Genomic DNA, 72,089 nt, shown 5'->3' with positions numbered 1-72,089 from the left:
GGACAAGGGAGAACTAAAAGCAAAAAGGGGAAAGGGAGTGGGGAGAAAGACATCAGTAGTAATCACAACTAAGAACGTGAATGGGATGAACTGTCCCCTAAAACGGAGACTCATAGCAGAATGGAATAAAAATCAAAATCCAACAATATGTTGTTTACAAGAAACATATTTGGAAAGGGGAGATACACATACGGTAAAGGTAAAAGGTTAGAACAGAATATACTGGGGTTCAGCTCATGTATAAAAAGCAGGTGTAGCAATCCTAATCGCAGACAAAGCAAAAGAAGAAATAGATCTAACCAAAAGAGATAAGGAAGAAAACTGCATCCTGCCAAAAGTCACCATAGACAACCAGGACAATTTCATTACTAAACATATATGCTCCAAGTGGTATAACATCCAAGTTCTTAGAGGAGAAGTTAAAGGAGTTACAGGAAGAAATAGAAAGCAAATCTATACTAGTGGGGGACCTCAAACTCCCTCTCTCTAGACTTGATAAATCTAACCTCAAAACAAACAAGAAAGAAGTTAAGGAGTTGATTGGAACTTAAGATAAGAAAAGATGATAGAACTCTGGAGATTTAAATAAGTGGAAAAACATCAGTTGCTCATAGGTGGGCCGAGCAAATGTAATAAAAAATGACAATTCTATCTAAATTGATTTACTTATTCAGTGCATACCGGTCAAACTATCAGATTTCTTCTTTAGAGCTAGAAAAAATATTATCAAAATTCATCTGAAAGAACAAAGGTCCAGAATATCAGGGGAATTAATGAACAGAAATGCTAGGGAAGATGGCCTGGCTCTACAAGATCTCAATTTGTATTATAAAGCAGCAATGATCAAAATCACTTGGTACTCTCTACGAATAAAGAAGGATAAACCAGTGGAAAATGTTAGGTACCCAAAACATAGTAGTCAATGAATATAGCAATCTACTGTTCGATAAACCCACGGACTCCAGCTACTGCAATAAGTATTCACTGCTTGAAAAAACATTGCTGGGAAAATTGGATAACAGTATGGCAGAAACTAGGCATAGACCAATACCTGACAGTGTACATAATTATAAAGTCTAAATGGGTACATGATCTAGAAATAAAGATTGATACTATAAACAAGTTAGTGGAGCAAGGAATATTGTATTTATCAGAATTATGGAGAAGGGAAGATTTTTTGACTAAAGAAGAGATAGAAAATATTATGAAGTGCAAAATGGATAATTTTGATTGCATTAAATTGAAAAGTTTTTGCACAAACAAACTCAATGCAACCAAGATCAGGAGGGAAGCAGAAAACTGGAAAAGAAGTTTTGCAACTAGTGTCTGTGATAAAGGTCTCATTTCTAAAATATATAGAGAAATGAGTCAAATGTATGAGAATAGAAGTCATTTCCTAACTAATAAATTATCGAAGGATATGAGCAGGCAGTTTTCAGAGGAAGAAATCAAAACCATCGATAATCATATGAAAAATGCTCTAAATCACTATTGATTAGAGAAATGCAAATCAAAACAACTCTGAGATACCACATCACATCTATCAGACTAACTAGTATGACAAAACAGGACAATGATAAATGTTGGAGAAGATGTGGGAGAATTGAATTACTAATTCATTGTTGGTGAAGCTATGAGATCATCCAGCCATTCTGGAAAGCAATTTAGAGCTATGCTCTAAGGGCTACAAAATATGCATACGCTTTGATCCAGCAATACCACTTCTAGGACTGTATCCCCAAGAGATCATAAAAATGAGAAAGGGTCTCATATATGGAAAAATATTTGTCGTAGAACTCTTTGTAGTGGCCCAAAACTGGAAATCAAGGGGATGCCTATCAGTTGGGGAATGGTTGAATATATTGTGGTACATGAATGTAATGGAATACTATTGTACTGTAAGAAATGACGAACAGGAAGACTTTAGAAAGGCCTGGAAAGACTTATATGAACCGATGCTGAGCAAAAGGAGCAGAACCAGGAGAACTTCATATACAGCAACAATCACAGTGTGCAAGGGTTTTGTTTTTTTTTTTTTCTCATAGATTTAGAACTTCATTGTAATGCAAGGACTTAAAATGTTCCCAATGATTTCTTAAGGCAAAATTCCTTCCACATCCAGAGAAAGAAATATGGAATTTGATCGTAGAATGTAGCAGATCATTTTCTTTTCTATTACGTTTTGGTTTGTTTTATGATTTCTCCCATTCATTTTAATTATTCTGTGCAACACGAGTAAAGTGAAAATGCATTTAATAGGAATGGATGTGTAGAACCTATATAAAATTGTATGCCAAGTCAGAGTGGGAGGGAAGAGGGAGGAAGAAAAACCTAAGTAATATGGAAGTGATTGTAGAACACTGAAAACTAATAAAATAATAAAAAAGAAAAATATTTCCCTTAGGAATAAAAAAGAGAGAATAGAATAAATGGGTGGCAGGATAGGATGGAGGGAAATATAGTCTTATGCAACATGACTATTATGGAAGTCTTTTGCAAAACTAAACATATACAGCCTGTATTTAATTGCTTGCCTTCTCACTGGGGATGAGTGGGGAGCGAGGAAGGGAGAAAAGTGGGAATTCAATGTGTTAGGAATGAATGTTGAGAATTCTTTTTGCATACACCTATGTAATAAAAAATACAGGTAATGGGGTATAGAAATCTATCTTGTCCTACAAGAAAAAAGAGAAGGGGATAAGGGAAGGGAGGGGTGTGAATGAAGGGAGGGCATATTGAGCGAAGGGGTTTTCAGAATGCAAGGCGTTATGGGGTGGGGGGAGGGGAGACATGGGGAGAAAATTTGGAACTCAAAATTTTGTGGAAATGAATGTTGAAAACTAAAAATAAATAAACATAAAGGAAATACCTGCTTAACATGAAAGTGACATTCTATTGTCTTAAGCATTTTGTCCTTTTTGGGGCATTTTCCAAGCCAGTTCTTTGACTTTTGAGTTCTTTGTCAAGTGAAGGGTGTACTCTGTGGACCAGTAAATTCTCAGTTCCTCCAAGGTGGCACAATCAAGGGACAGGGGTTTGTTCATCTCCTGACCTCTGCTCTGGTCTGTGTGCAGGATTCCCTCTCCAGAGCCTCCACCAGCTCCGTGCCAGCCAGCAGTCCTCCTCACCCCAGGTCTACCACTCAAGGCTCTATGCAGATCACCTGTTCAAATTCCCCAGGGATTTTAGGTAGGACTCCAACAATGAAAACTGCTGCTGCCTGGGGCTGGTTAGACTGCTGCATTCCCCTCTCACCCAAGTGAAAGAGTTTTCTCACTAACCTTTGAAGTCGTCTTTGGCGTTTGTGAGTTGAGGAATCTGTGACTTGCAACTGCTAGTGTTGAAGCCTTGAAGCCTACTCCAGTCCTGTCCTTTCCTTGGTGTGGCCCATGCTGTGCTGTACTCTGTTCCACGCCCAGTGCAATAGACCTTGTTGGCCTTCCTTGGTGCTTTGGGCTGAAAATTTCTTTCACTCTGTCGTTTTATGGCTTCTGCTGTTCTAGAATGTGTTTAGAGTTATTTTTACATGTATTTTATGGGCTGTGGGAGGAGAGCTTTTAGAGGTGCACCCTTCTACTCCACCATCTTGGCTCTGCCCCACTGTTGTTTTTTTCTTTTTTCTTTTTTTCAAATAGGATCAATGCCATCACAAGATAATTCCTTAACCCATACATGAATTTGACTTAAGTGAGGCAGAGTTGCACCAAACTGTCAACTTCACTCTCTTGTAGTCTTTGAAGTCCAATAGCATGACCAAATTCAGAATGACTGGCAAGGATCTGGGATGCAGTGAATGACCATGGAATCTTCAACGTCTGACCAAGCTCCAAATGTTTCACATGGCCTGTTTCAGCTGCTTTTATCACTGTTGGAACAAATTGTTCTCATATTTTTATTCCATCAGGGGAAGTATTCACATGTTTGAGGTAGAAACCACCCAGAATCACTGATGTCTTTGAGGTCTGTTCATTACCCACAACTTGGTTTAGCCCATCTGCTGAGATAGTTTACTTGGATTTCACTATGATGCATACTAAAGTTTCTTGGAGCCATAGGTGACAGCTGGATTAGACATGGACACCAAAGGTCAGGCTCAGCAAACCTCACACCAGACATGATATAGCCCTCCTTGAAAAGACCATACCATAAGAGGATTATTTGAAGTAACTAAGGATTTGTTTAGAGGGAAGAAAGGAGGAGGTTACATGGTAACCCTCTTCAAGCACTTTAAAGGCTATCACTTGACAGAAGGATTAAACTTGTTATACTCAATTCCATGGGCAGAACAAGGAAAAATATGGGGAAGTTGCAGAGACAAATTTAAGTTTGATAACAGAAAATAATTCTTAGCAAATAGAGCCACCTCAAAGTTGTTTGGGTTACCTTGAGGAGTAGTGTGTCCCTCATCATCGTGAGTTTTCCAGCAGTGGCTATCTTGTTCATCACTTATCTGGTATATTATACTGTGGAATATTTGGGGGGCACACATTCAAGGAGATAGCAGCTGAGATATCTTCAAATTCCAAAACTGTGATTGCTTTTGGGATCTCATTTTAGGATGTGGCTTTTAAAAAAAGTTTGAATTTATGCAGACACATCTCATTATGACAAGTTTCTGAACTTGCTCAACAGAGCAAGATTTCTAGGACAAAGCTGACAGCTCATTCATTTCAAGTAATATTTAATATACCAATGAATCAGAGATAAATGCAACAGGATAAATTCGATTAGTAGAAACCTCACTGTTTTTCATGCAGAAAGTCAGACAAGACTAGTAAAAATAAATCAACATGAAAAGCTCACAAAAGTAATTAGTAGCTTCAAGTTAAACAGGTATAAATTATTCCTCATAACTTAAATTGTTTTGTCCTATATTCCAAACGTAAAGTTTGTGCAGAAGGCAAACACAATTTTCACAACTTAAATTTTCAATAATTTTAATGCCCCCTTTGTGAACAATAGAGAAGCTGTTGGCAGTATTCTTATAGTAAAGACATCAGCTGAGTGAGTCCTATTTTATAAAAGAGAGAACTGGTTTCATTGGCCAACAGTTTCTATGGCAACTATAGCTCTTCAACAGCACCTAGATTTGGAAAGAAGTAAATCTACCCTTGAAGATTTGTTGCCTTCTGTGTTATTCCTGTCTAGAGAAGGAAGAACAGAGGGGAATTCTGAACAACTTATTACCTTGGTGAATTGGTTTTAAAAGTCACCCTGAGCTATCTTATTTGAGATCTGATTGAACAGTTCAGTACCTGGGTGAATGAACAACTCACTGATATTATTTTTATACCCCAGACATGGTCAGCTTTCAAGTTCTCAGGCTTAAGGACAACTTCTTTATTCACAATAAAACCTAACGTTTCCAAACACCATTTATTTCTAAAAGAGATAGTTAATTGAAAAAAATGGTTTCATTAGGAAGTGGCCAATGATTTTCTTAACTGAAGAGTGGTGAATATCAATAGTGAACCAATGAACAATTTCACATAGTACAAATGTTCCTGCATGGACCAATAGCACTGAAACCTGCAGTAGCTTACTCTGATTTGTAACTCACTATGGCCACATGAGTACTTACTCAAAACATAATATATTCACATGCTGCAAGATATTTACAAAACCATGTACTCACATTAATGACAGTTTTTGCTCTTGAACTAATCATTAACATGTAAGGCAAAAGAATAATATTTTAAATAATTTGCTTAAAGTCTTCCAACAAAGATGAACAAATTAAAATAATTTACATACAGAATTTAGTTCCTATACAACATTATGGTAGATTGATTTTTGGTGAATAACCATTGGACAGCTGTTCTGTTTCAGAAAGAACACTGGTGGAAAATGAAAAGGTTAGATCTATTACTCTTATGTATGTCATACCTTCATAAAAATTAGCTACATATTAAGCTATAAAATATGACAAAGATATACAGGAAAATGAAATTATATATACATACATACATACATACACACAAATATATATGTATGTATAAATGCATATTGCACCAAGTCCTTGGCAATTCATGTTACATTCAATAAAAGGTTTTTTAAGCAGAGAATAACAATTAGTTGAAAGCTAAATAACTTACCCCCAAGGAATAGGTAGGTCAAAAAGTAAATAATAGAAATAACAAATATTTTCATTAAATATTCTGACAATAGTGATACAATATGACAAAAAAATATGGGACACAGAAAGAAGTATTATTTAGGTGAAATTTCATATCTCTAAATGCTTACTAATAAAATTAGCTAATTTTAATAAAATTAGTTAATTTAATAAAATTGTTAATAAAAGAAAAATAGTGTTACTGAAAATTAAAAAAAGAACTGAAGAAATTGAAAGTAAAATGTAACTTACTTATACAATTGGGAGTTTTTTAAAAAAAATAAAATAGGTACATATTGACTACATTGCTTTTTTCAAGAAAGAGGAAAATAAAATTACCAGGATCAAAATTGTGAAAGGTGAATTTACGAAGATGAAATAAAAGCAATTAGTAAAAATAATTATGCCAAACTATACTCCAAAAAAACTGGCCAAATTAATGAAATGGATATTTAGAAAGATATTATTTATAAAAATATTCATGTTGCGTTTAACAAGAAATAGAATACTTAAACTGATCTTAGAATAAACAAAATCAAACAAATCACATGCTAATTCCCTAAAAGAAAAAAAAAATGAGCAGAAGCGTTCAGAAATGAATTCTTCCAAATTTTTAAAGGACAATAAATTTTAATACTGTAAAATCTTATTTAAAAAAAAGTCAGGAAGGTACAAGACTAATTCTTCCAAGTGCACAAAAATACTTTGGAAATCTAAATGAAGGTTCAAACATGAAACAGAAAACTATAAACTAAGTTCCCCACTGAATATTGATGGATAATATTTATGTTAAATTCTAGCAAGGGGATTATAGCAATGTATCATGAAGGCCAGCCTGCATTTATGCCAGAAGTTCAGGTCTGGTAGAATGATAGGAAAACTAAAGGAATACACAATACTCACAATAAAACATTACAAATTATATGATTATTTCAGCAGATTCAGAAAAATAATTTGACAAAAAACAACAGTAATTCTTGTTAAAATCACTAAAATGACATGAATAAATAGAACTTTCCTTAAGATGATGAGTAAATTCTATCTAAGAACAAGAGTAAGCATTAAGTTTAGTGGGGATATATTAGCAGTCTTTCAAATAAGATGATGAGTAAAGCCAGGGTACCTATTTCCACCATTACTATTCTATATTGTACTAGAAACTATAGCTATGGTCATAAGAAAATAAAGGGATATTGAAGGAATAAGTGAAGGCAAAGAAACTGCAAATGAGACAACACCTCTTTGCAGATGATATGGCGATTTACTTATACAACCTGAAAAGAGTCAACTAAAAATATAGTTGAAATAATTAAAAAATTCAGTAAAGTAGAAGGATATAAAATAAACTCATGTAAAATAATCAGCAATTTTGTATTGCCAACAAAACCCAGAAGGAAGAGCTGTAAAGAGAATTTGTGTTTAAAATAACTACATACAATATAAAGTGCTTGGGAGCCTAGACATCACAGGAACTATATCAACAAAATTATAAGGCACTTGATACAAATAAAAATTATGTAAATAATTAGAGAAATATTAGTTGATCATAGGTAAGTTGAGAATATATGATCAAAATAATACTACCTACATTTACTTATTCAGTGTTATTCTGGTCAAGTTAGAAGACATTCTTGATTTTTGAATTGAGTATATGTGTTTTATTAATTTATTTGATTTCAGTTTTCTACAATCACTTCTACAAATATTAAACTTCTCCCCCTCCCTTCTCCCTCACTACCCAAGATGGCACTGAATCTTATATTGTCTCTACACATACATTCTTATGAAGCACTTTTTCAAATTAGTCATGTTGCACAGAAAAATTAAAATGAGTCGAGGAAACCATGAGGAAAAAGAAACCAAACAAAACATAACAGAAGAGAAAATATTCTGATATTTTCTGTGTTCTGATTACATAGTTCTTTCTCTGGATGTGGATGGCATTTTACCTCAAGAGTCCTTCAGGAATGTTTTAGGTCCTTGCATTGCTGTGAAGTGCTAAGTCTACCAGAAAAATTTCTTGCACATTGTGGTTGTTATTGTGTACAATGTTCTCCTGGTTCTGCCCATTTCACTCAAGATCAATTCATATAAGTCCTTCCAGGCCTCCGGGAAGTCCTCCTATTCATCATTTTTTATAGCAAAATAGTACTCCATTATGTACATATGGCACAACTTCTTCAGTCATTCCCTAACTGATGGGAATCCCCTAGATTTCCAGTTCTTGGCTGCCACAAAGAGCACTGTTGTAAATTTTTTGTCCATGTGGGACTCTTTCCCCTTTTTATGATATTTTTGGGATACAGTCCTAGAAGCAATATTGTTGAGTCAATGGGTATGCACATTTTTGTAGCCCTTTAGACATAGTTACAAATCACTTTCCAGAATGGGTGGATGAGCTCACAATTCCACCAAAAACGAATTACTGCTCAACTCTCAAACATATTCTCCAAAACTTATCATCTTACTGTTTTGTCATGTTAGCCAATCTGCTATGTGTGATGTTGTATCTCAGAAATGCTTTGATTTGCATTTTCTAATCAATAGTGATTCAGAGCATTTTTCATATGACTATAGATAGCTTTAATTTTTCCTCTGAAAACTGTCTCTTCATATCCCTTGGACATTTATCCAATGAAGCATAATTTGTATTCATGTAAATTTGACTCAGTTCACTATATATTTTAGAAATAAGGCCTTTATCAAAGATACTAATTGCAACAATTCTTTCCCAGTTTTCTACTTCCCTCCTAATCTTGGTTCCATTGGATTTCTTTGTGCAAGAATTTTTCATTTTAATGGAATCAAAATTATCCATTTTGGGCCCCATAATATTCTCCATCTCTTGTTTTGTCATAAATTTATCCATTCTCCATAAATCTGACAAATATCCTATTCCTTTTTCCCCTAATTTGTTTGTACTACCAAACTTTATACTTAGATCATGTATCTGAGCTTTAATTTTGAAGTGGTGTCAAGTATTTATCTATGCCCCAATTTCCACCACGCTGTTCTCTAAAACAATGGGTTTTTATCCGAAGAGCTGGGGTCCTTGAGTTTATCAAACAACAGACTGCTATATTCTTTGCCTACTGTGTCTTGAGTACCTAACATATTCCCCTGGTCTACCTTCTATTTCTTAGCTAGTTTCAAGTGGTTTTGGTGACTACTGCTTTATAATACCGTTTGAAATCTGTTACAGATAGACCATCATCCCCAGTATTACGTTTCATTGGTTCCCTTGATATTCTGGACCTTTTTCTCTTCCAGATAGATTTTGATATTATTTTTTCTAGCTCTAGAAAATAATTTTCTTCTAGATTGATTGAAATGGTACAGAATAAATAGATTAATTTAGGTAGAATTGTCATTTTTATTACATTAGCTTGGCCTATCCACGAAATTTTTCCAGTTACTTAGATATGGCTTTATTTGTGGAAAAGTTTTTCATAATTTTATTCATATAGTCCCTGGGTTTGTTTTGGCAGGTAGACTCCCAGATATTTTATAGCATCTACTGTAGTTTTAAATGGATTTCTCTTTCTATCTCTTGCTATTGGGCTTTGTTAGTAATATGTAGAAATGCAGATGACTTATGTTGATTTATTTGGTAACCTGAATCTTTGCCAAAGCTGTCTACAATTTCAAATACATTTTTTGCTTGGTTCTCTAGGATTTTCTAAGTATATCATCATATCATCTGCAAAGAGTGATAACTTAGTTTCTTCTTTGCATGTTCCAATTCCTTCTATTTCTTTTTCTTCTTTATTGCTCAAGATACTATTTCTAGTACCATATTGAATAACAATGGTGTTGATGAACACCTTTCTTTCACCCCTGTTCTTATTGGAAATCCATCAAGCTTCTCTCCTTTGTGTGTAATGCTTGTTGATGGTTTTCAGTAGATACTGCTTATTGAATTTCCATATGTAGCAAAAAAATAATTAAACAAAAACAACAAAATTCAAGTGGAGGAAGACTAGTTCAATAGTCATAAGAAAATAAATTTAAAAAATAAGAAAACAGGGCTACCAGTACCAAGACTCAAGTTATATTACAACAATTCATTCAGTAAAACAAGTTGATAACATGTAAGAAGTACAAAGGTTGATCACTGGAGTAAATTAGGTACACAATATACCAAAGTCAATGATCACAGTAAGGTAGTGTTTTATAAAGGAAAAGATCTGAGCTATTGGAGTAAGAACTCAGTATTTGACAAATAACAATGTCAGCAGCAATAAGAATAAAACACTTTTTGTAAAATTGAAAAATAGTCTAGCATAAACTGAGCAGAATTCAGCAATCAATATTTCACATTACATACTCTGATACAATCAAAATGTATAAATGATTTAGATAAAGAGGGTGGTATCATAAGTAACTTAGTGGAACTAGAAGAAATTGTCAGATTAATGATCAGGTAAGGACTTCATTGTTAAACAAGGAGACAGAGAGACTCAAAAGGGATCATAACACACACAAAAACACATACACACATGTACATATATACACATATTTGAAAAGAAATTTTGCCCAAAAATGTAGTTAAAATTAGAAGACAAGTAAAAAAAAAACAGAAACAGAAATCTTTGCCACAATTTTCTCTGACTGTATTTCTCAAAACTCTCATTCCTAAATATATAGGAATATATAGGGTACTGCATCAAATTTACAAGTGTAAGGGTCGTTCCCTAAGAGGTAGTTTACAGAGATACAAATCAAGCTTTCAATAGGAAAGGAATGCCCTAAATCACTAAAATTATTGAAATACATACTAAAAGAAATCAAAGGCACAACTTCAAATTTATCAGAACGATTAAGATGACATAAAATAAAAAAAAAAGATAAATGCTGCTATTGTTGTGGGAAAATATGTACACTTAATGTTTGTTGGAGCTATGAACTGATCCAAAAACTCTGAAAAGCAATTTGGAGCTATGCCCCCAAAACTATTTAAAAGTATGTGTCCTTTTACCTAGTGATACTGTTAATAGGTCTTTACTGTGAAGAAGTCAAAGAAAGGGAAACAGATTTCATATATACAAAACTATAGTAGCTATTTTTGTGGTAGCAAAAAGTAGGAAACTGAGGGAATATTCATCAATTGAGAAATCAGTGAACAAACTATGTTATAAGAATATGATAGTATATCATTGTTCTGTAAGAAATGATGGAAGGTAAAGTGTTAGTAAAAAAAAAAAAAGCTGGGGGAACTTTTATGAACTGATGCAAATTGAAATAAGAACTAGAAGAACTTAGGTAGCAACAACTGTAATATCACAAAGATAATCAGCTCCTAAAAAGTCAGTAACTGATCAACAAAATGAACCACCTCAGTTTCAAAGGCCTCAGAGGAAAATATGCTTTCAGCCTCCAGAAAGAGAGCTTACATGCTCTGAGGACAAGTAAAAATATGTTTTTTCTATTTATTATTTGTCATGTGCTAAGAATATATCCTCCAATTATAAATGGGAAGGGAAGGGAAGATGCTCTATTTTATTACATAATTCCAAGTCATCTGCATAACAATTGAAATGAAAATCACTTCATTATCAATTATTTCATCTGGATTCTTGAGATCATGTAGAAACTTCTTAATATTAGTCTATATCTCTGTTTCTGTCTTTCTGTCACATGCTTTCTCTCTCTGTCTCATCTTCATCTGTCTCTCATGCATAAACCCAAATATTATGCATTATTTAAATGGTGCTATTTCATGTGAATGAAAGGTCTCATATATACATCATTTCGTTCTCTTTCATCACCTCTTTTGTTTTTCTCATTTTACCAATATAATAAAATGTTATAAATATTCCTTATGATAACATGTGAGGAAATATTATTTGGTAAATGTCACTCAAATAGTTTTTGAACATCCATTGGAGGAATTCAGCAGTCTACTGTGCCATTGACAATATCAAGTATCTTCACTATTCTTAGGAATGCTTTTGATAGTAATTTGCATCAGATTATATACACTGTGAAGGAACTATTATTATTATTATCATTTGTAGTTATTTATTGGTAAGTAATTTAGAATCAACATAAATATTTGTAAGAATAAAGTAGGCATAGGATTAGGTTCTACATTGTAAGAGTTTCTAAAGTTTATGTCTCTTTTAGTCTTAGTAAATAAGTCCCTCTTTTCTTGAACTCCCTGAAATAAGATCTCTTTTCTAGTAGCTATAAAATTGTTAGTCAATCTATGGGTCCCTTAAAAAGAAATACTTAAAATTGCAAATGCTACAACTACAGGGCAGGATTTCTGAAGTAATCTCACTTTTACAGGCAGGCTGATAGACACAGGCCCTAATCCAATAGAATAATAGGTTTAATAGTCATCTCACTCTAGAAAGTCCCTTTAAATGCGCCCCACACACCCACACTCTAAATGCTAGTTGCGTTAGGAGAGCCCGAGGAAAGTAAACTACTCAGATAACCTATTTTGTCCAGTTGAATTATGTTCAAAACAAGTTTTCTAACATTTGAGGGGTATCCATTTTCTTTAATATTTTGAAAGATTTTAGATTTTATTCATATGTTCATTCCCTTCTGAGACCTTGAAGATGAAAATGCCTGTGTACTTTCATTTCCACAAAAGAGTGTCTACCCAAGGTAGATAGAAGTATTCTTATTATTTTAGTATCCAAAGGATGTCAGAGAACCACACAGAAAAATCCTTTGTTCTTTTTCACTGTTATATTATTACTTTAAAAATGTAATAAGAACATAGTTTGGTTCTTGGAGAAGCTTGTTTACTTGTCTATTGGATAGATATTATGTATTGAGAATACAGGCAGTCCATTTCAAACTACCAGTTGAAGCTAAAAATATTGGTACCTTCTGCTTGGTTCAATTTCTTTTTCATCACCACTACAAACGTGTTCCAATTTTCATTTATATTGACTTTTCAAATCGTTGCAACCATAGTGAAAAGCTCAACAAACCAAACTTTTTTGGCTTATTTTCTTGTATGGAGTCTCCTTAGACCCATATGTTCACCCTGATTGAACATACTTCCGTTCTATTAGAAGACCTGTATTCATTGTCTTTGCAGCTCATGTTAGTCCATCAGAGTTAACAATTGATTGATAAAGTTTAGAGAAAACAAGGTCTCATCTATTTCATAAATGAGATTTTGCAGGAAATTTAATATATAATAATATCATCATCATCATCATCATCATCATCATCATCATCATCACCATCTAAAAGTAATATGTATATGGAGGGGAGGAAAAATGGTGGGAAATAATTTATATAAAATACACAAATCCTTAAATCTGGTGTTGGAGAACATTAATTATTATATAGCCTTTAAAGATTATTTTCGATTCCTGTGCTTGTGGGTAAGTCATTTAAACCCTTTCTTTCCAATTTCTTCATAGGTAAAATGAGAGAGCTAGACATCATACTCCAGGAACTCTGGATGTACTCTATGATATAAGAAAATTCACATTTAAGGCTGCCTTTAAATAAGGAAAACAGACAAGATTCAAAAAGGTAAAAAAAGGTAACATGGTGAAGTAATGATGACAAACTGACTATCTAGATAAAGAGCTGAATATTTAACTATCCAGAGCTGACTATTCTGCAAGAGTTCTCTTTTCCAAATGTAAAATTCACCAGATTAATTCTTGACTTATCTTAATTATTTCAGATTCATAGAGGTAAGGGTAAAGTAACAATGACAATGCAATACAATCACGAACAAAATTTTAATTAACTAACAATAAATCATAAGTCAAGTCTTTCACTTGAGGAATTTGCCTTGATGAATTCTGATTTTAAATTCTTTCCACTGGGTACAATTTGCATTTGAACCATCATCTAAGATATTCCGTTCTTCAAACTAGAGAGGCAAGGACTGGTAAGACAATAGCTGATCTTTGTTTTTGTTTCTTTCTTTCTTTTTTTTTTTTTTGGAGGGACTGGTTCTTTATTTCAAAAGACATTTTGTCAATTTTCAGTATCAAACACTTGCACTCTTGGTTCCGCTTTCCCCAGACTGGCTCCCAAAAATACCACATCAAAGGAGAGTTCATTTAAGCCAGTAAGTTGCATGATGCAAACCTGACACAGACCTCACAGAAACTTTGCCAAAAAAAGAAAAATTAAAAAAGATCATCACACTGCCAGCCTTCCAGCCCATGGACTGCAGATAGGGAGCACTCACAGCCAGATGAAGGTGGAGGTGGGGTGGGTGGTCCTGGTGCTCCCCACCTGAGAGAAATAAAGCATCAAAAATTATATATATATATATATAATTTAAAAAAAAGTCTTCTACACCAGCTATTCAAGATTTCTCCAGCACTGAAGACAGAAATCACAATGATATGGCACTTTTAGAAGAAGCAGCTTCAGACCCAGGAATGGGTAATGAGATGAATTTCACTTGACTAATTAGCAACCAAAAAAACCCATTATTTTTCAAAGAAAGTGAAGTGGGGATAATAGACAGCCCAACTTTGGGGGCACATGATCCATTCTGCCACTGAATGAGGAAAGGGAAGACAATTTGGTCTCAGAGAGGTCTTGTCTGTGTAATTTGCTTGCTTGCTACTGATGCAAATGTTTAAAAGAGAGAAAAAGGAAAAGAAAGAAAACAACACCCCGAGACACTTTAAAGCTGAAAACCTGAAGAGCACTCTTTTGGCAAACTCGTTCTGGAATGACCTTTCTGTTATGACTGGTGCTTCGTATAGAACATTAAAGTTTCCCTTGGTGGAGTCTTTTCTTGAGCTATGTACATCTCTCAGTAGGGCAGGCTAACACCTCTTTACCTCTTCTAAGAAGAAGGAGCATTGTTTAGGTGGAAAGATTTACCATCCAAAAGAAGGAAAAGTAATTAGATGCAGCCAAGGAGCTGGGGAATTATCTGGAATGTCTTACAAATGGTTGCTACAACAACAACAAAAAAAGTAACTACAAAATGTATACATCATACAACATGCTTTTAAAGACACTATTGCATTGTACTCATGTTCCCTTAAATGTTGTTGCGCCCAAAAGTGCTCAGCCCTTAGTTCATCTGGGATCTCTAGGGGAGAACTGCAGAGACAGTTTGGTGAAACTGACATGGAGAGCTGGAAGTAGGGGTGGGGAGAGGGTAAGCAGGGACCCAGAGAAGAAGCAGCCTTCAGGTTAAAGATCAGCCCTCAGTTTAAAGGTCGGCTTCAGGCAGACTGGCCTCCAGCGAAGTCAGAGTCAGTGCAAGGAGCAACGACAGGGTGGGGCTGGGGGCAGAGGGGTTTCTACATCTCATTCAGGTCAAGCAGAGTCTGGGCCAGCATCCTTTGTGTGCAGAGGTGCTCCTGTTTGGTGCATTTCAGTTTGTCTTCCAAGTCATTGATTGTCTTTTCCAGTTTAGCTACTGATCTCTCAGCCAACTCGGCACGGGTCTCTGCCTCCTTGAGTTTATCGGTAAGAATCTTTATCTCTTTCTCATATTTGTCTTCTTTCTGAGAATACTTTTCTTCAGCAGCATTCAGACACTTCAGGTTTTGGTCCATCAGCCTGATATGCTCATCCGTCTCCGGGCAACGCGACTCAGCCAGCTCGGCCTGCTCCTCTGTGAGCTCCAAGTGCTCCTCAGTGATCACCAACTTACGGGCCACCTCCTCGTACTTCCTGTCTGCTTATTCTGCAATGTGTTTGACTTCTTTCAGCGGAATTTCATGCAGCTCCATCTTCTCTTCATCCTTCAAAGCCCAGTTTTCAATGACCTTCATACCTCTCTCATTGTCATCAGCAGCCTTCTCTGCCTCCTCTAGCTTCTGAAGAGAGATTGCCAGGAGCTCTTGAGCACCGTTCAGCGCCTCCTCAACCAGCAGGATCCAAAGTTTCAAGGAAGCCACCTCAGCCTCAGCCTGTTTCCGGTCCTGCTTCTCCCCCTCCCCCTCCCCCTCCCGCTGGAGACTCTAGACCCTCTCCCTGGCATCATCGGCTTGTTGCTGCACAACCTGAATCTTGTGCTTCACCGCCTCGATGGTGATGGTGATGGTACCAGCCATGGTGCCCTCCTGGTCCCCACTCCGACTCCAGCTGCTGCCTCCTCCGCTCCGTGCTGCCTCCGCTTCTCAGCCCTACTTGCACCTGCTTGCTGTTTTTATTTCTAAAATGGAAGTTCACCAAAAAATATATTTACTATTTAACAAAATTACATAGAATAATAAAATACCATCTTTTACTAGACCTTTTCTGCTTCATAGCTAAACATGATGATTTTAAATTGGTAAGGTTAATTATTTTCATAATATCAGGAATTCTACTTAGTGACTTCTTTCATTCCACTTTGAAAAAAAGGTAGAAAGTATTAAATTTTAAAACGGACATCTTTACTGGCAATAGACTTTTCAACATCCAAAAAAACCACTTAATGCAGCATTTTTAGAGTTCATTTATTGAACTAATTTTTCCAAGCATTCAATTACCAAATAAATTAACAATTTTCAAAATGTTTTATCATCAATTAAAAATTTAATGCAACAGGCAAAATGTACAGAGATTAGTGTGATAGGAAAGAAAATGTTCAGGCAATGTGTTGAATTTTTATGCATTTTGCATCACATTGAAGTAAAGAATAGAGATTCAGCAGAAATAAAATGAATTTCTAAGAACACATGTATATGAATATATATATATATATACATATATATTTCCTTCTAAGATTATGTTTAAGCATTTAGCCATCCTCAGAGCAAATCGATGGACAAACAAATTTAATGAAATGTTGCAGTTCCAGATTTGCGTTCTTTAAAGAAGATTATCAAGATATTTAATTATTTTTTTAAATGATGTTCTAATGAAAATGTAATTTTATTTAGACCCAAATATCAAATTTTATTTGTTGAAGTAAAAAAAAAATGAGTCTCCAGTGATGATCTAATGATCTATGCTTATTATGAGGTACCTTTGAAACTATTTTAAGTTGAAGACAAACTTTGTCTTTGAAAAACATCCCTTAAATTATTATGCACGTAGTGATATTGATACAGATGCACTTATATATTTATAGAATTTAAATATATTAATAGAAGAAAAAAATGTTTTGCACTAATGCTGAAGTTCTTTATTGTATAGCTAAAATAGTAGGAAGTCTTCTGTACAGCAACAACTACATTAATTATAGTACCATACTGGAGGCAATGTGCCTACTGCTTAGGTGTCAATTTCATTCTATAATGAGCCAGCTGAAAGGTGCCATGGGAATTCCAGAGTTTTGGCCTTTCTTGGGGGAAGGTTTAATTTTGCTTGGAGAGATTGTTAGTCACTAGTTGGGATCAAAGGGTGAACTGCTGCTCTGTACTGAATGCCAGAGGAGATTTATGACAGTATGAATTAGTCTCTAGAGTCTTCAGGGTTATTTTGAGGAGTTGGCTATTACTGCGTTATTAGCAGATTTCCCAAATGTCAAGTGAAAAAGGCTCCAGAATATAGTGTCTGGGGCAGGAGGCAGGGGAGGGCGGGGGAGGCAACATACCAAGACATTCCTACTACAAAGGTGAAGGTGCCCTTAAGAAGGGTGTCAAGAATCAAATCTATAAATAAGGAGAAAGGGAAGACTGGAAGACTGTTCACGGAATGAAGGAACATTTGTCATTAAGCTTATAATTCTTCCAAATACTTCTATAAAGAAAGAAAAAGTCTCCAACATCTTGTACAATATTGTGTACAAGTAACACTGTAAAAAATACTCTTTTAGATGGTGTTGATGATGATAATGATAAGCACTAATTAGTGCTAAGAAGTGAGAAGAGAGTAAAGAAAAAGAAACTTAAATATAAACTCCATTCTCATATCAGCCAACAGTATGGCTGAGCCAGAGACTGCAAACAAAAACGTGTTCTTTTCCATAAAAAAAAAAAAGAAATGTACCTTCTTTCACTAAAATAATTATTTTGGGAGTAGTAATTTGTGAATCACAGTGCCCATATAAAAAAGTTATTTCTAAATTCCATGAATTATTTATTTATGCCATGAGGGACATTTATGTGTATATTTAAGGAATACTTATTTATGTTTTTATTCAAATTTTATATTGATTATTGTGGTTGAAAAAATCTATTATTATTTTTATAAATACTAGTTTGTTTCTTTGTTCCCTTTTTCTTATAGTATCCTCTAAAGACCAAGGGTCAAATGTACCTCACATGGAGAAATCAGGTCCATTTTGTTAATCCCTCTTCTTGTTCACACACACACACACACACACACACACAGAAATGCATGCACGCACACACAAGCACCTTATTAATTCTTTCAACCGTATCTAAGATTAGAGAAATGTTTTGTAGGAAATGTTTGCTGTCATATATCAATCCAAAAATAAATCAAAAAAGTATCTTGATGACTAAGTCTGTACCAGTACTAGATAGTTTTCAATTTCTTTTATCTTTGAGAGCTTTTGTTCAAGAGAGAAAAAAAAATTATATTGGATACCAAAAGAAGTTTGGGTCATAAGACAAACAGTAAGTAGGGATGCCACAAACCCAAAACTTGTTTATAAATACCTCACCCGGGAGACCGAGTGTAGAGGACCAGTACTGATGGAGTCCAGAATGTGAGGTACTTGAGACTTGTACTAGCATAAAGACTGACGTTCTCAGGATTGGTGCATCATTTCATTCCTGATAAGGAAAGTTGAGATCGTCCTGGCCCTGATTGTGTACCCCGATGTTGTTACCCAGAAAGAACTAAGATATGGAAGTAAAAGATGTAAATTAAAAATGTTCTTATGGGAATAACCTTGCTTTCTTGAGAGATTATATAAACTTGACTCTCAGATCAATAAACCAGATATATACGTACAGCACAGGCTCACCTAGTCTCCACTGTTGTTATCTCTTTCTTTTCTATCAACTGCAGGGCCTCTGATCCGGCACCTGCTGGAGAGAGAGAGAGAGAGAGAGAGAGAGAGAGAGAGAGAGAGAGAGAGAGAGAGAGAGACAGACAGACAGACAGACAGACAGACAGACAGACACAGAGAGAGACAGAGACAGAGACAAAGACAGAAAGATATAGAATATGTCTGTTTTGATGATGTTATTTAGCAAGATTTTCTGTTTGTTCATTTTTTTATCTGTAGTTTTTAGGGAATTCTTTGTCCAGGGTCACAGAGAAGTTATGTATCAGATATTTGAATTCAACTCTTCCTGGTTTTAAATTCGACTCTTTAGTCATTATATCATACTGATTCTCATGCACTTATTTGTCTATAACTAATGTAATTACTGTGAAAGTTAACTAAATTATTTCATCAAACAAGGAAAATATGATTGACAAGTTTGTTCACTGCAAAGTTTTATATGCACACAGAGGAAATTATTTGAAAACTTTTTCTTGTTGCATGCAATATAATGAGTAAAGAGCACTTTGCTTTCTTTTTAAACTTTCAAGATATAGAACAAGATAAGTAGAATAATAGCCCCAGTCCTAGCAACATCTATTTTAATATGTTTTTCATGTGACATACCCTAGCTGTGTCATCATAGGTTCATTGATATAGATGTAAATAGAACCTTAGAAGTAAATAGAGTTACATATAAAAGGGACCTTAGCAGTCACCAAGTCATTTTTTTTCTATTGAGGGACCTGAGACCTAGTCAAGTTAGGTGACTTATGTTTAGTAGCATATGTTTAGTAGCTGTCCAATACAAGATTCAAACCCAAGTGTTCAAGATTGCAAGTGAAGCAATCAGTTGTTTATGCCAGGCTGTCAATTAGTCGTATTACCACTCAGAACCACAAAAAGTATTAATTCAAATTAAATACTTTTTAAAAAGATTCTCCAACGTAAATCTAATTGTACCTCTTTGAGGAATTGATTTGTATATTGAAATTAAAACAAAAAAATCTGGATATTGATGTCTATTTTAGACCATACATACACACACAAATTAGATATGGACAGTCCTCAATCACATGTATGTATGTACCCATGCATGTGCATTTACTCAGATGTGTCTATATACATATGTATATAAATCCACATGTATATAAATCCACACATATTCACTCATATGTGAATGCATATATGCATATGTATGGATTAGGGATATGTGAATGAATGTATGTGTGTATATATGCAAACATATGCATATATTTACATATGTCCTATATATACACACATGCACATGAACACACATGCAAGCACACTCACACAAACACACAGGACTTTAAATTAGATATATCTGAAGGGCATTGATCCCAAAGCAAAAGTTTGTCGCCTTAGATCATATCATCTTGGAAACACTAAAAACTTACAGTATCTAGAAATATCTCTGAAAACAGCTGTAGTATCTAGATAATTAGCATCTAGAATTGTGTTTGAAAACAGGTACACAAAACCCTGAAACTTGGGAGAGTAACCCCAACACGTAGAAACAGAGCCTCATTTTAACAAAAATTTAAAAGTAAAGTAATATGGTGTAGAAATGAGACAACAACATAAATAAATTCTGAGCATAGAAAGTTTGGTGACAAGGAAAATCAAAAGACATACTCAGAAAAGAAAACAAAGTCAAAATCTTACATTGAGAGCCTCCAAGAAAAAATATACGAATAGGCCTCTGGTCGTGAAACAGCTCAAAAAGAATTCTCAAAGTAAAATGGGAGGTATAGAAAAAAATGGAAACAGAAATGAGAGTGATGCCATAAAATCATGAAAAAAGTCAACAGCTTGGTAAAGGAGATACAAAAAAAAGCTGAAGAAAATAATACCTTAAAGAACAGACTAGGCTAAATGATCAAAGAAGTACAAGTCGTTGAGGAAAAGAATTATTTAAATAACAGAACTGGACAAACGAAAAAGAAAGTACAAAATATCACTGAAGAAAGAAAAAAAAAACCTTCTTAAAGATTTCAGTTGAGCAAAAGAAAGCTACTGACTTTGTGAGAAATCAAGGAACAGTAAAAGAAAAGCAAAAATAAAAAGAAATAGAAGACAAAGTGAAACATCTCATTCGAGAAAAGAAAAGAAATAAAAACAACTACTTATCTGGAAAACATCCAGGTCAGAAAACTTAAAAAATTATTAGACTAACTGAAAGTAATGATCAAAGAACGAGCCTAAACATTACCTTTCAAGACATTATCAAGGAAACCTGCCCTGGTTGTCTAGAAGCAGAAAAAAGAAAAAAAAGAAGAAACTTAAAGAATCCACCAATCTCTCTGTAAAGAGATCCCTTGATGAAAACTCCCAGGAATATTATAGCCAAATTCCAGACTTCCCAGATCAAAGTGAGAATATTATAAGCAGCTATAAGAAAGTAATTCAAGCACTCTGGAGCCACAGTCAGAATATCACAAGACTTAGCTGCCCCTTCATTAAAGGGTCAGAGAACTTGGGATATGATATTCCATAGGGCAAAGGAGCAAGGACTACAACCAATAGTCACCTGAACAGTAAGGAGGGGAAATGGACATTTAATGAAATAGAAGACTTTCAAATATTCTTGGCAAAAAGAGCAGAGCTGAATAGAAAATATGAATTTCAAATACAAAATTCAGGAGAAGCATGTAATGGTAAATAGTAAAAGGAAGTCATAAGAAACTTAATAAGGTTAAATTACTTACATTCTTACATGAGGAGATGATACTTGTAACTAATAAGAACTTTCTCATTATTAGGGCAGTTACAAGAAGTACACATAGACAGAGAGTACAGATATGTGCTGAATATTAAGAAATGATATCTAAAAAGTAAAATGATGAGGTAAGAGAATAATATACAGCTAGAAATGGAAAAAGAGGGGTAGAATGGAGTAAACTATCTCACATGAATGAGGAAAAATATTTTTTACAATGGAGGGGAAAGAGGACAGTTGAGAGAGAGTGAGTGAACCTCATTCTCATCAGAATTGGCTCAAAGAGGGAATAACATACATATTCAATTTGGTAGAGAAATCTATCTTACTCTAAAGGAAAAACAGAAGGCAAGAAGACAGAAGAAGGGGATGGTGGTGATAGAAGGGAGGACATATTGGGGTGAGGGGGTAGTAAGAAGCAAAATACTTTTGAGGATGGACAGAGTGAAAAGAGAACAGAATAAAAGGGGAGGGGAAATAGAAGGAAATGAAATACGGTTAGCAATAGTAACTTGGAAAGAAAAAGTGTAAAGCAAGTTTTTGTCATAAAGTCCTCAGTTTTCTCACTATGTAGAAAACAGATTCAAATTTATAAAATGAGCCATTCCTCAATTGATAAAAGATAAAAATTACGAACAGTTTTCAGATGAAGTAATCAAAACTATCAATAGCCATTTTTTAAAAAGTATTCTAACTCTCTATTCACTGAATAAATGCAAATTAAAATAATTCTAACCGGCAATATCGCTACTAGGACTGCACCCTCAAGAGATCATAAAACTGGGAAAGGATCCCACATGTACAAAAATATTTATAGCAGCACTTTTTGTAGTTGCCAAAAACTAGAAATCAAGGGGATGCCCATCAATTGGGGAATGACTGAATAAGTTGTGGAATATGAATGTAATGGAGTACTATTGCGCCATAAGAAATGATGAACAAGAGGACTTCAGAGAGGCCTGGAAGGACCTGGAAGGTGGGGGGTAAAAATTTAATTAATTAATTTTTTTTTTAATGTTCTACAATTGAGTTTGGTAGTGATTGTAGAACATCAAAAAATTAATTAATTAATTAATTAATTAAAAAAATTAAACCACAAAGTCCTACCTTATGATGATCACATTAATTGGTAGGTTTGGTAACCAAAATTTAAGAATGAGTGTTAATGTCACGTAGATTGGAAACTGTCTGGAAATAAACACTTTTTAAGGGTGATAAAAAATAATTCTGAGGTACCACCTCATATTTATTAGACTAGCTAATAAAACAGAAAAAGAAAATGAGAAATATTGGAGGGGATGTGGGGAAAATGAGAATTTAATGTACTGTTGGTGGAGTTGTGAACTGATTAAATCATTCTATAGAGCAATTTGGAACTATACCCAAAGGGCTATAAAATTAGGTATACATTTTGACCTAGCAATGTTACTACTATGACTGCATCCCAAAAGAGATTTTAGAAGGAACAGAAAAGGACCTATATGTATGAAAATATTTGTAGCAGCTCTACATTAAAATTAATTAGAAATTTAGGGGCTCCCCATCATTTGGGGAATTATTTAATAAATTTAGTTTATGTAGTTATGATAGAGTACTATTGTCCTACAAGAAATGATGAGCAGGATGCTCTCAAAAATAATAAAAAAAAGAACTTGGAAAGACTTACATGAACAGATGCAAAATGAAATGTGCTGTGTAAAAAGTAACGGAAAGATGATGTAAGATGATCAGTTGTGAATGACTTAACAATTCTCAGCACTTCAGTAATCCAAGACACCTCCAGACGACTTATGAGGAAAAATTCTATTCACTCCCAGAAAAAGAACTCATGATGTATGAATACAAATGGAAGTGTGTATATATTTTTTTTTATTTTCTTTATCCTTCTTGAGTTATTTTTCTTTTTGATCTATGTTTTATTTCACACATGACTGGTTATGGAGATCTTTTTCATGACTACATATATGTGACCTGTGCTGTATTGATTGCCTTAATAAGGAGACCCAGTGGGGAGGGAAAGAATTTGAAACAACTTTTTTAAAAGGAATGTTAAAAATTGTTTCTATATATAACTGAGGAAAAATAAAATGCTAAGCATAAAAATGAATCACAGGATTAAAAGGTCACATCAGTATGTAGCTGATGCACAAAGTGAAAATTTCAAATGTGTATTTCCAAATTAAAAATTAATACTGAAAACAAAAGAAGGCCAATTCAATAAGTGAAACAAAATGCAGAATACTATAGCAATAGGAGTTGTCAAATAGATTCAAACTACTAAATAAACAATTTAAATTCAACTAAATATGCTTTTTAAAGGTTTATGAAGTATGAAAGAAAATAAATAATAAAAGAGAATGGAAAATTTCTGATCAATTAAAAATTCCATTGTAATAAAAATGTATATTGTATCAAATGAGAAAGAGAAATATGCACACTTTTTGGACTAATGAATAAAATAACAACTATATTTAGGAGCATCACTGAAACTTGAGATTCTTTGCAAAACTAAAAATAAATAGGGCCAGAAAATATCTCTAATTATTGACAAAAATATTCCACAGGGGAACATGTATTCCTTTCAATGTACTCTGTTACCTCCTGCTCTTTTATAGATCTAATTTATGAAAAGTCATCACATATCTACTACCAAAAGTTGAAAGTCATAGGGCTTACATTGACCAGTAATATCCTAATTCACTGGTTCTTTTACTTTTTGGGGGGGTGGAGAATGGGGGCTCCTGAATCAAAGTTAATGTAAATAGTAACTATTTCTCTTTTGGCCAGCAGTCCTGGGGGATATTCCCCTCCCACTTTGATTTTTAAATTTTTGTTTTATCAAATTGTTCATCCCTTGACTCACTTCTTAAAGAGTCCTATCCACTGAATGTGCATTACCTCACTCAAAGTGAGAACGTGAAAACACTTTAGTCTAAAAGAGCCAGAGTCTTCCATTGTATCATGGGCCATCTCCAGTAGTCCTGATGAATATCTGGCCACTGGATCCAGATGGCTCTGGAGGAGAAACTGAGACTGGTGACCTTGATCAGCCTTCTGTCACTCAAATCAAAGTCACCTGCAAGTCACCTTTTCATTTCCCTGATGTTATGGTTCTCTTAGAGAACAAAGGACAAACACAACAACAACACAACTGATCTACTTTATATAAAGCATGCACTCCATGCATACTCCAAAAAAAAATAAACATGAAAAAATCAATCAATGAGAAATAAAATATCATCAGAAGAAGCACAAATACTACAGGGATATTACTAATTGTCGATGTGTTTTTGAACAAAAAGCTTGAAAATGTTTTTTATCATTTTCACTACTGGTAAATTGCCATAAACCTGGTACTTAGTTCCACACCCATGGCTTGTTCATACATTATAAAGTAATAAACATATAGAATCACAGAGAAACAGAAAGATATAATGAAATATATGAATCTATAGTTCTCTTTATCTTCCAGTGTAGGAAGAATGTTGCCATATTTGGTGTCTAAATGTACAATTATGCTTCCTTTTAAGTATCATTCCTAAATTCCATTGAAAATAACTACAGAAAGTATAGAATATGTGAGGGTTTAATTGTCAAGATATTTGGAAACTTATGAAACCAAGTACAAATTACTTTCCACATAAATCAAGGCATATCTAAACAATTGGAGAAATATCATAGTTAGGTCAAGCAAATGTAATAAAAATGGCAATATTACACTAATTAATTTAATTTAATATGTAATTAATTTATCAATTAATTCAATATGTAAGTGCAGTATGAATCAAAGTATGAAAGAACTTATTTATAAAACTAGAAAAATATCATGAAATATATCTTGCAGAACAAAAGTTGAAAGATTTTTCTGGGTTGCATAGAGAAAGGAATCTTCAATTCTGTTTAAAAGGTTTCAAAGGTTTTCTCTTGTCTTTCAAATTAAACCAGTATTTCTGGTCTTGCCATTGAAGGTCCTCCACATTCTGAGGCTAAATATTAAAGTCTTATTTCCTATTATTCTCTTTCATTTAAACCTTAAAAAGTCATATAAATGTGAGTTACATACATCACAATCCAGGTTAATTATATAACACTTGTCCTTGAACTCCCTCCACTCTTTCTTCCACTTAGCTATCTCTATGACCTAGGTCAAGTTACTTTTTCTCCCTGACCCTCAATAAATACTCTGCAAAAGACATTTCTCAGAAAAAAAGTCTTTCAGTAGTTAGAGATCAGATGTTTCTTGGAGTTGCCTCTGCTCAGTCAAGGTTAATTAAACTCAGAATGTCTTTACAATAATAGACAGTGAAAAACTAACCCTATCTAAGGAACTATGCAGAGAGTGAGACATGAGGATCTTGGCAGATTGCCTAAGAGTCAAAATGATTACCAGTCTACAAACTGTGTATATGCTTCCTATGTCAGTAACCAAATGGGAATGCCATAGGCAAGATTTAATTTTGGTGTAGATTTCACCGGAAAAAAATCTTTTGAATTCTCTGATTCCATTTGCAGAACATCATGATAACTTGCAATTCAATTTTTAGTTCATATTATAATTTTGAATGACCCTTGTTACTGTAAGTATCATTTTGGTACAATATTCATTGCTGTTTCTAGCTAGAATTTATTGTGTTTACTCTGTTATGCTATTCTTCAGTGTTATTGACTCAAATTTTTTGGCATTTTATAAATCCTGCCTGACTTTAAGTATAACTGTCTCCACTGTTTCTACAATTATTATTATTTTTTTTCTGGACATCTCAGAATAAAACAGTTTTCTGTCTGACAACCTCAGGATTGGTTCAAAAAGATGAGCCATGCATTCCATTAACCACAATTAACCCACTTCATTGATCCCAGGGCAGGCTTTATTTTTCTTGTTGTTGTTGTTATTAAACTAGTAGGACCAGGCCACTACTCTGCAAAAGACATTTCTCACAAAAAAGTCTTTCAGTCTCTAGAGATCAGATGTTTCTTGGAGTTGTCTCTGCTCAGTCAAGGTTAATTAAACTCAGGATGTCTTTAAAATAATAGACAGTGAGAAACTAACCCTATCTCAGGAACTATGTACAGAGTGAGACATGAGGATCTTGGCAGACTGCCTAAGAGTCAAAATAATTACCAGTCTACAAACTGTGTCTATTTACTATAAGAGGAACATGCAGTAGGTGGTTCTCAGCAGACATTCATGAATCAGTTAATCCTGACCTTTAAAGAAAAATTTTGAAAAATGTAAAAAGAAACTAATTCAGGCAATAGAAATCATTTTGTTAAAAAACAGATTCATGATGCAACTTTGATATTCATCTTAATTTATTTCTTAGAGTAACTTAAATTTCTATTTGTCCTTTAAGGACAGAAAGGATAACGATGCCTTCCAATGGTGTCTGTTATATAAAATGCCTCATCAAATTACTTCCCACTTCACCTCCAGTTTAATCATTTCATACAATAAGCCAAGACAACTGACTTGGCAACTTTATAGTGTGCATTGCCTGTGGCCATTTTCATTCTGAGACAAAGATCTGGGAGAATTTCTAACTAGAAGATCAGGAACAATTTTTCTCCTTGGCACTAGTATACAAAATGTACACATTTTTGTCTGCTGGTCTTTTCCCTTCCATATAAGTGAAAGGAATTAAGACCAAGTGCACATGTAGTCTAAAAAGTTATTTGAAGTAACGTATAGTGAAAATGACTGAAAAATTCATTTTCATACATGGCTGTCCTCTTAAGGGTTTTAGTCCAGTTCATGCTCTCACATCACTTCCAGGTGTTCAAAAAAAAATTTTGTGGAACCCATGGACAACCAAAAGAACACATAGAATTTAAAGCAGGGAAACAAAATTCCATTTCTGTTTTTATGCTCCAGTTTTAAGATACCACATTTTATTTCATGCAGGTAGGTAGTGCAGTGGTTACAGTGCTGTGCCTGCAGTCAGGAAGACCTGAGTTCAAATTCAGTCTTAGACACTTTACTAGATGTGTGACCTTAGGCAAGTCACTTAACCCTGTTTGCCTCAGTTTCCTCAGGAGTAAAATGAGCTGGAGAAGAAAAGGACAAAGTACTCCAGTTTTTTGGAGAGTTGGACATGACTAAATGAGTATACAAGAACATTTCATTCATAAATCTATAAATTGTGGTGATAAGATTTTTAAGAAGACAGCTATAAAATAATACTGATGATGTTATTTTAAATATAAAAAAATGATAATATAATTTTAAATTGACTGGAAAATGGAAATATTTAATTTTCAAAATACTTTAAGTCATTAAAAATATAGTAAACTCAATGAACAAATTTTAATGTTTAATTCAACCCTTATTTCTTACTATATTTTTAAAAACATGATATGCCTTTTTCCCCCTCTAATTGTTATTATATGGGATGATGGAATCTGTAAGATCATTACTTGAGATATTTTGTTTTCCTATAAATTTTAATAACTCTCAGCATTTTGAAGAAACTGTCCTTTAATATTTTTCTTTCTGTCTGAAGCACTGAATCGTTGCCATTGAGCACAATATTTTCAATCTGAAGGTAGAAGGAGCCTAAGAACGCCATCTCATCTAAATCCCCATCCTCCACAAAAAAAAAAAAAAAAAAAAACAAACTCAGAAATAAGTGGATATGAGTTGCATAAATTCACACAGGAAGCAAGTGGTGAAACCATGATTTGAATTTTAGTCCACTATGCTTGAAATTCAGTTCTCTTTTCATTGCACCATGAAGTAAATTGATATCATGTACCTCTTCTTAGTAGCAGGATGAGAGGAGAAAGATGATAGGGCATGCGAAGAGTAAATATAATTTGGTACAAGTTTTGAGCTTGTCATCAGTTTTCCTCTCTTCACAACAGTACTAGTCACTTGTTCTCTATTCTTTCTGACTTGTCATGCATTTCCTTGCCCCTAGTTCACTGTATATCCTTTACTAAACTGTTCATAGTAAAAAGGCATAACTATTTATAGTATTTTTAAAGGCAAACTTAATAATATACTATAAATTAGAATGAAATAATAAAACCTCCCAGTTGCTGCATGACCTTAAGGGATATTAAGGTTCAAGTCTTAGACTTTGACACTATATGATGCTCAGCAAGTGGCTTAACTTCCCTGTTCACCAGATAACTCCCTAAGTAACAAGGGAAGGAGGAAGGAAAGAAAGAGAGAAGGAAGGAAGAAAAAAGTATTTATTAAACACATGTGTTAAAGACATTGCAAATATCACATCATTTCATCTTTATAACAACCCTGCGAAGTAGATGCTATTGTTATCCCTATTATACCTTAAAAATACAGGTTTAGGCTGAGGTTAATTGGTTTGCCCATGGCTAGTAAAAATCTGAGACCGAATTTACAATCATATCCTCTTGACTCCAGGTCCACCCCTCTATTCCTTTTCCTACCTAGTTGCTTCTAATATTAGTTTCCGATCTGCATTGGTAGATGAAGTTTTCTGGTTATTCTCTGTAATGCTGAAATCACATGACGGTTTCAAAACAAAACAAGTCAGAATAGGCAACAAAATGTAACCTACGATGTTTCCTGGACACCAGGAAAGGCATAGGAAATTTTGTAGCCCTGTCAGAAGAGAATGTGTAAGTTTGGCACACTCTATGGACAGAAGACCTGGTTTTAGTGGAATGTAAACTTATTATGAATTCACAGTGAGATGCTACAATCAGAAAAGCTAATGTGACCTGGGGATGAAGTAGGGGATATAGCAGCAAAACAGAGGTTATACCTTACTCCCCCATCACATGCCCTATAATTCGGTATCACAAACCCCTTTGTTGTTCCTAGTGCATGCTATCCTTTCTCTAAACCCTAGGTATTAACATCAGTTTTCATTGTAAGCTTTTCTTAAATGAAAATAAACATGAATTAAATAGAATCAGAAAAGAGTAATGAATAATGAGCTGGACCAGAAGTCAGGAAGATAGGGGTTAAAATGTAGCCTCAGACACTTGCTCTGTGATCCTGGATAAGTTACTTGGCTTTCCTGTGTCTTGGCTTTCTTATCTGTAAAATGCAAGGGTGGGACCCCAGTGATCTTTCTAAGATTTAAAATCATGGTACTACAAATAGATAGAAAGCACAGCATGGTGCAGTCCAAGGTAGATTTGGAACCAGGAAACCTGAGTTCAAATATAACCTGAGACTTTTAGCAGCTCTGATTCACTGAGCAAGTCTATTGGTCACTAATTTCTCATCTAATAATTACTGTAGCTTTTACATAATTGATTGTGTAAAGATCAAATAAAATATGCTGTAAACTTATGAAACACAACCTGAATGTTAGAATATGCTTGGATATATGTATGTATGCAGGTATGAATGTATGTATCTATGCATGTATGTGTGTATGGGTATTTCAATCTATCTCTATCTGGAAAGAGAGAGAAGAAAAAAGAAGGAAGAAGAAGAAGAAGAAGAAGAAGAAGAAGAGAAATAAGAAGAAGAAGAAGAAGAGAAATAAGAAGAAGAAGAAGAAGAAGAGGAAGAAGAAGAAGAAGAGGAAGACGAAGAAGAAGAAGAAGAGGAAGAAGAAGAAGAAGAAGAAGAAGAAGAAGAAGAAGAAGAAGAAGAAGAAGAAGAAGAAGAGGAGGAGGAGGAGGAGGAGGAGGAGGAGGAGGAGGAGGAGGAGGAGGAGGAGGAGGACAGAGGCATTCCTGGAACTTTTCAAAGTTAAAATGATGATTCAATGATATACGATCAGATGCACAGGTATAATATAATATATCAGGTGATGCGACATTTTTTCAAATTTCTTTTAATTCACCTGTGCTCTGGAAGACCATAAAATCTAATGTGGGAAGATTAACCATACACAGATGAAATGGCATGAGGCCATAACAAATTTAATGTGAAGCAAAACTACTATCTATTGAAAATGATCAGATCAACACATTTTAGTTCACATCTATAATATTAGTTCACATGTATAACAGAAAAAGTTTAAAAAATACCCCCCCCCATCTACACAACCATAGTAATACTGTATGGTAGGTCATAGAAGTATTATTCTAATCTTTATTTTACAAAGAAGAAAAATATATCTCACAAGAGTAATATGAGTAACCCAGAGACACATAGAAAGCTTTAGATTTGGGACCTAGATACAAGTTTTTATTTCCCGAATCCAGATCTCTTTCTAAAACATAATATAACGCCTGAATATTAGTATTGAGTAAGCATTTTACACATACCCATCTTTTGTATCACTAGGAATTAGAAATCATAATGCTTTCCTTTTTGGTGAAGGAATTTGGGATGAGCATGGCTGATAAAATGTCTCAATATACAATACTGAGAGAAGCTGGCAAAGTTATTGTAAAATGTTATTATTTTTATTAGTTATTCACAAATTTTAGGAGTATCATTATGGTTCTGTGTTTTTCTAGACATAAAGGAGGTGGTAGGTAAAAGATATGTGATTTGTCATATAGGTAGCAAATTCATGTTCTTTTGTGGTACAATAACTATAAAATTGATATTTCCCCTACACTTCCATCCCCGTCCTGTCTTATCATCTTTTGAATTAGAGATCACAGTAAGTCCTTAAGATCACTTTACACTTCAACTTATGCTTTCCAAGTTATTTCTTTTTTTTTTTCGGCAACATGCAATGCTCAGAGAATATTGTGAGATTGAAGGGTTCAGTATAAATAACTCTTTGTCCAATAAAGAAAGCAGAGGAACAAAAGCCTGAGAGCAAATGTGATTCACAAACTGATTAGTGATAGAACAGAATTAGAATATCTGCTTCTCAGTTCTACTGTCCTGCAAAAATCCTTTCCTAAAGCCAAAAATATAATGTTGCTTAAAGCCCTTTAAAAGGAAAAAGAAACACTATATTGTATAAGTATATTAGTATACGTGTCTCTCTGTAATGGAAGGAAAAAGAAACAGGAGTTTGCCTCTATGATATAATTAATAGAACAACCATATGACTTTTCCCCTTTCCCTTTTCCTTTTCCTTTTCTAGAAAACGGGACAAAATTGGCCAGAACTTCTCAAAGGAATTGATCTTAATGAGTCAGTAGATATAATAGGTGTTGACACTTTTAGTGGAAACGTGCTAGAAAAATAGAACTCAGCTTCAGACTATTGTTTGGAATTCCCACTTGCAGTTAACTCTAAAGCCTCTTAACTAAGTGAACAGGAAGAGATAAAAGGGCAGAAGACACAAAATGGCATGTCTAGACACATGCAAGTAAGTATAGACTTTAAAATGAACGTTGTTGGCCTCATGGGAATTACATAATTGAATTGTAGAGATCTTAAAGGTCATTTTTTTTCTGTTCACTCTTTTCTCTTTAAAGAACAAAAAGCTAGAAAACATTATAAGGTGCTATTATTTTTATGTGTCACGTATTTGTGTGCATGTGTGCTTGTGTGCGTGCGTGTGTGTGTGTGTGTGAGAGAGAGAGAGACAGACAGACAGAGACAGAGAGACAGAGACAGAGAGAGATTGATTCTTGATTCATAATTGTCAATACCTGTTGTTAAAGTGGCATAATTTTTGCTATATGTTTACTTAAATTTGTAGTGCTCCTAATCAATTAAATGAATTCAGTAAAAATATGCTTTTATCTATTCAAATATTTAAGATTTATTCTGTTTATTATGTTTAGTAACTTCACAATATTCATCCTGTACAATGTGTATACTTTTCTTTACTCATGGTTATCAAACTGGCATCTGAGACTAAATCAAGATATTCTTTGACTTTTATTAGTCAGTCCCTTTAATTAATTTTCTCCACTGTGACTCTCATGTGTCATTGGAATTCAAATAAATAATTAGTTACCAATCAAGTTGTGTTATTCAAAGGAATAAAAACCAAGCCCAGGTTCCTGGAATGTTGCAAATTGTTTTCTTGGTCTAAAAAAAAGTACTTTCTTCATTAAACCAACTAAAATATGTGTGTATATTTATATATGTGTGTATGTATGTGTATATACACATATATAAGTAGAGGTCTATAAATACACATTAGCATATATGTGTATATGCACTTATATACATATACACATATACATATAGACATACACAAATATATACACACATATACACTTTCAGTTGAGGATACACCTACACTTACACAAGCATATTCACACATGTAAATACTTAAATGGATCCATGATTCAATTGCATGAGTATTCTTTCCAAATTGTCATTCCTGCCTGACTGAATGATTTAACTCTTGCTTGTGTTCCCTAGTAAAATTGATACAAGTTGACTTATAGGATGGGGGATTTTCACATTTTTTTTTAAACCTCAGATATGACAGTGAGTCATATAGACTATTCATCAATTAAATTTGACTCTCACTATGCAACCACACTTTTTATTATTATTATTATTGTTATTATTATTTTGTTTTCAGTGTTCTACAATCACTTCCACATATCTTAGATTTTTCTCATCCCTTCCCTCCTTCCTCCCTACCTCCTAACTTCCTCCCTGATAGGGCATATAGCTTTATATAGGTTCGACACATACATTTCTATTACATACATTTTCACCTTAGTGATGTTGGATGGAAGATTTAAAAGGAATGGGAGAAATCATAAAACAAACCAAAGTATAATACAAAAGAAAATGATGTGTTTGTTCATTCTGCCATCGAATTCCATAGTTCTTTTCCTGGATATGGAAGGCATTTTACCTTAAGAGACCACTGGGAATTTTTTGAGCCTTTGTATTGTAATGAAGTACTAAGTCTACCAGAAAAGTTCCTCCCACACTATGGTTGTTGTTGTGTACAAAATTCTCCTGGTTCTGCTCCTTTCACTCAGCATCAGTTCATATAAGTCTATCCAGGCTTCTCTGAAGTCTTCCTGTTCATCATTTCTCATAGCAAAATAGTATTCCATTACATTCATATACCATAATTTATTCAGCCATTTCCCAATTGATGGGCCTCAACTTGATTTCCAGTTTTTGACCACTACAAAGAGTGCTGATATAAATGTTTTTGTAGGTGCGGGACCCATTCTCATTTTTATGGTGTCTTGGGGATAAAGAAGCGATATTGCTGGGTCAAACGTTATGCAAATTTTGTAGCACCTTGGGCATAGTTCCAAATTGCTCTCCAGAGTGGTCGGATCAGCCCATAGTTCCAGTAAAAATGAATTAGTGTTTCAACTCTCCCACATCTTCTCGAACATTTACCATCCTTGTGTTTTAGCATGATAGCCAATCTGGTAGGTATGATGTGATATCAACAGTGATTTAGAGAATTTTTTCATATATCTATAGATTTCTTTAATTTCTTTCTCTGAAAACAGCCTATTCATATCCTTTGACCATTTATTTATTGGGGAATGACTTGTATTCTTGTACTTTTGACTCAGTTCTCTATAATTTTAGAAATGAGGCCTTTTTCACAAACACTAGTTGCAAAAATTCTTTCCCAGTTTTCTGCTTTCTTCCTAATGTTGACTGTATTGGGTTTGTTTGTGCAAAAACTTTACAGTTTAATGTAATCTAAATTACTATTTTGCACTTCATAATGCTTTCTGTCTCTTGTTTAGTCACAAATTCTTCCCTTCTCCATAAATCTGCCAAATACACTATTCGTTGCTTCATTAATTTATTTATAATATCAATCTTTATACCTAGATCATGTACCCATTTGGACTTTAATCTTGTGTATGGTATCAGGCATTGGTCTATGCCTAGTTCCTGCCACAATGTTATATAGCTTTTCCAGCAATTTTTGTCCAACAGTAAGTTATTATCCTAGAAGCTGGGGTCCTTGGGTTTATCAAACAGCAGACTGCTATATTCATTGATTGCTATGTCTTGAGTACCTAACATATTCCAATGGTCTACCCTTCTGTTTCTTAGCCAGTACCAAGTGGTTTTGATAACTGCTGCATTATAATACAATTTGAGATCTGGTAGAGCTAAGCCAGCTTTCCTACCATTTCTTTTCAATAGTTCCCTTGATATTCTGGACTTTTGTTCTTTCAGATTAATTTTGATACTATTTTTTCTACCTCTAGAAAATAATTATCTGATAGTTTAATTAGTATGGCACTGAATAAGCAAACTAATTTAAATAGAATTTTCATTTTTATATTGGCTCAGCATCCCCACTAACAACAGATGTTTTTCCACTTACTTTGATCTGACTTTATTTGCGCAAAAGTATTTTGTAATTGTGTTTATACAGCCCCTGGATTTGTTTTGGTAGGTAGATTCCCAAATATTTTATACTGTCTACCCTAGCTTCAAATGGGATTTCTCTTTCTGTCTCTTGTTGTTGGGCTTTGTTAGCAATATATAGAAATGTAGAAAATTTGTGTGGGTTTATTTTGTAACCTGGAACTTAACCAAAGTTGCTTATTATTACAAGTAGTTTTTACTTGAATTTCTGGGATTCTCTAAGTATATCATCATACCATCTGCAAGGAGTGATAACTTAATTTCTTCTTCGCCTAATCTAATTTCTTCAATTTATTTTTCTTTTATTATTGCTACAGCTAACATTTCTAGTATTATATTGAACAATGGTGGTGATAATGGACATCCTTGTTTCACTCCTGATCTTTTTAATCTTTATTCATTTATTTGTCTATTTATGTATTTGTTTAAGCTTTCAACATTCGTTTCCACAAAATTCTGAGTTGCAAATTTTCTCCCAATTTCTCCCCTACCCCCACAAACACCTTGAATTCTGATTGCCACTTCCACCCATGTACCTTCCCTACCAACACCCCTTCCTTCCCTTATTCCCATCTTCTCTCTTGTCCTGTGGGGCAAGAAAAGTTTCTATACTACATTACCTGTATTTCTTATTTCCCAGTTGTACAGAAAAGCAATTCTCAATATTTGTTCTTAAAACTTTGAGTTCCAACTTCTCTTCCTTCCTCCCTCCCCACCCATCCCCACTGAGAAGGCAAGCAACTCAATATAGGCCATATATTTGTTGGTTTGCAAATAACTTTCATAATAGTCATGTTGTATAAGACTAACTGCATTTCCATTCATTCTGTCCTGCCTCCCATTCCTTCTATTCTTTCTTTTCACCTTTTCCCTCCACAAAAGTATTTACTTCTAACTGCTCCCTCCTCCCATTTGCCCTCCCTTCCATCATGCCCTCCACCCTGCTTATCCCCTTCTCCCCTACTTTCCTGTAGTGTAAGATAGATTTTCATACTAAATTGAGTGTACATATTATTCCTTATTTAAGCCAAATGTGATGAGAGCAAACTTCACTTTTTCCCTCTCACCTCCCCCCTTTCCCTTCCATTAGAAAAGCTTTTTCTTGCCTCTTCTATGACAAATGATTTGCTCCATTCCATTTCTCCCTTTCTCCTCTCAATATATTGCTCTCTCATCCCTTAATTTTCTTTTTCTTTAGATATTATCTCTTCCTGCTCAACTTACCCTGTCTCTGTCTCTTTATATATATAAAGTATACATGTGTGTGAGTGTGTATATGTGGTGTGTGTGTGTGTGTGTGTGTGTGTGTAATCCCTCCAACTGCCCAGATATAGAGAAACGTTTCAATAGTTACATATATTATCTTTCCATGTAGGAATGTAAACAGTTCAATTTTAGTAAGTGCCTTGTGATTTTTCTTTCCTGTTTACCTTTTCTGTGTCTCTTAATTCTTGTATTTGAAAGCCAAATTTTCTTTTCAGCTCTGATAATTTCATCAAGAATGCTTGAAAGTTCTCTATTTCATTGAAATATCATTTTTCCCCTGAAGTAATATGCTCATTTTTGCGGGGTAGGTAATTCTTGGACTTCTGGAATGTCATATTCCAAACCCTTCAATCCCTTAATGTAGAAGGTGCTAGATCTTGTGTTATCCCGATTGTGTTTCCAAAATATTTGAATTGTTTCTTTTTAGTTACTTGCAATATTTTCTCCTTTACCTGTAAACTCTGAAATTTGGCTGCAGTATTCCTAGGAGTTTCTCTTTTGGGATCTCTTTGAGGAGGTGATCAGTGGATGCTTTCAATATTTACTTTGCCCTCTGGTTTTGGAAGGTCAGGGCAATTTTCCTTGATAATTTCATGGAAGGTGATGTCTAGGCTCGTTTTTTGATCATGGCTTTCAAGTAGTCCCATTATTTTTAAATTGTCTCTCCTGAATCTATTTTCTAGGTCAGTTGTTTTTCCAATGGATTGTTTCTCATTATCTTCCATTTTTTTCATTTTTTTTTATTTTGCAATTTCTTGGTTTCTCATTAAGTTATTAGCTTCCATTTGCTCCATTATAACGTTTAAAGAACCACATTCTTCAGTGAGTTTTTGAACTTCCTTTCCCATTGGGCTAATTCTGCTTTTTAAAGCATTCTCCTCCACAGTGGCTTTTTGGACCACTTTTGCCAATTGAGTTAGCCTATTTTTAAAGGTGTTAATTTCTTTCAGCATTGTTTGGGTCTTCTTTAGCAAGCTGTTGACTTTCTTTTCAGGATTTTCTTGCATATTTCTCATTTCTCTTCCCAGTTTTTCTCACCTGTCTTACCTGATTTTCAAAGTCCTTTTTGAGCTCTTCTATGGCCTGTGACCATTACATATGATTTTGGAGGTTCTGGATATAGAAGCCTTGACTTTTATGTCTTCCTCTGATGATAAACATTGTTCTTCCTCATCAGAAAGGATGGGAGAGAATACCTGTTAATCAAGTATGTAACCTTCTGTAGTCTTATTTTTTCCACTTTTTTGAGCCTTTTCCCAACCAGTTACTTGACTTTTGGGTCCTTTGTCAAGAGTAGAGTATACTCTGTGGACCTCTAAGTTCTCAGTTCTTCCAAGATGGCACAATGAAGTGAGAGGAGTTTACTACCTGGCCTGGCTCATGGTTGAGATTCAGATCAGCTGCTCAATTCCCCTATAGGCTTTAGGTGGGGGCGGAGTTGCCCCTCTGGGCTGAGATTCATATCAGCTGCTCAGTTCCCCCAGGGGCATTACATTGAACATTCCAACAATGAAACAATGGATGATAGCTGCTGCTTGCTGTGGCCACCACCCGCTACTCCTGCTGCTCTTGCCACCACTGCTGCCTCCTCAGACTGGGGTCAGGGCTAGGAGAGGACCCAGTTTCCTTGTCATGAAGGTAAAATAAACACTCTTACTGACCTTTGAAGCTGTCATTGGCACCTGTGGGCTGAGGGATCTATGAACCTCTGCTGCTGGGGATTCTGCACCAGCTCCTGAGGCCTGTTCCAACCCTGCTCCTCCTGCTGGATGTTCAAGGCTGGCTGTACTACCCTCCCCACTCAGTGTGACCCTCCCCTCCTGCCAGCCCTCCAGGTCTCCCTGAGCTGTAAATCTCCTCAACTTCATTGCTCTGTGGCCCCTGCTGCTCCAGAATCCTTTGAGAGGCTTCCCATACAGGTATTTTATGGCCTTTGGGGGAACAGCTAAAGTATATGCATCTTTTTACTCAGCCATCTTCATTTTGCTCCCCCTTCCCTGATCTTATTGGAAATGCTTCTAGCTTATCTCCATTGCATATAATGCTTGCAGAAGATTTTAGGTAGATAGTGCTTATTATTTTATGGAAAGCTCCATTTATTTCCATGCTCTCCATTGTTTTTTAATGGGAATGGATGTTGTATTTTGTCAAAAGCTTTTTCTGCATCTGTTGAGATAAACATGTGGTTTCTGTTAGTTTTGTTGTTCATATAAGCAATGATACTAATAGTTTACCTAATATTGAACTAGTCCTGCATTGTTGGTATAAATTCTACCTGATCATAGTGTATTATTTTCCTGATAAGTTGCTATATATATATATATTTTTGCTAAAATGTTATTTAAAAGTTTTCATCTCTATTCATTAGAAAAATTAGTCTATAATTTTCTTTCTCTGTTTTGGCTCTTCCTGGTTTAGGTATTAAAACCATATTTGTATCATAAAAAGAATTTGGGAGGACTCCTTCTTCCCCAATTTTCCCAAATAGCCTATGTAGTATTGGAATTAACTGTTCTTTAAGTGTTTGATAGAATTCACTTGTAAATCTATCTGGCCATGGAGGTTTTTTCCTAGGGACTTCATTGATGGCTTGCTCAATTTATTTTTCTGAGGTGGGGTTATTTATGTTTTCAACTTTCTCTTCTCTTATTCTGGGCAATTTATATTTTTTAAAATACTCATCCATCTCATTTTGATTTTCGAGTTTATGAGCATGAAGTTCGGTAAAGTAATTTCTAATTATGGCTTTAATTTCTTCCTTATTGGAGGTGAGTTCACCCTTTTCGTTTTTGATATTGGCAATTTGGTTTTATTCTTTTTTTAGTCAAATTAACAAAGATTTATCACTTTTATTGGTTTCCTCATAAAATCAACTCTTAGTTTTATTTGTGTGTTCAATAGTTTTCTTAATTTCAATGTTATTAGTCTCTCCTTTGGTTTTCAGTAATTCTAATTTGGTATTTATTTGGGGATTTTCAATTTGTTCTTTTTGAACCTTTTCAGCTACATGCTCAATTCGTCAACCTCTTCTTTCTCTATTTTATTCATGCAGGCATTCAAAGATATAAAACTTCCCCTAAGAAGTTTTTTTTTTTAGTGTTTAGTTTTTTTAGTGTTCCATAAAATTTGGTGGGTTGTCTCATTACTGTCATTCTATTGAATGAAGCTTTTGATTATTTTATGATTTGTTGCTTAACTCACTCAGTATTCATAATTAGACTATATAGTTTCCAATTAATATTCGGTCTATCGTTCCATGGCCCTTTATTCCATATAATTTTTTTTTGCATTATGATCTGAGAAGAATACACTGACTATTTCTCCCTTTCTACACTGAATTGTGAGGGTTTATGCCCTAATACATGAATAATATTTGTATATATGCCATGTACTGCTTATAAAAAGATGTATTACTTTCTACCCCCATTCAATTTTCTACGCAGATTTATAATGTCTTACTTACCCAGAGTTTTATGCACCTCCTTATCTTTTTACTAATTTATTTTGAGGTTAGATTTATCAAGTTCAGAGAGGGGAAGTTTAAGGTCACCCACTAGTATGGATTTGTTGTCTATTTCTTCCTGTAATTCCCTCAACATCTTCTCTAAGAATTTGGATGCTATACCACTTGGAGCATATGTGTATAGCAATGATGTTACTTCATTGTCTATGATGCCTTTTAGCAGGATAGAATTTCTTTCCTCATCTATATTGATTAGATCTATTTCTCCTTTGCTTTTTCAGAGATTAAGATTGCCACCCCTGCTTTTTTACATCAGATGAAGCACAATATATTCTGCTCCAACCTGTTATCTGTAACCTATGTGTATCTCCCCATTTTAAATGTGTTTCTTGTAAACAGCATATTGTTGGATTATAGTTTTTAATCCATTCTGCTATCAATCTCCATTTTATTGGAGAGTTCATCCCATTCACATTCACAGTCATGATTACTATTTGTGTCTTTCCCTCCATCCTTTTCCCCACTTTTGTTCTTTTAATTATCCCTTCTTCCTTCCCCTCCACAACACAGTTTTAATTTTTGACCATCCCCTCCAGTAGTCTTCCCTTTCTTCTTTCAGTCCCCCACCCTTTTACTCTCCTTTAGCCTTCCTTCCCCTTTCTTTCCCCCTTCCCTTCCTATTGCCTGTAGAGCTGGTTAGGTTTATATAATTAATTAAGTTTGTTGCTCCATCCTTGAACCAAATCAGATGAGAGTAACTCTCCAACAATTGTCGTCTTCCTCCCCTCTTTCCCTCTATTGTAATATTTTCTGCCTTTTCCTTTGATACAATTTATCATTTTCTGCCTCCTCCTTTTCACATCTCCTGTTATAATCCATTCCCACCCTCAGGTCAGACTGGAGCTGAATAGAAAGTTTTACTTTATAATATAAGATTCAAGAGAAAAAGTAAAGGTAAGTAGGAAAGGGAAATTTTGAGGGATTTATCAAGCTTAAGCTATTTACTTTCCTTCACAGAAAGATGATACTTGTAGCTCATAAGAACTTGCTCATTATTAGATGAGTTTGAAGTAGTATATTTATATAGAGGACAAAGGTGTGAGTTGAATATGATTCGATGATACTGAAAAAATAAAATTGAGGGGTGAGAGTGGGATGTACTGAGAGAAAAGGAAAGGAAGAGGTAGAATAAGGTAAATTTTGTCACATAAGAAAATTGTTTTACAGTGCAGGGAAAGAGGGAGGTGAAGGGGAGTGAGAGAACCTTATTCTCATCAGAATTGGCTCAAAGAGAAAATAATATGAACATTTAATTGGGCATAGAAATCGATATTATCCTACACGAAAGCAGGAGGAGAACATGATAAGAGAAGGGAGAGGTGATATAAGGGAGATCAGATTTAAGCAGGATCTAGTCAGAAGCAAAACACTTGAGAAGGAGAGGGTAAAAAGAGAAAGAGAGAATAAGATGAATGAGGCTGTGTGGAATAAGATGGAAGGAAATACAGTTCTCAATGGTACTTATGAAGGAAAATCATCAAGTTTCTCTGATAAAGGCCTCATTTCTCAACCACATGGAGAACTGCATCAAATCTTTAAAAATAAGAGCCTCTTCCCAGTTTATAAATGATCAAAAGATATGTACAGTTTTTCAGGTGAAGTAATAAAAGTTATCTATTACGCTATGAAAAAAAGCTCTAACTCACTATTGATTTGAGAAATTCACGATAATTTAATTCTGAGGTACTATCTCACACTTACTAGATTGTCCAAATAAACAGAAAAGTAGAGGACAAATGGAGGTAATGTGGAAAATATAAGAGTTTAATTCACTGTTGTTGGATTCACAAGTCACAAATTCACAAATTGATTCGAAATTCTCTGGAGCAATTTGGAACTATGGACAAAGGGGTATAATACCATTAAAAATATTATAAAGAAAACATCTTTATTCTAGGAACATCACTATTAGGTCTTTATTCTAAAAGAGGTAAAAAAGAAAAAATCAAAATCACCTATAAGCACAAAAGCATTTATAGTATCTCTTTTCGGGTGGCAAAGAATTTTTAATTGAGGGCATATCCATGAATTGGGAAAGACAGAACAAACTGTGGTTTTGATAATGATGATATGGTGTTGTGCTATAAGAAATGATGGGTAGGATGCTCTCAGAAGAAAAAAAAACGTAAAAGATTTACATGAGCTGATGCAAGTGAAATGTACTGTGAACAAAGGAACATCAATACTACAAAATGATCATCTAAGAATGACAGCTATTTTCAAAAATTACAATGATCCAAAACAACTATGAAGGACCCATGATAAAGAATGCTATCCGTCCCCAGAGATGGAATGGATGATGTCTGTATACACATTAAAACAAATCCCTCTACTTTATTTTTCTTGAGGTTTTTTTCTATATTTTCTTTTACAAGATGACCAACAAGAAAATGTTTTGCATTACTACACATGTATAAGCTCAATCAAATGTCTTGTCCTCTCAAAGAGGTTCCATGTGGAAGGAAGGAGAGAATTTGGGATTCTATGTTTTAAAAATTTATATTTAAAATTATTTTTATATGTAACAGCGGGAAAATAAAATACTAAATTAAATAGATGTTTGGAATATGTAATTTTACGTATGGTTTCATATGTGTGTGTGCTTGTGTGTGCATATCCATCTGTTGTAACAACCATCATGGCAACACACCTAAGGACAGTGGCTGTGAACAATTTCAAGGGTCTAATTGCATTGTATAATGAACTATCTATTCAGCAATAAACTAAACATTGTTCAATAAAATAAAGCATAACATTCATAACAACATCTTTAATCAATAACCAACTGTTCAAGTAAAGTTCTTTTTAAAAATATGACATTATCCACACCTAGGTCACAGTAAGAACAATCTTCTTAATCAGTATCAAGTGTGCAAGTCAAGTCCTCTCTAACCTTGACTCCAGGTTGACTTCCAAGCTCCTACTTGGTCAGATGCTCCCAGTTCTTTCCTGGGTTCACACACAGGCAGCACATTGGGGACTGTTCCACACTGTTCACAGGGATTGTTCCATTCCAAATTCTTCCTTGTTCCTAGGGAAACAAAACTTAACCAGGATATAACAGTATTTATAGACATTATCAGTGCCATCATCTTACTCAACTCATGAAGACCAACAGACAGGGCTTCTTTCTAGGAAGTTAACACAGACCATCAGAGAAAAATTCTGTCTGAGAATTAAACACAGATCAATCTAGTGCCAACATCAAAGACATTCTTTCTGTTATGCCTCCCTACAAGCAAGTTCCCCTAACCTGCTCATGGTTATTTCTCTCTCAGTTCTACTTCTGAGTGCCCTCTCCATTACATATATATGCATTACATACTATTGCTAATCAAAGATTCTTGATTGATTCAATCTAAGGCAAGACTCAATGAAAGACACATGATTGGCTAAAACTCGAAGAGCAAAAAATCCTACTTTGTGTGCTGTTACACTATCTATTATATACTTTCCAAAAAAATTGTATTGTGGTTCCAAAATATTACCATTGATAATATGGAATAATTTCAAACATGAAGGGTGGTATGTAATGCTAGCAATATTGTCCTAATATTTTATTTTGAGGAGGGAGTTATCCAAACCCTAAAATACCATAGCTAGATGCACTACTTTACTCACACTGTATACATTCTTACATACTCGGGTGTCTCAATTAGAATCAAACCAAGTCTGACCTTAGCCCATAAAGCATTTTTAATTATTTGCCGAAATTCAGAAAGATGTAGGATTTCAGGTATTTTGAAAGAATTCCACTACGAAAAAGCCTTCAATCAAGGAACTACCATTTTGTGAATGGTTTTATAACCCTTTAGTCACAGTTCCAAATTGCTCCACAGAATGGTTGAATCAGTTCCCAAAGCCACAAAAAGTGAATTAGTCTTATTTTTGTCACATTCCCCTGCATTTGTCATTTTCCTTTTCTGTTCATTTAGGCAATCTAATAGGTGTGAGGTAGTACTTCAGAATTCTCTCAATATTCAATTCTCTGATCAATAATGAGTTAGATTGTTTTTATATGGCTATAGATAGATTTGATTATTTCATCTGAAATCTAATATCTTTTGATCATATATCAATTGGGGAATGGCTTTTACTTTCATAAACTTGATTCAGTTCTCCATGTGGTTGAGAAATGAAGCCTTTATCAGAGAAACTTGATCTGTTCCTATTTATTCTATTCTCTATCTTCTTTCAACCTGTCCTTCCTCAAAATTGTTTTGCTTCTGACTCCCCTTTTACCCAATGGGTCTTCCTTTCTATCACTCCCCTTCTCTTATCCCCTTCCCTTCTACTTTTCTGTAGGCTAAAATAAATTTCTATATCAAACTGAGTGTTTATGTTATCCCCTCTTTGAGCCAGTTCTGATGAGAGTAAGGTTCACTCACTTCCCTTCACCTCCCCCCTTCCCCAACATGGTAAAAACGTTTTTCTTCTTTTATGTGAGATAATTTACCCCATTCAACCTCTTCCTTTCCCTTTCTCCCACTATATTCTTCTCTCAACTCAACTTTATTTGTAGATAATATTCAATTTACAATTCTTTCCTCTGTCTTCATGTACTTCTTCAAACTACTCTAAAAATGAGAAAGTTCTTATGAGTGAAAAGCATTGTTTTTCCATGTAGGGATGTAAATAATTTAACTGTAATAAATCCCTTATGATTTACCTTCCCTGGTTACTTTTTTATGCTTCACTTGAAACTTGTTTTTAAATTTCAAATTTCCTATTCAACTCTGGTCTTTTCATGAGGAATGCTTGAAAGTCCTCTATCTCGTTTAACATCCATTTTTCCCCTGAAGGATTACACTCAAGTTTTCGAGTCAGGTAATTCTTGGTTGTAACTTGAACTCCTTTGTCTTCTGGAATATCCCACTCTAAGCCCTCTGATACTGTAATGTAGAAACTGGTAATTATTGTGCTATCCTAACTGTGGCTCCACAATAAATTATGTTTCTTTCTGGCTGATTGAAATATTTTCTCCTTTACTTAGACAGTTGAAATCTAGCTAGAATATTGTACCAACAATTTGGGGATCTCTTTCAAGAGGTGATTGGGGAATCTTTTCCATATCTATTTTATTCTGTAGTTCTAGAGTATCAGGGCATTGTACCTTGATTAGTTCTTGAACAATGATGTCTCGGCTCATTTTTTGACCATGGTTTTCAGATAGACCAATAATTTTAAAATAATCTCTCCTGGATCTGTTTTCTAGGTCATTTCTTTTTCTAACGAGATATTTCACATTGTCTTCCTTTTTTGCATTCTTTTGTTTTTGTTTTATAAGTTCTTGATTTCTTATGAAGTTGTTAGTTCTTTATTCAGTGAGCTGTTGGAGCTCTTTTGCATTTGGTCAGTTCTGCTTCTCTTCGTTGATTTTTTGGACCTCATTTGTCATTTGGATTAGTCTATTTTAAAAGGTGTTACTTTCTTCAGCATTTTGGGGGTCTCCTTTAGCAAGCTGTTGACTCATTTTTCATGATTTTCTTGCATCACTCTCATTTGTCTTCCCAATTTTTCTTCTGCTTCTATTACTTGATTTTCAAAATCTTTTTGAGCTCTTCCATGCATTAAGGCTATTCATATTTTTCTTGGAGGCTTTGAGTGTAGAAGTCTTGATCTTGATGTCTTCCTCTGGTTGTATGCTTTGATATTCCTCCAGTTGCCTGCTTTCATCTTCATCAAAATAAAATTACCTTTTCACCAAGAAAACAGCCTTCTATAGTCTTATCCCCCCACCTTTTGGTCATTTTCACAGCCAATTACTTGACCTGTGATCTCTCTGTTAAGTACAGTGTGCAATGGCTCAAATTTCAGGGCCTTTGTGCAGCTGTATTCAGAGATATTTCCAGGAACTTGTAAATTCTCAGCTCCTCCAAAGTAGTATAATCAAAGGAGAGGTATTTCCTCCTCTCTTGGCCTCTGCTGTAGTCTGCGAGCAATCACAGTCATTCTTTTCTGCCTTAGAACAACGAAAACAATTCCCTCTTCACAACTGCAACCAACTGTGCCATGCCAGCAATCCTTGTGCCAGAACCACCACCCAGGACTGCGACCCAGATCAGCTGCTCAATGTCCCCACCATCAGCAGGCTGAGAGTGTCACTGTAGCAGTGGCTACCACCACTCTGAGGTTGGGGCTAAGACTGGACCACTTTCCTCTCACCTAGGTGAGAGAATTTTCCCCCTGACCTTTGAAGCTGTCTTTGGCGTTTGTGGGTTCAGAAGTCTGAAAACTGCAGCCCAGTGATTCAGTACCCTGAGGGCTACTCCAGTCTTGTATGTGCCAGCACAGTACACTCTGGGCTGTGCTCCACTCTGAGCCTGATGAAATAGACCCCTCCTGTTGGCTTTCTAGATTGTCTTGGGTTGGAAATGTTTCACTCTGTTATTTTGTGGCATCTGCTCCTCTAGGATTTGTTCAGTTATTGTTACAAGTATTTCAAAGGGTTTGGAGGAGACCTCAGGCAGATTTCTGCTTCTATTCCATCATATTGACTCCACCACAATCAATTCTCCTATTTAAGGCATTATTCTTATCATTGCCTTTTTGGACTGCTCTTACCATTTGGCCTTGTCAATTTTTTTAAGGAATTTGCTTCAGTATTTTTTGTTTCTCCTTTACCAAGCTGTTGATTCTTTTTTCGTTATTTTCTTGCCTCATTATCATTTCTCTTCTCAATTTTTGATCTACCTCATTTACTTGATTTTCAGAATCTTTTTTGAGTTCTTCCAAGGTCTGATATCTATTCATATTTTTTTTGGAGGCTTTTGATGTGGGAGCTTTGACTTCCTTGCCTTCTGAGTGTGTTTTGATCTTTCTTGTCACCAAAGTAAGATTCTATAGTGTGAGGTTTTTTTACACTGTTTGCTCATTTTTCTAGTCAATGACCTTACTTTTTAACTCTTTGTTAAGGAAAGTGTGCTTCCAGAGTGCAGTGTCTACGGTCCCATGCTTCAGGGTTTTATGCAGCTGTTTTCAGAGACATTTTTAGTGACCTGTAAGCCTTCAGGTTTTCCAAGACGGTAAGATTCAATGAGAGATATGTTTACTCCTTCCTGACTTATGATCTTGTCTATAAATAGCCACAAATACTCTCTTCTGCCCTGGAACTCTGTGGACAGTCCCTGCTCTACTGTTGTGACAAACTCTGCTATGCTACTGCTCCTGCTTACTCTGGGACTGCCACCTAGGACTGACCTGAATGTGAATATAGGTAAAGCAAGAGTCCTGACTAAGTGCTAGCAAAAAGACCCTTGTAATCTACCTCCAATCATTTGTTCAACACCCTTGCCTTCTGTTGGCTGAAAGGTCTAGAAGCAACTGTTGATGTTTGTTCTTCTCACTCAGTCATTCCTAAGGCCTTCTCCTGGTTTTCTGGTGTCCAGGTTGTGCTGGTTCAGATTGTACTGGACTGTGCTCCACTATTACCCAGGTATTGCAGATCTTTCCTGGTTACCTTCTAAGTTGTCTTTGGCCTCTGTGGGCTGAGAGGTCGGGAAACCTCCACTACTTCCAGTGATTCAGATGATCCTGTATGGGTTTGTTTGTATGGCCTGTGCTGGATTGCACTCCTTTCTCACCCTTTTGGATCATACCTTTTATTTTCAGATCTTTCACGTTGTTTTGGGCTACAGATTTACTTCAATCTGTCTTTGGATGGATTTTTCTGCTCTAGAATTTGTTTAGAGTCATTTGAAAGATATTTGGAGTTGTTTGGGGGGAGAGACTAGGTGAGACTCTGCCTTTACTCCACTATCTTGGCTTTGCTTCTACAAGGAATTCTTAAGAACTTAAAATTACGCACCTTTGTGCTCTACAATATCAACACCTGGGATTTCAACCTAGGAAATTCCCAAGAAATGAGAAATCATAGGTCTAGGATGAAACAAAAATGAAAGAAATCTTTAAAAATATGCAACTATTGGTGACAATCAGTCCCTCCTGGCCCTGAAATGACACGTTGTCACTAAAACTATCATGTCTATTGATTTCTTTTCTCTTTACAAAAAATTCGAAGTATCTTTCATCACATCACAAAATTTCTAACTGGTTTTATTTTCCATATTTTTCTATGTCTAAATATTTCAACAGTACAGAAATAAGGAATAATTTTGATATAATTATATGCATTGAACCACTTACCTTGTGTGTATATGACCTGAGTGTCTTTTTTTTTTTAAGTATTTTATTTGCCCTTTTCTTCTACCACTTTTTGCCTCTTGGCTTTAAAAATTTGCTCTTTGGGAATGAAGCACGGGTGAAAATTTTAAGAAATATTATACCACTGCTCAAGTAAATATATTTTCAAAAAAACTAGATTATGTGTGAGAAAAAATAGTTTGACTTTGTTATGCTATAATTCTGTATTACTTAGAGTGAACCAAAGTAAGCTTAGAAATGTTTTCTCCCTGTTTTCTCATTCTAAATTTTGACAATACACTTGACTTTTATATAACACCATTCTTGTGCCAAAGTGAGGTTAACCTCTTCAGTATTCTATGGAGGAGACATTAAACTAATGGAGTCACAAAAGTAAGTATGGGGCACAAACAGAGATAACTAAAAAAACTGAATTTGGTGTTGTCAGATGAAGCCTTAGAGTTATCAGATGGGCTATGTGTCTCCTTCAAGCTACAGTGAAGTTATGACTCTATTCTCCTATGTGAAACCACCATAAAGAAAAAAAAAGCTTTCCAATATAGTATATCTATATTCTATGATGGCCAAAATAGACTTATCTTAAAATTTTTACCCATGTCTTTGTGATGACCAAGAACTGGAAATCAAGGAAATGCCCATCAATTGGAGCATGACTGAACAAATTGTAGTAATATGAATGTAATGGAATGCTGTTGTACTAAAATAAATGACGGACAGAAGGGCTTCAGAAAAGCCTGGAAAGACCTACATGAACTGAGTGAAATGAGCAGAACCAGGAGAACATTGTATACAGTAATAGCCACATTGTGCGAGGACTGTTTCTGATAGACTTAGCCCTTCAGGGCAATGCAAGGAACTAAAACATTTTCAAAACCCTACTGAGGCAAAATGCCATCTGCATCCAGAGAAAGAACTATGGAATTAGAATGCAGAATGAAGCAGACTCTTTTATCTTGTGTTAATGTTTTGTTTTGTTTTGTTTTGGTTTTGGTTTTTCTCATAATTTATCCCATTCATTTTAATTCCCCTATGCAACATGACTAAAGTTAAAATATGTTTAATAAGAAAGTATGTGTAGAACCCACATAAGATTACATACTGTCTTTGGGAGAGAGGAAAGAGGAGAAAATTTAAGACTTATGGAAGTGATTGTTGAAAACTGAAAACAAATACATTAGTTTAAAAAACAATTACACATGATCAACGCATTGATTGCGATAGAATCAGAGCATATTTAGACAACATTTTAAAACTAAGATATGCATAGTGGCATATATAAAACTATTTCTTAGTAGAATAGATCCTTATAGACTTCTCCCATAACACTGATGAATATATAGATGTGATTAAGACAGGATACCACATCCTACTTGAGGAAAATTTGGTAGAAACATCAATTTTTTATTTAATGTTTTATTCTGTCATACAGATTAATTCCACCACTTTTCAGAGACAGTAAGATGATTTCAGTCATAAGGCTCTTACTCACTTTAAAAGCATAAATTTTGCTGTTTACATTAAAACCCAAAATTACGAGTTTCATGGTTCAATCAAATAAATCATTTGGAACACAAAAGTGCAAGCATTAGAAATTAGAAAGGATCTTGAGATAACAATCATTGGTCAAAATGAATCACTTCTTATTTTTCTTACTACTTAAGACCTAAGGAACTCTGCAAACATAAATTGTTTGACTATGTATAAGAATATTATTACAATCAATTAATTAAAAAGATTAGTTTTTTAAAATGAATGAAATATTCATGAAGTATCATTAATTGATAGAAACTGTGTTATAAGCATTCCATAAGTTTCAAACTCATATGCAAATATATGTCTACTAACTGATTAAGCCATTTGAAAAAAGTATCACAAATACCACATGTTAACTACTTTATAAAGTTAATGTAGAATTTTCCTAAATAAAAAAAAAATACAAAATAAGAAAGTTAGCAAGATATGGTGGTTAGAGGGCTGGCATTTCAATAAAATAGGTTCAGCTTGTTTTTCTGAGACATCCTAGATGGGCAAACATGAAAGAGTCCCTAGACTTGTAAGAGCCCCTAGTAGGTAGCATTTCCACATAATGAATTTTTTATGTTGATAAAATCATAGATTCAAGCCAATCAAACCCCAAACCAAAAACCTAGACTAGATTTGTGATGCATGTGAGTGTCTGATTTATCCACACCTTTTTCAAACAACTTTATGCCACTTCCAAAATTATGCTACCTTATTTTTTAAGTAATCAATTATTCCATTTTCAGGAATACTTTGAGATATTTGTTAAATAAATATAATTGTAATTAAAAGCTGGTCAATGCACAATGTTACTGTTACTGTGTACAGTGTTGTCCTGGTTCTGCTCACTAAACTTGTCATCAATCTACATAAGTCTTTCCAGTAATTTTTTTCCCTGAAATCCACCTTCTCATCATTTGTTATGGAAAAATAATATTTCTTTACACTTATATATCAGAACTTGTTCAGGCATCCTACAATTTATGCACCTCCACTCATTTTCCAGTTCTTGGCCAGCAAAGAAAGAGCTGCTATAAATATTTTTTGAACCTGTGAATCCTTTTCCCATTTCTGTGATCTCTTTGGGATACAGGTCTAGCAGTAGTACTTCTGGATTAAAGAGTATGTACAGTTTTATAACCCCTTGGGCATAGTTCAAAATTTCCTTCCAGAATAATTAGATCAGCTCACAACTCCACCCACAATGCATTAGTGTCCCAATTTCCACACATCTTTTCCAACATTTACCATTTGCCTGTTTTGTCAGGTTAGCCAATATGATAGGTGTGATGTGGATCTCAGAGTTGTTTTATTTTGCATTTCTCTAATCTATAGTGACTTAGAGCATTTTATATGGCTGTAGATATCTTTAATTTATTCTTCTGAAAATTACTTGTTCATATCCTTTGACTATTTATCAATTAAGAAATGACTTGTATTCTTGTGAATTTGACTCTATGTATTTGAAAATGAGGTCTTAATCAAAGACATTGGCTGTAAAAATTGTTTCCCTGCTATCTGATTCCTTGTAATCTTGATTGAATTGGCTTTGTGTGAAAAATCTTTTTAAATTTAATGCTACCAAAATTGTCCATTTTATATTTCATAATGTTTTCTATCTATTGTTTGGTCATAATTTCTTCCCTTCTCAACACATCTGACAGATAAAAACTATTTCTTGCTGTCCTAATTTGTGTATAATCTCAACCTTTATGTATAAATCATGTACCCATTTTCATCTCATCTTGGTACACGATATAAGTTGTTGGTCTGTGGTTAGTTTCTTAGTTCTGTCATATTATTTTCCAGTTTTACCAAAAGTTTTAGTCAAATAGTGAGTTTTTGTCCCAGGAGCTGGAATTTTGAGATTTGTATTTTGCTTTCTTTCTTTCTTTCTTTCTTTCTCTCTTTTTTTTTTTTTGATGTGTCCCAATTAATGAATCTACCTAAGTAAATTCCGTGGGAAACATTTCCAAACAGCGGCTTTTTCATATAAGACAAAAAAAAAATGATACATGTGATGCATTATATGTGTTTATAATAACCTATACAGATCAGTATATGTGTATGTGAGTGAATGTGTACATATTTGTAGATATTTCTCTATATGTTTATATATACATATATGTATCCATCTATATAGAGTATGTGTATGTGTGTTCTGTATTCTGTATATGTAGCATAGGAGCATTTTTTATTCCTATAAATCTACCTTCTTCAAATGCAGCTCTTAATTAATGTCATACTGGGATCTGGTTCAGGGTTGGCAGCTGCAGACACGGATCAAAGACAATATGAAATAAATGTTTTCAGAAAAATTAATCAGTTTGACTTTACCTTTATTTGCTGGGGGGGGGGGAGGTTGGGATGGGGGGTAGACACTAATTTATTCTGTAAGTAAATGTATAAACTGAATGTCTAGTTAGGCTCAGTCCATAATTCATATTACCATGATTTCAGTGCTAGAAGGTATAAAAAGAGTCATAACAAAGTGAAAAAACCTGTAATCATAATGGGGGAAACAGGAATAGTTTCAGCAGAATAAAATGCTTTCCATTAAGTTAGTATGGATCCCCAGAGTTTGAATACTTGCTTTCTTTCAACTAATGCTAATAATTAACAAAGGTAAAACACAAATATTGACAAGTACAATTACAGTACAGGAAATTACATGGTGCTAAAAATTATAAAGCAGAACTGAGAAAACCCTCAGAAACACAAGATATTAGAAGGGAATGAACTCTTAGTCACATTCTCAATTTTTTGAGATAATGTTATTTGACTAAAAAATGAGTATGCCTGAAAATTATTTATATCTATGAATTATATGAATAAATTACTATATTATCAATTATAAAACACAAAAATAGAAACTTTTTGAGGGAAGAGTGAAAAATGAAATAACATGATCCTCTACTTAGTATGGAGTCACTGAAGTTTATTGAATAAGTCAATCAGTAATGTGGTACAATTTGTTGCTTAGAAAAATCATTTTGGCAGTTGAATTTTAGAAGAGATTGATGAAAGGGGAGCTTTGAGTTTGAAACATCTTTGTAAAGTTCAAATGAAAGCTGTAGAAAAGCTAAAGTAAGGTGATGGGTATATGAGTAGATATATGTGTTTATAAGCACATATAGTGATTTTTAAAAAGTCATTTAAAATTTCTAAACCTCATTTTGTGCATATGTAAAGTGAGAACAACTTAATTTTGCACTGCCTTACAGAAATACTCAAAGTAATTTTCTCATTAAACTTTAGAATCTTCTATAATTTCATTATCATTGAGTTAAAAACTATATTAACTCAAGGGAGTGTTTCATTCCTTATGCTTATTTTTCTTTGAAGAAGATATTATGATGGTAGATATTTCCTTCATTGATGCAGAATGAAGATTACTCAATCCTTCTTAACCTGTATGAATTTTAACTGAAACTTTCTCTTAGGTCAGTTATTTGAAAAGCCCATTATTCCTCTACCATTCTGTCAACCGTCCATAGAAAATCCACACACTGTATTGGAAACCTTCTTCTGTTTGTCTTAATATTTGAGAATTATTCGGAGACCTTTTCCTAATTCATTTTTGTTGTAAGTACTATAATAACAAAGTGTCATGATATTATTAGAGTTAAAAAGGTGGACGTTTGTGAGAGTGAGCTATGTTAACTAAAGGAAAGCTCTGTGAAACTTTACAAATATGATTTCCTAAAATATTTTCTTCTTGGCCCACAGGTTCTCCTGAGCACACAATAGCAGCAGTTGAGGCTCCTTGGGCACAACCCTCCTTGTCACTCTGTCGCCTCTGCAGGACACAGGGATCTAGGCTGGCCAGCATGTGGACTTGGGCATCCACTCCCTGTCTGGTCGTGGTAGACCTCAATGTTCACTGAATGGAAGGAAATCAAAGGTATTCTGATAGGAATCGAGTGACAAACAGAGGGAGTAACATTATTTTTGCCCAGACTTTGTCAAGCTGAAGAAGATCTTGAGCGAGAAGGAGGTAGCAAAAAGGGGCTACCGCCAAGGAGGAGGAGCCCCAGTACAACAAGGACAATGCCCTGAATGAGAAAATCTTCCTTCTCTTAGGAGACATCACCAGGCTGGAAGCTTACACCATTGTGAATGCACCCAACACTTCCCTGGCTAGTAAGCTGCTTCGTGGATGTCTGTATCCACCAAGCCCCAGCGCACCTGCTGACCAAGGACTGACATACTCTACATAACTGCGAGATAGTCAAAGTCACGGTTACCGGGGGCGGTCGCCTGCCCACCAAATAAGTCATTCATATTGTGGGGCCCGTCACTCAGGCAGACTCCAGGTCCAGCTATGCCCACGACCTGTGCCACATGCTACCTTAACAGCCTGCAGCCAGCGCTCGGGGACCGCTTTTGATCTGTGGCCTTCCTTTACATTTCCACTGGAGTCTTTGTTTCCCCGAACGAGACCCAGCTGAGGTGGCCCTGGGCACTCTCTGAGAGTGCATTGGAGGAGCACAAGGGCTAGGAGAATTGAGTGCTTATCTGCGTTCCTGGAAAAGGATGAGGAGATAGACCATAAGCAGCTGCCTCATTTCTTCTCTGTGCCCTGACACTACCCCTCCCTGCTCCTCAAGACTGACCCTTTCATGGGACTGCAATCCCAGCTCTCTGAGGACATGACACTGTTCATTCCATCCAACTACCCTAACCCAGGACCCCGTTTCCCATGACACTTCCACAAGAATGAGGATCTCACAATACTATTCAATAAAGAGCTTGACTTAGTACTAAAAAAAAAAAAAAAATCATCATCTTTCTCTACTTTGGACCAAATTCATGGTCTATACGCAACGACTCTCTAAGATACATAACTGATGAACTAATGTGGTATCTTGAAAAGAGCGTCAAGATGTAGACAGAGGACCTGGCTTTAAATTCTACCTCAACCACATTCTATCAATATGACCAGAAATAACATCTCTCTATAATTCAATTTTTGCACATGTAAAATAATGGGATTACATTAGATAATGCTTACAGTAGCTTCTAACTCCACATTCAATATAAGAATTATTAAACTCGACCAGACCAGTTGTTCAATCACAAAAAATATCACTTTTGATTGTTTCTATATTGTTCTTCATCCAATTTACAGCATGTATTGGCAATATATGAACAATACTTTTCCATCTTCTTTCCCTTTTATGTATTTTTTCTTTTTTATAATAATATTTTAATCATACTTGTTTTAAAAATATTGCAAACAAAAAAGAATCAGAAATTAAGAATATAGAAGTGAAAAAGAAATTAAGTTTATCCTATGCGTTCCCCAATCTTCGTCTTTCTACACTTTTCTTTGGTATATGACACTGTTGAATCCCTTCTCCTTCTTGATATTTTCTCTCTTATTTTTACTCAAGCTTTTTTAAAATTTATTTCTTTTGTTTTCTCCTCAATCTCCTTCTTTTAGTCTCTCACTCTTTTCACTGTTCACTGAGTGGAAGGAAACCAAAGCTTTTCTAATTCTAGAATACCTCCAAAATTAACCCTGAGCTCTGCTTGCCCCCACTTTCTTCATGCTCTTTTTTGGGGGCTTCATCAGTTTCCAAGAGTTTAAATATCATCTTCATATTAATAACTTCCAAATCTATAGGCCTAGATCTGGTCTCTCTCCTAAGTCACATATTGCCAACTAACTATAGGACAATTCTAAATGCATGTAATATAGGAGTTTCTCGTTCATGAACAATGAAATAGAAATTATTATCTCTTCTCTCAAATCTTCCTTAATTCTAATGAGGAAAACACAATGACTCCAATCACTCAGTAAATCTAGTTAATGAATCAATCCAATTAATGGATTTAACTCAATTCATTAAAAAAAAACAAAACAGAATTGCATATAAACCTGCAGTCTCTTATTTGAAGCCAGAATTGTTAGGCACATAAGTTTTCATATTAGTTCAATTAGACATCTACTAGGCCTCTAAAATGAAGTTTCTACTTCTTGAGCTCTCCTAACATATAATTATTGATAGTCTCATATTGAATATTATCTTCCTTGTCCATATCCAGAATGGTTACAAATACACACATGTATATATATATATATATAGTGTATGTATATGTATATGTGTGCATATGTTTATCTATATGTGTATAAATGTGTAAGTGTGTGTATATCATCTTTAGGAGTTTGATGATGCCTATTTATTCCTTAATATATGTTGTTTTAAAATGTGCAAGATTACAAAGAAAGCAGTTGTATTGAAATTCTTTTTACAAAAATACACACACATACACTCATACACACCTATATATATATATATATAATATACATATATATATAATACATTATATATATATATGTATATTATATATGTATATATAATATACATATATATATATATGATATATATTTAAAAATTCATGGGCCTCAGCTTTAGAAGATCTTTCATTAGTATCTTCCTTTCACTGTTCACATGATTACCACTGTGGTTCAGGGCTTCATCATCTCTTACTTGACAATGAGATGCATCCTGGGTTTAAAATGTTTAGGTTTAGAGGAGAAAAGGCCAAGTGTTTTGAACTAATGATAATAAAGAACTAATCCTTTACATCTTTTTTTCATTCAAGTGACTGATTCTTGATTTCAACATTAATAATGGTTCTGTCATACCCATCTTTATTCAATCAGAAGTTTTGTCTACACATATACCGAAAATATGATTGTACAATGGCAAAGACTTTCATCACAGTAGCCACAAAGTGTGCAAAGATGGGAAGCAACTACAATGACTGCCATAAATACTAATAACTGCTTTTTGCCAGCCTATGTGTTTGCTGTGTTAAAGATTCATCTGAACAATAATATAGCAGAGTAGATGCATTATCTGAGTGGCAATAGATATCTTAAAACTATCTGTGAATGCTTTGAAACTTGACATCTCTTTGAAAGCTGTTGTGAACAGTCATATATTTTTAAAATGTTATTGTCAAAAAACAAAATGAGGAATGTTTTTGTATTGACAAAAACAAACCAATCTTTCAACCTTTTCAAGTCATTTCATTTGTGTCCAAATCTCCTTGGCCCCATTTGGCGTTTTCTTGGTAAACATACTAGAGGGGTTCCTTATTTTCTTCTCCAGTTCACTTTACAGTTGAAAAAACTTAGGTTGTGAAGATTAAGTTACTTGTTTAGGGTCACAGAGCCTTTTAACAATCACATCTTTGTCATTATATATTCTACTTTTATTATTTATTCAGTGTTCCCACTCTTTGTAAATTTTTACTGAATGTACGCAACAATACACATCTGTAAGTCCTGCTTTCTGGGGTCCTGATAATGGTGGATCTCTTGAGATTGATAATACTGAGCTATAGTAGACTAAGCTAATTCTTTATTTGCAATATATCTGACACCAATATCATGAAACTCCAGGGAGAGAGATTCACTAGGCTACCAAAGGAGGAGAGACTTGGCCTAGATAAAAAATTCATCAACATGAATGCCTACTGCCAATCAAGAGTGGAATTGGTGGCATGGCATACAGACAAGGTGGCAAAGAAAAAGTATGGACCTGCTGGAGCTCTCCCTCCAAAGCCCTTAAAATACCTGTAAAATAAATCTAAACAAATTCTGGAGCAGCAGAAGTGACAAAATCACAGGGTGAAACAGATTTTCAGCTCAAGACAGCTTGCAAGGTCAACAGGAAAGATCTATCACAATGGACTCAGAGCAGAGTTGTGCCCACACAGACAGGATCAGAGCAAGCCACAGGGCACTGAATCGTGGACATTTGATGAGTTTTCCAGATTTGTCAACCCACAAAAACCAAAGGCATATTCAAAGGTCAATGAGAAAGCTCTTTCACCTGGGAGAGTGGGGAGCTCTGTCTTGCCTCAGCCTCAGTCCCAGGGTAGTGGCAGCCATTGCTGCATTACCAGCACCTTCTAGAGCTCTTAGCCTATAGATCTTGGGGCAATTGAGCAGCTGATCTAGGTCCCAGTACTGAGTTGTGGTCCTGAGGAGAGCAGAAGCACTGGAGTGGCAGAACTGGTGGCAGTTGTGCAGACAGAATGTTGCTCGCAGTTCCAGGTCAGAAAAGAATGCCTTTAGTTGCTCACAGATCAGAGTAAAGAGCAGGAGAGGAAAACCACCTCTCCCTTGACTATGACACATGGAAGAACTGAGAAATTATAGGTCTCTAGTGATATCTAGGAAAATAACTGCACAAAACCTCTGAAAATTGGCATAGTATAACATCCACTTGACAATGGACCAAAAAGGTCAAGTAATTGGATGCGGAAATGCCCCAAAACGGGAAAAATAAGAAGAGAGAAGTTTAATTTCTTGGTAAACAGGTATTTACTTCCATCTTTTTGGACGAGGAAGAGCAAGACATACATTCAGAGGAAGACCATGACATGCAACCAGAGCAAGACAGCAAAGTCAAGGTTCCTATATTCAAATTCTCCAAAAAAGTATGAAATGATCTGAGGTCATAGAAGAGCTAAAAAAGGATTTTGACAGTCAAGTAAGAGAGGTGGAAAGAGAAATGAAAGTGATGCAAGAAAATAATGAAAAATGAGTCAATAGCTTGCAAAAGGAGACCACTAAATCCGCTGAAGAAAATAACATCTTTAAAAATACACTAACTCAAATATCAAAAGAGGGTTCAAAGAAACAATGAGGAGAAGAATGCCTTAAAAAGCAGAACTGGACAAATAGAAATGAAAGTCCAAAACCTCACTCAAGAAAACAGTTCTTTAAAAATTAGAATACAGCAGATGGAAGCTAATGACTTTGTGATAAATCAGGAAATTATAAAACAAAACCAAAAGAATGAAAAAAAATAAGACAATGTGAAATATCTCATTGGAAAAACAGATAATTTAGGAAAATAGATAATTTATAAATTATTGGTCTACCTGAAAACCACTATCGAAAAAAGAGCCTACACATCATCTTCCAAGAAATTATCAAGGAAAACTGCCCTGATATTCTAGAACTGGAGGGTAAAAAGTAAATGAAAAAAATTGCCTATCACCTCCTGAAAGAGACCCCTAAAAGGAAAGCTACTAGAAACATTGTAGCCAAATTCCAGAGTACGCAGATCAAGGAGAAAACATTGCAAGCATCCAGAAGAAAACAATTCAAGTATTCTGGAAATATTATCAGGGTAACACAGGATCTAGCAACTTCTACATTAAGGGACCAAAGAACTTGGAATACGAGGTGAAAGGTGGTAGGAATAAAACCAAGAATCACCTACCAAGCAAAACTGAGTATAATAGCTCATGGAGAAAAAATTGGAATTTCAATGAAATAGAGGACTCCCAAGAATGGTTGTTGAAAAGATGAGAATTAAATAGAAAATTTAACTTTCAAAAACAAGAATCAAGAGAAACATAAAAAGGTAAACAGGAAAGCAAAGTCATAAGGGACTTATTAAAGGTGAACTGTTTGCATTCCTACATGGAAAGATGACATGTGAAATTCCTGAGACCCTTTGCAGTGTTAGGGTAATTAGAGGGAATTATATACATACACACATACATAATTACATACATGTATATATGTATAGATACACATAGGTATATACATAAATCTATATGTATACACATATGTGGATACACACAAGTATGTATACATGCATGTATGTGCATGCATACATATGTATGCATACATACATATATGTGTATCTGTGTGTATGTATGAAGATGGGCATGGGTATGTGTATATATGCATATTATATATGCATGCATATATGTGCATGGGTGTTGAGTGTGTGCATGCACACATGTATGTATATGTACGCATGTATATGTGCTTATATACATGCTTGCATATACACACATATACACATGCACATATACATATATGTATATATATAAATCACACATAAATATATACATACATAAGCAGAGGGCACAGCGTGAGGTGAATATGAAGGGAGAATACCTAAAAAAATTTCCCTATTGATTGGAATGTACTAGGAGTAAGAGAAAGGGAAAGGTATAGGTATAATGTAGCAAATCATATCACATAAAGGTGGCAAGAAAGAGCTTTCACAATGGAGGGGAAGAGGGGAAAGATGAAAGGGAATAAATGAACCTTACTCTCAAGAAATTTGTCTTGAGGAGGAAATAACGTGCTAATAGATAATAGATAATAGAAGGAATAGTAAATTGGAGAAAGGGATAACGAGAAGCAAACACTATTGTGGGAGAACAGGGGAAGGGAGAGAATTGAATAAATGGAGAGCAGGATAGGACAGAGGGGAATGTGATTAGTCTTTTGCAACATAACTATTAGAGATGTGTTTTACATGGCTATACATGTATGACCTACATTGAATTTCTTGCCTTCTCAATTAGGGTGGGTGGGGAGGGAGGAATGGATAGAATATTGAACACAAAGCTTTAATAATGACTGTTAAAAATTGGCTTTTGCATGCAACTAGGAAATGCAAGGTACAGTCAATGGTGTATAGAAACCTATTTTACCTTACAGGAAAATATACTGGAGGGAGATGGAAGAAGGGGCAGCATAACAGAAGTCATGACAGACTGGAAGAAGAGTTGGATGGGCTGAATGCTGTCCTGTGGGGGTAAGGAGAAACTGGGAGAAATTTTTTAATTCAAATTCTTGTATAAGTGAATGTTGAAAACTGAAAAATAAATAAATTATATGTTAAAAAACAAGCAATCAAAAATAGTGGAATTGGGCCTGATAGTACTCTGCCCCTTACCTTCCAAATTAGGTTAAAGAGTTACATTTTGTTTTTAAAAATATAATTATGGAAAAATATAGGTAAATTTAAAAAATAATTTTTTGTTTGTAGTAACAGCTAGAGTTTATTATGTCCAAAGAGGTGATTAGAAAGAGAAAATTTTGCTAGGGTGAGATTTTAGGTATTGGTTTACCCTTTCTTTAGTGAGAGTTTTGCACATTTCACAAAAGGGAATATGAAACTTGGGTACATTAAAAGTTACCCAGGCAGAGCAGTTTCTTCAGTTCATATTCTGCCAGGAGGTACTTGCATAAGGAAATAATAAAAACCACTCATGTGGATGATTTGCCCAGTACACATTTGCAACTCAATTGGAGTATTGTTTTGAACTGTAATATAGCAGAAAGCATACTAGCGGAGGATATGGGGTTGAAGAATTGATTCAATTCTTGACTCTTCAATAAATAAAGCGTCATGTTTCATATGACTGTGTAGTGAACTGATGATATGTAGATGTGATTTATGTATAGGCAGTAGCCACAGTGACTCCATGTAATGGGTAATTTAAATGGAAAGATCTTTTCCATTCATTAAGAGGTAGTCATGTTGGGCACTACACTATCACCTGGGAGCATACGTGTAAGTACACTCATGTTGGAGAGTATTAAAAGGAGCATGTGTTTTGAACATTAATATGAAACTAGTGTTATATATTTTTACAGGTAAAAAAGGTCAAGTGATTAGTTAGTTAACACATATTTATTAAGCCTCACTATCTTTTTGATATTCTTCTCTTCTCACTCTCTACCAAAATAAAATAAATATCTGCTCTAATGGACCATGTATAAATACTTTAGGAATAAGGGATGAATTTGAACCCACACTTTCCTGATTCCAAGTCCAACAATCTATACACTGTGCAATACTGTCTTTCTGTGAGTAAATTACATTAGACCCATATGTGCACTCTAGATTTATAATTGTCAGCCTGTGATCACATGCACACAACATTTAACCTATACCTATGCGGGAAGGTGCCAATGGAGAGGGAGAATGGGAAAAGCTAGTAATTATTGACAAAAATTTGATATGAAAGATGAAGTTTTCATTTGGAGGCAAGAATTCCTATGGTGAGATCACTCTAAGAACTTCAGAAATGACCTATTTATACTCTGCTAGTGGCGCATACTTGTCTTTCCTCCCCTCAGATGAGTTTAGACTTGAATTATTTATCTGAATCATGAAAAATCTATATCATATAGCTTGAATTTGCATTTCCTGTGGTTCACACTCCCAGTTAAGACAGGAGAGTCTACTTTCTGAAGTCAGACAATAAGCATTTATTAACTGCCTACTATGTGCCAGTCTCTGTGCTAAACCCTAAGGATAGGAAAGAAAACAAATAAACATATATAGACAAAAATAGTAACCACTTTCAAGGAATTCACAATCTAATGAGACCTGCACATAAGATGGAAATGGAAAAGAACAAAGGAAAAAGACAAAGATTCTGTCCCATTCTCCAAACCATATAACCTAAAACAGTCCTAATCCCTTACTATGTCATATGATTGAAAAAAAATTACTTTTAGGATCAGCAGTGAACGTATGAAAAACGACTTTAATTCCTGGGTAATTAGTTTTAAAGACAGTTCCATCTACGTAGCCAAAGGAATAAAAGTATATTTGGTAAACTGATGCAGAATATTATTTCATGCTCCAGGTCTTTTATCATATACAAAACTTTCCCTTAGCATATTCGTTAGTATTCACCATCTTAGGTGACTTAGGCATGAGAAAAATCCCTATTACATTTAAGTCATTTTACCTTGAAGTGGGAACTAGTAAGAATGAAACTGCCTCCACAGAAATTAAGGAGATTTGAGATGATTTACATTTATGAAATAAATGTTTATTTTCTTTTCATAACTATTTATTTTTATCAAAATTTTCGAATTATAGATGATATTTTGAATGATTGTTAAATAATTCAACAGATGAAATTATGAAGCTTCCTAAATAAGTGAGGACCAAAACCCAGTTTTGACTGGGCAAATCTACATCTTGAAAACTGCAGACTAATCAGACGAACTACCCATAAAGAAGAGTATAAGGAGAGACAATCAGGCAGCTAGTTTATAATCAGAAATACCTCTGTCTGGGACAACAACTCATGAACAATAGAGTTTAATTCATAATACTTCCTTCATACTATTGACTAGTATAGTCACATGGGCACAGATGTACAAAATAAAAGTTACTTTAATTACCATACTTTCTATTCACAGATTCACAAGATTACTTAGGTTCTGTTCTCAATAAAGTGCTCAATAACAAAGCATTTTGAATTGCAACTACAAGCAATAATTACTGATATTTATACGTACTTAAATGTTTGCCAAGCACTTTTATGTGAATTTTCTCATTTGGTGCTTTTTTATAAAGATAAAATACTTCTTTAACCTTATAGTCAGAAAGGGACATTAAAAAAGAGCTGGCATTAAGAAAATTTAAAGAACCAAAATAAAATAAATTCATTACCTTGTTGAGAAAAGAGCAAGAGAAGGTCCTGAGACAATATTCACTGATTCCCTATTTAGTCTACCTTGATGAATTTTCCCCGAATAGTGATGCAGGAGATTACCATATGAAAAACAACTCAGCTAAGATACCTTATTAATTGTCACTTGAGAAAAAGTGTCACTTCCAAATATTCCTTAGAAAAAGGAATAACTGTTTTATCAAGGGAGTGCTTTTGAAAGAGTCAGTCCTGTACTTTTGCACCTGTCACTAAATGAAAAAAAAGAGAGAAAAAAACACCGTTTCTCATTGTTTATTGGCATGAACATTCATTGACAATGCTTAAGTGAGCTTTCTTGGCATCATTTTTCTCTCATCCTCCTGTTATCAAAGCAAACAGCATGAAAATGTACTTTCACTGCCTACAATAAAAATTTCAAATTAAATTGTACTTTAAACCACTGCCTAAATTGTACTTTAGACCACTGCCTAAGTTGCTTCTAATGTAACAAAGATGTAAGAGCCACCAAAAGTATTTTCTCTCATAAAGATTGTTTTCTAGTTTATGACTATGAATAACAATAGGTATGCACCATTTGTAGCTCCTAAAATACTTTATCAGATCTGAAGAAAAAAACTTAGTCTATTACTGTCAAATAAAAGGTCACTCACTCAAGAAATGGACTCCAGAACAGAGAGGGTAACAGGAAGGCTCAGAACAAAGGTTCTCATATTCTCGTATGTTTTTGAACTCTCATACTTTTTCTAACTTTTATTCCCCTGGGATTATTTTTAGACTTATAACAAACTATCCATAACGTAGCTGGCCTTGTCAGGCTGAAGGATAAGGCAAAAACAAATTGTTACCTTTAAGGGGATGCATAACAGGAGGAGGCTGGTTTAATTTAGTTTAGTTTTGAGTAAATTAGATTATCTCAGTGGAAAGAACGAGAATAAAAACCTGGTGTTCCTCTGACTCAGTTTCTCAGCTTTATTAAATAGCTTTTTAAAACCTGTCCCCTACATCACAAAGACATTATATAGACTATTGAGGCAAATGTATATAATTTTGAGTTATTCAGATAAATGTGATAAGAATTAATAAGATTTGCTCATTACAAGAACCAGAAATTACACACACACACACACACACACACACACACACACACACGCACACACACAGAAAGAGACAGAGAAAGAAGTGGGTGTATATATATGTGTATATATACATATATTATACATGTGTATATGTATACATAAATATATGCATATGCATATGTATGGGTATACATGTGTGTATATGCATTTATGTGTGCACACATGCACATATGCTTATTGTATATATGTGCATATATGTGTGTTTGTGTCTGTGTGTAAAGGCATACATACATACACATAATATTACATTACTTAATTCTTTAAATCTTTGATTATTTCTTTCCTTTTTTCCCAATCAAGCAAGCAGTGATCAAGTATGTGCTGATTAAATACTCTTATAAAGAGTTTTTTTTCTCCTAATAAAGTATAGGACATAAGAAAGACAATAGTTACCAAGAGAAGCTGACTTCACCAACCTTATCTTTCCCCATATAGTGTATCAGCAATGAAATGTATGCTTTTAAAAATCAGCTTTATTTAATATAGCATAATGCTGAGTTATTCTTAAGGTGGAGGGGTGTATGTGCACACATATATATGTGCGTGTTTGTGAGATATCCTAGGAAGACTACCAAAAAAATTGAAATCAGTTAATTTTCAATAAAATGCACCTCAAATTAAAATAAAGGAAGGCAAAATCTAACTTTAGGTAATAAGTTGTTTACAAAACAAAGAGTGACATACTTTTCTCTTTTCTTTGCTATTTCTAAATCCTCTTTCAAACACTTACCTTGCTGTTGTTTAGTAATTCAGTTGTATCTGACTGTTATTCCATATAACAGTGTATCAATGCTTCCATGGGGTGTTCTGGACAAAGATACTACAGTGCTTTGTAATTTTCTTCTTCAGTGGATTAGAGAAAACTGAGATTAATTGACTTTCCTGGAGTCACACAGCTATTAAGTGTCTGAGGACTGAATTGAACTTCAATCTTTCTCACTCCACTTGTGGGTAGATCTAACTTCAAATCCTGCCCCAGACATTTATGATCTTTTTCATCCTAAGGAAGTTACTTCAACTTTTTTTTTAAATTTAATGTTTTCAATTGTTTGCTTTTCCCCAAAAACATATAAAAATAATTTTCATATTTTTTAAAGAAAATTGCATTTCAAATTCTGTCTTCACTCCTGTTCTAGCCCTTCCCCCTCATTGAAAAGGTAAACAATTTGCTATAGAGAACACATGTGTAGTCATGCAAAATATATTATCATATTATTTTGTAAGAGAAAACACCAGGAAAAAATACATGAAAAAAAATTAAAAATTTGGCAAGGAAAGTCAAGATGGAGTAGAAGCAGAGACTTGCCTGAGCTCTCCCCCCAAACACTCAAAATACCTGTAAAAATGAATCTAAACAAATTGTAGAGTGGCAGAAGTCACAAAACGACAGATGGAAGCAAATTTCCAGCCGAAGACAATCTGGAAAGTAAATTGGAAGGGTCTGTTAAACTCAACTGGGGGTGGAATGTAATCCAGCATGGGCTGTTGCTGGCAGACACAGCTGGAGCAGGCCTTAAGGGATTGACTCACCGGATGTTGTAGTGGTTTCCAGAATTCTCAACCCACAAAAGCTAAAGACAGCTTCAAAGACTGTGGGAAATGTCCCTCACCTGGGTGAGAGAAGAGTGTGATCCATCCCAAGCCCCAGCATCAGGGTGGTGGCAGGCATGGCCACAGCATAAGCTGCTTCTGTAGCTCTGAGCCTACAAACAGTGGGGAAATCAAACAGCTCATGTGAATTCCAGTCCTGGTTGGTGGTGCTGTGGCAGAAGAGTGATGGCATGGTGGAGCCTGTGCTGGCAGGTGATAGGAAATCCTCACAGTTACAAGGCAGAAAAAATTTCTTGTGGTTGCTCACAGACTAGAACACAGTCCATGAGGGGAGTAAACATCTTTTAATCATACCACTTTGGAAGAACTGAAAATGTACACTTTTGTAGAAAAAAAAAATTTTTTAAATAGCTGCGCAAAACCCATGAAAGTTGGAGCAGTATATTATCCACTTATCAAAGAATTCAAAAGTGATGTAATTGTCTGGGAAAATGAACAAATAGGGGGGAAAATCAGACTGTAGAATCTTACTACCTTGTAAAAATGTACTTACATCCTTGGTGACAAGGAAGATAGAAGCATGCAACCAGAAGAAGGCAACAGTCAAAGTTCCTGTATTCACAGACTCCAAGAAAAATATGCATTGATCTCAGGCCATGGAAGAGCTCACAAAGGATTTTGAAAACCAGCTAAAACGAGTAAGGAAAACACTGGAAGGGAAATGAAAGTAATGCAAGAAAATATTGAAAAATGAATCAACAGCTTTCTAAAGAAGACCTCAAAAATGTTGAAGAAAATAACACCTTAAAAATAGACTAACTCAAATGCAAAAAGAGGTCCAAAAAGCCAGTGAGGAGAATACCTTAATAAGCAAGCATGGGTTCCACTCTTATCCTGGTTTGACAGAACTTTCCTCCCAAATTTTTGAGTTCTCTTGGGCTAGAAAATTCTTTCACCACATTATTTTGTGCTCTCTACCTGTCCAGAATTTGGTTTTTGGCATGATTTACAGGTCTTTGGAGTGATTTAAAGGAGAGCTCATGTAAATCCTTGTCTTCTCTCCACCATATTTCCACCTCCCCATCATTTTAATATTTAAGTAATTTTTTCTTCATTTTTCTTTACTTCCTTTTCCATTTGGCTAATTCTATTTTTTAAAGTGTTTGCTTCTTTGGATTTTTTGACTTGTTTAACCATTTTGCCTATTCTGTTTTATATTATGTTTCTTTTCAGTATTTCTGTGCCCTCTCTACCAAACTATTTACTATATTTTCATGATTTCCTTGTATCACTTTCATATCTCTTCCCCATTTTCCCACTACCTCTCTTAATTGATTTTAAAAATCTTTTTTGCTCTCTTCCAGGAATTCATTATTTTGGCCTGAGATTTATTTACATTTTTCTTTGAGTATTTCAATGTGCAGTTATAATTGTTTGTTGTTTTTCTGGGTTTTTTTTTTTTTGATCCTCACTGTCAACAGAGTAACTTTTTATGGTCAGGATCTTTTTTTTGCTCATTTTTATCAGTTTCTTTCTCTGTCAACCCTATGTTAAAATGAGGCTTTCCTTACAGGGTAAAGGAGGCACCCTGTCATACTGTTCAGGGTTTTTTTGTGTGTAGCTGTTTTCAGAGATAATTTTGAGGATCTGTAAGTTTTTGATTCTTCCAAAGCGTGTTATTTAAGGACAGGTTCATTTACTACTCTTCTGTCATGTGTTCTGAAACCAAAAGCACTGGGATTATAACCAAAGTCCTTGCTCCATTGTGGTCATAAACTTTGGTGTGCTAGTGCTTCTTCTAATTTTGGGAATATGACTCAGATCTGAGAATAGACATTGCAACAGAGTCTTGCCCCCAGTCCCAGCAAAGGGATCCCCATAATCTCCTTATGATAAGTTGCTCAACCACCTTACACTTTTAGCTGAACCCTCCAGAAACTGCCATTATAGCCACTGATTCAATTACCCAAGGCATTTGCCTACATATGTCCTGAACTAGTTCAGCCTGTGATGGAATGTGCTCCATTCTCACCCCAGTTTGACATCCTTTCTTCTCAAACTTCTAAGTTGTTTTGGGGTATACAATTGTTGCACTCTGTCCTTTCATGATTTCTGTTACTCCATAATTTGTTTTGAGATACTATTTAAACTTGTTTAAGAGGAAATATGGGAGAAGTCAAGAAAGTTTCTTCATTTTCTCTTCCATCTTTCCTCTGCCCTCCCCTTGAATCTTTTCTGAATCACTTGCCATTTCTTAGTCCCAATTTTTTTATCTAGAAACCAGAGAAAATAGTAGCACTTACTTCTCATGGTGGCTCCAGGGATGAAATTAGATAATATGCAAAGTGTTTTACATACCTTAAAGGAAAATATCAATGCTAGATCTTATTAAAAACTGTGTTTTGCAGACCTCTATTTTTAGGCCAATCCTCATCTCCTGAGCCATCTACACCAAGGCACTTTGGTTCCCTCCTACAACTTTACCTTTCTGTATATTAAAAATTCTTTAGATGGGGCGAACTCAGATTTGCTTTTGCCTCCCTGGTCAGCGCTCATACCTTGCTGTGTAACTCTGTGTCCAAAATATTTGACTGTCAGTCTAAAAAAGAAATAACAACTTGGCTCTTGTCAATTGAAAGCTTTACTCCATTTCCTTCTAGTCAATGTGACAAGTATATTTCATGTAATCAAAATATGGTAGGTTCTCATTTCCTATCCCATTGTACTATTTTCCTTTGGTTTACCTGTGGGTTCATCCCCTTGAAATTCGTTCTTATCATTCTTAATTTTGTTCTCCTCTTCACCAAATTCTCATCTTTATTCCTCTCTATATGCTCATACCACTCTATAAGGAATAAGAATTTCGTGAAAGAGAAGGAATATAGTCAACTCCAATAATGTACAAATGAACTTATCAGTCCTTCTCCTCTGCCATTTCTCTTCATCTATTCAAATTCTATCAGATTTGTTACTTTTTAATATTGCTTTTATCTCAATTTCATGACTACACTCCAGAAACAGAGTTGATTTTATTTATGATTATTTCTTCTCTAGGTTTCCACTCAGTTTTGATGACCTCTTTATTTGTTTTAATCCTCATTTGTAAAGTTCAAATAAAAGTGTAGTTCATGCTGACCTCTTCCTCTTTTTCATCTATTTATAATTCTTTTGTTACATTCTAACTATAAGAAAGAGTTCCTCATCTTTCCTCATACATTCCTAGAGTCTTCACTTTTGACTCCTATTTCTTTCTTCTATAATGAACTCTTTCTTTCTTTCTTCTTGCTTATAGTAGTATTTTTTTCTTTGACTTAAGTACTTAAGATTTTAGGCATGATATTAATTGTAAACTTCAATATCTGGCTTCTTTCAAAATCCAGTTTAAAAATCTGTTTTTGCTTCACCTCTTGGTTCTAATATATTTAAAAATTTTTGGTGTATGCTTTCTTGAAATATGACATCCAGACTTTTTTTGGTTATGAATGTAATACAGTTCAATTCTTTTTAAATTAATTCATCTCACTTTTTTTTTACTTCATTTTTAACAGATATTTATTGCAGGTTCCTCTAATTGCTCTCTCTTTACTTAGTTATTATTATTATAAATTATCATATGAGAAATTATATTAATTAAAATAATATTTCTTATTATTTTCTTACTGTTTCATTGAATCATTGTGTTTTGTTTTTGTTCCATTTTATGATTTCACGACATGTTTAAGCTATATCATCTTATGTTATAAATTATTTTCCCATTTATTTTTATTCCTTGTTAGTTTTGGTTTCTATTTTAAAAGTCATTACTTACTTTCTTCCATTTGCTCTGCAAGATCTTGTGAGAAAACCATAATTTTCCTCTAAAGTCTATTATACAAATATGAACATTTCAGGTTTGTGTACCCTAATCTTCTTGGTTTACTTCTTGGGTTTCCCACATGCCTATAATATGTCTTCATTACATTTGGAGTTTTCTTCTGTTTATTCTCATTTACATCCTCCCTCCATTCTTGAATTGTAAAATTGTGTCAGGGCCAGTATCTGCCTGGCTTCTTCTGCATTCTTGGTTGAGGAGAGCATGACTCGTTAAATCATTTATCTTCTGTAGATATGATGCTGTTGTGCTGAAATACTACCTCAGATGACTAAAATTAAGCTTTGTCCTCTTTCATATTTCTTTACTTCTGTGCCATGTTAGTGGTGGCAATAAGAAAGGACTAACTTATGTCTATCTCTTCCTTGGAGAATTTTCAACTTAGAGTTGACTACAGTTTCTGCTGTGTCCTTGACAGTCTCCAACTAGATATCAGATATTGTTCCCCTCTTGCATCTTCTGAAAGGTGTCTCAGGTCATGCAGGATGACCACTGAACTGCTAGTCATGAATTGGACATTAGTGTTTGATTCAGTACTCTTTGAATGCACTGAGGAATCTATATTCACACTACTCAGCTCTGGGTTTTTTTGCAATGATATTTTAGAGGTTGAATCTGTTCTCAACTGCTGATTAGAAAGCTTAAGACTGGTTTGATGCTTATCTACCTGGAATTTGAGCTGCTTTCTACTTTGTTTTGTGGAGGAACAAAGACTATATTCATATCTACTCCTGGAATGTCTGTAACAGCTTGTTTATATTTCTATTTGATGTTGTTGATCATTGTTCTATCTAGGATTTTTTAAGATGTTTGAAGATGTATGAAAGAAGGGCTACTCTGAAAATATTAACTTTACCAACTCTTCTAGAAGTATTTCATTTCTTTTTAAATCTATATCCGCATTATATCACAAGACCATGCTCTTAATGTAAGTCTCCAACAGACTAAAGGCCATCCCCTCTTGGATGCCTTAGTGGCACCTAAAACTCAATATATATTAATTGAACTATATACACGTCCATCTAAACCATTATTACCTGACTTGACTTTTTCAGCAGCTCCACCATTTGCCACATATATTATATTTTAAAACTTTGTGTTATGCCGATCTCTTCCCTCTCCTTTACCTCACATATACAAACAGTTGCTGAACTGCATAGAAAATAGCCCTACTGTATCTCATGAAATCCTAGAATCTCAGCATTGCAGAGGATTTAAAACTATTTAGTACAAACAATACATGAAGAAGTATCACTTCTAGAACATGCTGAACATAAGTTCATCTTGACTTTGCTTGAAGGCCTTAAGTGAGGAAGTAGCACATTTCACATGAGCAGAGGTCTATTTTTTAGGAAGTCACTTACTCTGTGTCTCTATAATTTTTCATCATTTTTCCAATTCTGTCATCTGTGGTGGAATTAGTAATTTTTTAACTTCTATGTCAAACTTTTGACTTTTATTGAACTTTCTGTCCACTGAAGTCTACCGATACTTTTCAAATTATTGTCTAGTCATATCATTCATTTTGCATTTATAAATTAGCATTTTAAACTCAGTTGAAGACTTTCCATTTGTCTTCATCAAATTTAATCTTATCAAATTTAACCCAGCATTTCAGATTATTAAAGAACTTGTGGATCTTGACTCTATCCAACAACATATAAACATTCTCCCATCTTTAGGCCATCTTCCAGTTTACACATGGTATCTGTGAATTTATTCAAGTCACTAATAAAATCAATGAAAAAAAGATGGGAAGAGCACGGATGACTGGTACAATTTGCTACAGGAGTCTTTCCTAGTTGATATTGAACCACTGATGTCTCCTCTTTATATCTGGGCATTCAGCCATTTTGAACCAAGTAAGTATATCATTTAGCCCAGACTTTGCCAATTTTCCTCAAAAACAGCACAATAGGTTTTGTCAAATTCTTTGCAAAAATATAAGCAAATTTTATCTATAACACTTTTCTAGATCCTTCTGTCTAATCATACACCAGTCAGAAAAGGGTATGAAGTTAGTCTGGATTAACCTTTAGGTACTAAAAACATGCATATAGATTAATTTATGAAATTATATTGATCATTTGTTTTTATCACATGCTTTCTTTTTTATTTACCAATTGTTCATTTAATAAGATGACCTATATTTTTTCAGGAATATAAATTAATATCCCTGGTCTACATTTTTCAGACTACATTCTCTTTCCTTTTTCTGAAGTCAATATTATTTCATAGGCTCTCACTAACATCCACTTGGACTATTCCAATAGGATCAATAATGAAAGTTTTCCCTTTACACTTTACATTCTAATCCATACATCACATTATGCCAACTAATCTCTTTCTTACACAAATTTAGATATGTCACATTGCTAAAAAAAATCTATGAAGATGTAAGGCCTACCATCTAAACTTCTTATTTTTTTCCTATAACAAAATGTCTCCAAAATCCAGCACAATCTCATATTTGCAAATTATACAGAATATATTTTATATAGATTTTTTTTCGTTCTGATTGGATAGTTCTCTTAATCCCAAAATATACATTATTCTTTCTAATTCCTGTGCTTTTCCCCTTGCTTTAACATAAAATATAATACTCTTCCTTCTTTTTACCTATTAAATTCCCAGTCATCCATGAAAGTCTTCCTTAACAAGTAAACTTCCTTCCTTCTCCTTTTCCATAATGATCTTTTCTCTTGGTTCGCATGTATCACTTCATTTTTTAAATTCTCTAAAGTACTTACTACTTGTATATATTATACACTAATCAATATATTTCTTACACCTCTTATTGGATTACAAATTCCATGGGGTCAAGGATTATATTTTATTTCACTTTGTATCTTGCCCCAATACGTAGCAGTCAGTTGAGATGAATTTTATTTAAGTAAGTCCAAATATTGATATTGT

At 34.5% G+C, this 72,089-nt stretch overlaps 1 pseudogene; it reads left to right on the top strand.

Moving 5' to 3' along the window:
* The first annotated feature begins 16,105 nt into the window (after positions 1-16,105).
* Positions 16,106-53,947, top strand: LOC140508052 (ADP-ribose glycohydrolase MACROD1 pseudogene; annotated as a pseudogene).
* Positions 53,948-72,089: the final 18,142 nt, after the last annotated feature.

This window comes from Notamacropus eugenii, chromosome 5, assembly GCF_028372415.1.
Source record: "Notamacropus eugenii isolate mMacEug1 chromosome 5, mMacEug1.pri_v2, whole genome shotgun sequence".
Classification (NCBI taxonomy): Eukaryota; Metazoa; Chordata; class Mammalia; order Diprotodontia; family Macropodidae; genus Notamacropus; species Notamacropus eugenii.
This window is presented reverse-complemented; position numbering and strand designations above follow the sequence as displayed.